This window comes from Lactuca saligna, chromosome 8, assembly GCF_052625555.1.
Source record: "Lactuca saligna cultivar CGN05327 chromosome 8, ASM5262555v1, whole genome shotgun sequence".
NCBI classification, from domain to species: domain Eukaryota; kingdom Viridiplantae; phylum Streptophyta; class Magnoliopsida; order Asterales; family Asteraceae; genus Lactuca; species Lactuca saligna.
Window position 1 is genome coordinate 131,844,638 of NC_136424.1, and position 72,089 is coordinate 131,916,726.

The 72,089-nt window shown below is 39.1% G+C and overlaps 3 protein-coding genes across 3 annotated transcripts; all 3 read left to right on the top strand.

Annotated features, from left to right (window-relative positions):
- Positions 1–18,995: 18,995 nt before the first annotated feature.
- Positions 18,996–22,616, top strand: LOC145009080 (auxin transporter-like protein 2). The gene is made up of 9 exons (XM_078967740.1): positions 18,996–19,325; positions 19,414–19,611; positions 19,703–19,888; positions 19,977–20,089; positions 20,167–20,350; positions 20,615–20,712; positions 21,176–21,383; positions 21,469–21,726; positions 22,178–22,616. The coding sequence occupies exons 2-9, from the start codon at positions 19,426–19,428 to the stop codon at positions 22,385–22,387; spliced, it is 1,443 nt and encodes a 480-aa protein (XP_078823866.1). The 5' UTR covers positions 18,996–19,325; positions 19,414–19,425; the 3' UTR covers positions 22,388–22,616.
- Positions 22,617–32,150: 9,534 nt separating this feature from the next.
- On the top strand, positions 32,151–34,922 carry LOC145010104 (uncharacterized). The gene is made up of 5 exons (XM_078968687.1): positions 32,151–32,432; positions 32,514–33,340; positions 33,494–34,199; positions 34,396–34,690; positions 34,798–34,922. The coding sequence occupies exons 1-5, from the start codon at positions 32,151–32,153 to the stop codon at positions 34,920–34,922; spliced, it is 2,235 nt and encodes a 744-aa protein (XP_078824813.1).
- A 34,665-nt stretch (positions 34,923–69,587) lies between these two features.
- Positions 69,588–71,236, top strand: LOC145012359 (anthocyanidin 3-O-galactosyltransferase F3GT1-like). Its single transcript, XM_078971159.1, has 2 exons — positions 69,588–70,143; positions 70,263–71,236. Exons 1-2 carry the CDS (start codon positions 69,603–69,605, stop codon positions 71,156–71,158), a joined length of 1,437 nt encoding a protein of 478 aa, XP_078827285.1. The 5' UTR covers positions 69,588–69,602; the 3' UTR covers positions 71,159–71,236.
- Positions 71,237–72,089: the final 853 nt, after the last annotated feature.

A 72,089-nucleotide genomic window follows, 5' to 3' on the forward strand; every position in this document is an offset into this window, starting at 1 on the left:
TTCGTGCATGGTGACCCGGCGATGAAGTGGGGTCAGCTCTGATGGTCTGCGTGTTACGTTTAGTTGCATTGATGGTTCGCGTGGCTGACCACCTGGTCCAGTTGAATATTGGTTATGAATACGCATTTCGTTTTAGTATTTTAATAGTTTTTTTTTTTTTCAATTATATTATTTGAATATAATTAATTATTGACAATATGATAATATATTTTAAACATTATTAAATATGTTACGGTTGTTTAACATTTATCAACCAGATGTCCGTTGTTTATTCCAACTCTAATAGGTAATGTTCATCGAAAATTACTCTACATCTCGAACCATTTCTAAAATATGGCACCGCATTATCATTTTTGTACAATTAGAATCCTTATGAACAAATTGTAACATACTACCGTCTACCGTCTTTTTTTATAGGATTGAAACTAAAAGATAAAGCTTAGAAATTTAATGTGTAAAAGAAGTGAATGGATAAAAAAATGTATTAAATTATTAAATTTTTAAAGGGTGATAATAACCCTTTAGAATTTGACTATTTTGTAAGTTGTCAAACAACCCTTTTTGTCCCCATTAGAGGGACCTATGCATGGTGGCATGACTATTGTACATGGTGATCTCTAATAAACATTTAATGTTTTAACAAACTAACCGGAATAGTAGCATTAATGTTAGATTTGATGACTAACTTTTTAAATTGTTCAAAAGATAATATGTGAACTGAAAATATGTTTGACTTATAACAAAAAAAAATTACAAATACGAGATGTCAATTGTTTATTCCAACTCTAATAGGTAATGTTCATCGAAAATTACTCAATCTCGAACCATTTCTAAAATATGGCACCGCATTGTCATTTCTGTACAATTAGAATCCATATGAACAAACTGTAACATACTACCATCTACCGTCATTTTTTCATAGGATTGAAACTAAAAAGATAAAGCTTCGAAATTTAATGTGTAAATAAGTGAATGGATAAAAAATGTATTAAATTATTAAATTGTTAAAGAGTGATAATAACCCTTAAAAAATTGACTATTTTTGTAAGGTATCAAACAAGCCTTTTTGTCCCCATTAGAAGGACGTATGCATGGTGGCATCACTACTGTGTATTGTCCATGGTGATCTCTAATAAACATTGACTGTTCTAAAATACGGCACTGCATTATCATTTCTGTACAATTGGAATCCATATGATCACAAATTGTAACATACTACCGTCATTTTTTTCATTGGATTGAAACTAAAAAATAAAGCTTGGAAATTTAATGTGTAAAAGAAGTGAATGGACAAAAAAATGTATTACAAATACGAGTTTTATATTTCAACTAGTCAATAAAAAGATTTCATAAACTTTCAAACATATGTTACCCGATGAAAAGAGCGCATAAACTTTCAAACATACTTTACTTTATATAAAAAAAAAAAAAGTTCATAAACTTTCAAATATACTCTGCTCGATAAAATAGTTTATAAACTTTCATACATACTTTAGTCTATATAAAAGAATTCATAAAATATTGTAATTTGGTTAACCTTAAGTTACCTTCAACCTTCAAATTGTTCTTTCTTGAGCTCCAAGTTCATCCATATGTCGAAAGGCACAGATTTACTATCACCATAATCCAAAAATGCTTAATCCGACATATGTTCGTTTCCAATCTATTCCCTGAACTTTGTCCCCTTATCTAACACTCTTAGATTATATAAAATTTTCATTCCATTATGGTTAACACATTATCACATATTCAATCACACACTTTGTATACTTGCCTAAGTATACTTTCCTATTCTCATTCATCATTATCTTATTATATATAATAGATAATAGATGTTCATATAGCAATTTACCATCCAATTATAATTACCTTTATAAAGACATATTTAACATTTTTTAATTAAGCAAGACATAATAAAACTTAGTTATCATCGTTGTACATTTTTTAATTAAGCAAGACATAATAAAACTTAGTTATCATCGTATAACGTGTATGATGACAAACAAGCAACAAGTTGCGCCGTTAATTCTTTTTATATGATAAAATCAATTATTTTGAAGACTGCTTTCATAAAACTAGAGGATATAACATTTACTAATTTTTTATTTCATTCTCATAACAAATTATGTATCAACCATTCAAAATTTCTATTATTTCAAGATATAAATTACCACAACCTAACCTACTATCTTATTTTGACTTCATAAAGTCAAACATGTAATCCACGATGATTATTCATACAATAATTCTTAGTTACCTTTAAATTCTCATAACAAACTATTGATAACATACCTTTAAAAAAGATGTTCTTGCATCAAATTATCATTACATAACTCATTAAGATCATTTACATGGTTCTTGACCTAACCATTTTGAAAAACCATCATTCAAGCTCTGAAAATGTTGCACGAAGTTATGTTAATATAACATGTTTTTTCATAATACATACTTAATTAAATCATGCAAGACTATTAAATATTTCAAATTCAAGTTTGAACCTTAATCAACTAGTTTCATTAAATAGAATATAGATCAAGTATTCTTACCTTCAATCCAACCTTGTAGATGATAATATTCATGTTATGATCACTTGATTTCACATTCCACTATTTAATTACAAACCTTTTTCAAACCCAAGAACCTACTTACATGTTTTTGGGACAATGTATGAAGTTATGAAACTAAAAATAGGTTACCAAGTACATAAAACATGTTAAAACATGTTAGTCAACTCTCGATCAACAAGTGAAAATTGACATGCTCCAAATTTGTGGTGAGTATAGAATACAAGGGTATGATCACTTAGTTCGCATAAATCCGTCTGGAATATAAGTAGTTTGCAATTTCATTTCATTTAGTCTAAATGGAACATGGTGTAGAGGTTACTCGTTCCACATACAAGTGTCAGGAACTCCATTTTGTTTTTTCCATTTTTCATCCCGGAACACCTTGTGCATCATAATTAACTTCCTTTATGTTTCAAAGTCATAAGTGATCGGTTTTAAGCAAAGGAACATCCTATGTGCTCATGCAAAACCCTAAAGCTTGGATCTAGGCATCTCTATTGTACATGTAATCAATCCAAGACTTGTAACCCTAGATCTAGCATGTATAATTCGAGATTAACATCATAAGAACATATCTAAGTGTTTACATCTTTCAATTGGCTTGAAATCCTTTGAATCTTCTTGATCTTGAGCTTAAAGTCACAATTGTAACTCCTCTAATGGTTCACAAACACCACAAGCAAGAAGGCTATTATGAGAGAGGAGGAAGAACACTAAAAAAATCAGCCCTATGGTTTCACTTGGAGTCAAGCATCCGAAAATTGCATCCAAGGGCCTCTATTTATAGTGTAGGCTGATAGGGTTTCAGTCTAAACCCTAATGGACAGCTTAGTCACCAAGCAGCCCATGAAACCTTCTAGATTAGGGCCTTTGGACGAAAATATGATGGATCCCCATCATAATTTCGTTCCCCCTTAGTCCATTAGGTTTCCCGACCCAAAACTTAACTATCACACATTTGACAGTTTATACCCCTTTATTCATTTAATCTCTTTTAGTCCCCAAATTAATTCTTAATTAACTTATGACTAATATTAATCAAATAATATGATTTCTCCTTTAATATATTATTCTTATAATATATTAATAAACTATAATATCTTCTCTCTCTCCTAAATAACCTAGTAAAGTTGCTTTAGCGAAGGCAACCCAAAAGGACCATGCACAACCGGGTCAAGTACATACCACATATAGTTATGGGCTTAGACATTAATCCTACAGTATCCCACTTGGATAAGTCTAGTAACTATATCTCACATATGACTTTAGGATCCGATTAGCAATCGTAGCTCTTACACACCGCTGTCAACTCTAATCAACAACTCGACCTTCAGATAAGGGATCGTATAATCCTCTGTTTTAGATATCATGCTTACAATACTTTATCGTTCAACACTTTGTTTCTCGATCTCTAATTCGTTCGATATAGAACTTAGTTGAACACATCAACCTTGTTCTGACCGGGCCCGACACATAAATCAAACCAAATCATCGAGTGACCAAGATATCACCTTTATTCTCATAGAATAAAAGGAACAAATTAACTTCGACTCATATGCATCTACTATTTACTAATTAAATCATGCACAACAATGTGTTTTATAACATCAAGTTACTAATGCATTTACACATCATCAATGCACAACCAACCAGCAAACTATAACCATATCTCTAAGTTTTAAGACTATAAGATATTATCGCTTTGCGATCACCCGAGGTAAAATACCATGAAGTGATACCAGCAAATGCGGGTTTATTCCAATGCTCAAATCACAATTCATAAGCACTCATGAACTTTGCAACAAACTATTTCCATGTCTAAAACCTTTTAGACAATCTACAAACAGATTCATGACAGTCTTCTTTCATATCTACTTCCAACATATGAATAACTGTGGATCGTTTGAATAATCTTATTATTCAGGAAGTCAAAACATGCAAAACTGAAACAATAGATAAATAACCAACACAAGATAGTAACTTTACTCTTAAATAGAACACTTTTATTTATATCAAATGTGAAGTACAAATTATCTATTACACGTTTAGTATCTATCTGATCTAAACTCATATCGTCCTTCAGCCCAATGCTCCTAACGTGCTGCAAGTGCTTAACCCTACTCAGTCCATTTGTAAGGGGATCTACTTGGTTATCTTCTGACGATACCCTCTTCACTACGAGGAGTCCCTCTTCTACATGATGTTTGATAAAATGGTATTTTTTGTCGATATGCCTGGATCTACCGTGATCCCTTGGTTCCTTGGTTAAGGCAACCGCTCCTTCATTATCACAGAAAATTTCCATGGGCTCATTTATGGATGCCACAACTCCAAGGTCTCCAATGAAGTTCTTCAACCATATTGCCTCTTTTTACGCTTCACTTGCTGCAATGTACTCTGATTCATACGTTGAATCAGCCACAGTCTCCTGCTTGGAACTTTTCCAAGTCACCGCTCCTCCGTTAATGGTAAAGACCCAGCCTGACTGTGAACGGTAATTATCCCGATCCATCTGGAAACTAGTGTCATTGTACGCTCGTACCCTTAAGTCATCACTCCCACTAAGGATTGGAAACCATTCCTTGGTCCTCCAAAGGTACTTAAGAATATTCTTAACTGTAGTCTAATGCGCTCTACCAGGGTTTCCCTGATATCTGCTGACCATGCTCAAAGCGAAGGCCACATCAGGTCGAGTACAAGTCATAGCGTACATGATCGAGCCAATTGCGGAAGCGTAAGGTACTCAGCTCATATCAACTATCTCTGCCTTTGTACTCGGGCTTTGAGCCTTACTTAACTTGGTATTGCTTTGGATTGGCAACTCCCATTTCGTGGAATTTTCCATACTAGAGTGCTTTAGTACCTTATCCAAGTATGTATCTTGACTGAGTCCTATCAGTCTCTTACTTCTGTTTCTTACTATCCTTATTCCCAAAATATACGCAGCCTCTCCGAGGTCCTTCATAGCGAAACACTTTTTTCTTTGTTGGGCCGAGAGAAGGGGAAAAGAGAATAAAGGAGAAGTAATTTGGGTCTTACTTGCTTGATCTTGACATTATGAGGACCAAATGGATGGTTCTCGACCCATTAGGCCCTTATGAGGGTTTACGACCCAATAGAATAAAAGGAATGGAGTTTATGGCCCCTTTGTAACACCCAAAGTTTTGAAGGCCAAGAAAGGAAAGAAAAGCCCTAATTTTAAGGGTAGACTCGGCGAGTCCAAGGAGGGACTCAGTGAGTCCGAGCGGGATCCAGGTCAAGGTGTAAGTGGCCAACTCGGCGAGTCGGCCAAGTGGACTCGGCGAGTCTGGTCTGTGCGAGGAAAACCCTAAATCCGGGACTTTAGGTGCAATTTAAGCTTCTTATTCTCTCCATTAGGGTTCCTTAGAGCATCCCCCATTCAGAAAACGAAGCCTAAGCCTCCATTGTTGTACATTCAAGCTTCCAAGCCATTTTTGGGTAATTTGAAGGAAGAAGAAGGAGGGGAATCAGTAAAGCTTCAAGGATTAGCTTCAAATCTGAAGTTTGTGAAGTCTTTTTGAAGTATTGAAGGTATTAAGTCATTTCCTTCCCTTAGATCTATTTTGGTTGTGAGTTTTGGGCTTTTTAAGCCATAATTAGCCACCCTTATGGGTTAGAAGCCGGATCTGGAGTTGCTACTTCAAATCCAAGTGTGTTATGGCCTGGAGAAGCAAAAAGTATCAGCCCTTGAGTCGATTTTGAAGCCCTTTGGCCTTAAACCCTAGTTTATGGCATATTTTGCCTAGATCTCCTTCTCTACACGTAAAGTTTGCAACTTTACGTGAGGAATAGGCTTGGGAAGGGTAGATCTACAGTTTGGAGTCCATGCATGACTCAAAAGTCCTCTGCATGTAAGGAGAACTGAAGGGACTCGGCGAGTCCTTTGAGTGGACTCGGCGATTAGCATGAAGTTGTGGAGAAACTCGACGAGTGGGATGAACAACTCGTCGAGTCGTATGAAGATTGCCTTGTACTCGACGAGTCTGTTCTTGGACTCGGCGAGTCAGGTCGCGAAACCCCAAACCCTTCGAGTTGAGACTCGAATCAGTGAGTCGGGTGGAGACTCAGTGAGTTGGATAGGTCAGGACTCAGAAATCAGTAGACTCAGTGAGTCATGGACTGACTCGGCGAGTCGAGTCGTGAATGGAAGGAATTTGATCATTTTGAACTCGTCGAGTCAGTAGGGTGACTCGGCGAGTAAGGTTGACCTGGAAGGTTGACTTTGACCAGGACTTTGACCTTGGACCAGGGTTGACTTGGTTGTCTTTCGGGGGTCAGTTAGACTCAGTGTTGCATTGATATTGGTAGTTTGGGAAGCAAGGGGAGCAGGAGTTCCATGAGTTGTCGGGCAGCAACTAGTGAGATCATCAGCAAGTTCAGCCAGTGTAGGTGAGTTTCCCTTTGTGTGAATGGGTCTAAGGCCACAATATCGGCCCATGTAGTTATGAGTAGAAGACCCGGGGGTTAGCCCTAGGCACAGTATGCTAGTATTACTTTCAGGACGAGGTCCAGTAATAGCGGGCGGGTGCCCAAGGAATTGTTTATATGATAGTTATACTTGTTGTCTGTGTGATACATGTATGTGCCTGGTAGGGAGGTGAGTGTGGGCGAGGTCCTGTATCTCACCAATAGCAGAGTGTGGATGGGGTTCCATATCTCATTAGTAGCAGAATAGGGCGAGGCCCAAACTAGAACAGGAGTGAGAGTGGGCTAGGCCTGTACCTCACTACCATTAGGAGCGTGGACGGGGTCCCATGACTCATCAGTAGCAGGACATGGGCGAGGCCCAGGGTAGGCGAGGCCTTAGGACAGAACCAATTGCATGTGTTAGTTATGTGTTGTGAAATGTTTATGTGTTATTATTTGTTGGCAGGCGAGGCCCTGTGACAGGCAAGGCCTAAGTAAAACAGATCTGTATCCGAGCGGGGCTCGAAGTCAGGCGGGGCATGGAGCGGCGAGGCCGTTGTAGCGGGCGAGGCCCGAGGTAGGGGGCGAGGCCCAAGATAGTGGGCGTGGCCCAGTATGTGCAGTATGTGGTTATGCATGGTATGTGGTAGGGTGGGAAACTCACTAAGCTTCGTGCTTACGATTTTCAGTTTTGGTTTCAGGTACTTCAGGTAGCGGAGGGAATAGCTCGGGGTGATCGCATGGCACACACCATAGATTAGACAGCCTGGGAATGTTTACTCTGATAATGAACATGTGTTTTGAAAACTTATACTCATATTATGTTTTGGAATGATGACTTTACTTTAAGTAATGATTTATTAAAAGAAATTTTTGGTCCTAAATTTTGGGTCGTTACAAGTTGGTATCAGAGCCTTGGTTTGAGGGATTCGGACATGCTCTCGGGTGTGTCTGAACTCAAACTGAGGAATTGTAAGGAAGTTTTCAAAATGGAAAGACAGTTTTGTAAAAAGAGTTTTGAGAAAGAAAGTGGTTTTAGAAAAGTAAAAAGAATTCAGAAAGAAAAGAACTTTGAAAAGAGAAAAGAGGTGTGGTGCATGCAATCAACCGAGCTCAAGTAAGTACCCCAAAATACCCATACAAGTTTATGATTTGATTATCAGTTAATAGAACAGCATGCTAGAGTAGGACTAAGGATCTAGGGAGGATGCCTTATGTGTCTGTTATATGTGCTTTTGATTTGCTTGATAGTGCTGAATAGTCAGTAGTAGGATAGCCTGATTAGGTTATGCCGGAGTTTATGAATTGTGTTGCATGCTAGTTCAGATTCTTGCTATGTGGATATGATTGCTTGAGTATGTTATGGTTAGATTTTCCCTTGTCTGAGTGCTGCTTGCTTTGTGCATTGTGGGATTCTAAGTGATGGGAGTTAGCCATTAGGTGGATACGTCACGTCACATGTGATCAAGGTTGAATAATCTCAGAGTGTTGGATTTGGTCCTATTGCGCAGCTCTTGTTTGAGTCCAACCGTTGTAGGAACGAGTCTTTTACTTGAAGGATTATCTGAGCCTCGTCACATGTGATGGTATCCAGGTGATGGCTAATTGGCATTGCGAGAAGGCCTTCAGCAGTTGAGGACTGGTTTGAGTTAAGTCAAAGGTTTCCCTAGGGTAAGCCTAGGATGAGGTAGTGCTGGGAGCAGTAGTAGTAGAAACGGGACCTGGTGGAGTCAAAGCAGTTCTTGAAGAAAGTACGAATAGATGTGGAAGGTAGTATGGGCCGTACTATTGAAAGCAGAGTATCCGTACTCGATTCGGGAAGGGCCGAGACAAGACCAGGAACCTAGTAGTAAGTGTGTTTGGTCTCGTGGAGGTGAGGAGTATTCTGATAATGGTTACGTTATATGTTTCAGTATCGTGACATTGCAAGAGGGACCAGCGGGAGAATCAGGCGCCGGAGAGGGATTGGGCTCGGGTTTAGGGGCCGAGCAGCTCGAGGAGCAGATGAGAGAGTTGATATCAGCCGAGGTGACGCGCAGTATTCTAGCTCAGACTCCTGTGATCTTTGGCACGGTCAAGGAGGGTATATTGGAGATTTTGGATGAGAGGCTGGGAGCCTTCCGTACTGAGATGATGGCCTTGCTGGGACCGCATACCTTGACATTTCGGGAGTTCAGGGCTTGCGGGGCACCAAATTATCATGGGACTAGGGACCCTATCGCTAGCAGCAGATGGTTGGCTGATGCTTCCAACACATTCTGTACGAGTCGGTGTCCTGAGGAGGACAAGGTCAGACTCGCTTCCTGTCTTCTGAAGGACGGAGCGAGGGATTGGTGGGAGGAGATTGGTCATGCTTTGGGTGATGATGCTGCGTTGGACGCGATGACTTGGAGTGATTTCTCAGCTAGGTTCAGAGCGGAGTTTTCGCCGATTATTGAGGTGCAGCAGTTGGCCCGGGAGTTTCAGGATTTGACGCAGGCTACTGAAACTGTGGCGGAGATCACTGCCAAGTTCAGAGAGAGAGCCCTTCTTGTTCCGCAGTATATTGTGGATGAGGAGATGAAGAAGGCACGATATCACGAGATGCTGAGGGACGACATCAGGGAGTTCGTGAGCAGGTCCGGTTGTAAGACTCTGGAGGATATGATTTCTCGGGCCAGGGAGAGGGAAACTGATTTGGAGCAGATCCGGAAGAGGAAGCTGGATGAGGTTCAGGTAGCCGCGAGTTCGGGCAAAAGGCCCAAGGGATCGGATTCTAGATCGAGGGATCATCAGGACCGCAGTCGATGCGGAAAGTGTGGCAGGACGCACGGAGGCGCGTGCAGGAGTGGTAGTGGTGGTGAGTCTGGCTGTTTCAGGTGCGGTCGAACTGGTCATTTTAGTAGAGATTGTACTGTTACCATCACCCAGGGATCAGACTTGATATGTTTTCACTGCAATCAGCGGGGCCACAAGAAGGCCCAGTGCCCCAGTTTGTTTCCAGCAGGACGGGTGATGGCACATGCCCCTGCAACTTTGAGGATCACAGATGGCCATCGGGGCCGTGCGGAGGCGCCTGCAGTTGGAGGTAGGGCTTTTCAGATGGCTACTTTGGAGACGCGAGCAGCGCCGGACATTGCAGGTATACGACTTCCGTTTTCAGTTCTTTTATTTTGTGCATGATTATATTGTTATGGTTCTGCATCATTATCTGTATAAGTATTTTATTTTGAGCGGGTGTCTATGATCGAGTTATATGTCATCTGCATACCTTGGATATTGGTTAGTAAATAAGGGATGGGTTGTATCGAAGCAGGTTACTTAGGGTGCAATACCTGTAGCATGCCTTGGAGAGACTCGGTATGTCTCGCTGGTTCGGAGCCGTATAAGTTTTAGAATGGACAGGTTAGATCCTTAGTTATGGTAAGCTTGGGATTCCTCAGTGGATTGATTATGGTAGCAAGGATTGGGATTTCTCTTCATTGAGCATCGAGGCGTAAGCAAGATCGAAGTGGGGGAGAATCCTCCGAGTGTATAAGGGTAAGAGCACGCAAATCCAAATCGAGTATGTGATTTCTGAGAAGGAAAAGAGGTAGTTCGGCGTTTGACGGATTGAGTAGTTCAGGGTTGGGAGTTTGAGAAACTCCCCATCAGTCCGTGCGTGTAAAGGGTAATGGTGAGTATGTGGTTCGGATTTAGGTTGAAGGGTCGCATGTAGGACTCGTGTGAGTCGGAATGGAGATCTTAAGGTCAAATAGCAGGAGATGTTTTCGTGTTAGCAGTCAGTGGCAGAAGCAGCATGTAGAGCATGGAAGAGTGGCGGGAGAGCCTCGGCTTTCTTCAGCAGCAGTCAGTGGTGGAAGGTGATGTAAGACTACGGGGTGGCCGTAGCATTCACTAGCAGTCAGTGGTGGGAAGTGTTGCCAGACTATGGGGCAGCCGTAGCATTCCGTAATAGCTTCGTTGGCGGAGTCGGGGTGGGGCCCTTATCTCCTAGCATTCAGATAGGGATCGGGAATGGGAAATGGATGAGAATGGTAAGGAGTTGCCTGTATAGCCTTTGAGAGATGAGACCTTGGAAGAGGCCGCTCTAGGATATAGTCGGGTGAGACCCGTGGGCGAGGCCCGTATGAGGATAGCAGTATAGGTGGGACCTGAGAGTAGGGTTGCTCAGTAGTATGGTTGGGTGAGACCCGTGGGCAAGGCCCGTGAGTTTTAGCAGCACAGGTGGGACCTGGTAAGGATCTTAGTGTCTAGATAAGGGGATCGGGGATCCCAGGAAATTGTATTGCCAGCATCGTAGAATAGATTAAGCTGTATAGGTGGCGGAAGTATCTTCGAATGTCGCTGGGAGCGACTAGTGGTTGTGCTGGGTCAGTAATCGGTGAGAGTCAGTAATCTAGATATTGATAGGTTGGTAGGGACCAGGATGGTCTCAGTTCATCCGGAAGCTAGATAAGGAATAGCATAATTTTTAGTCAGTAGTGGTGCGGGGATGCAGAGTATGGTGGAATTCAGTTAGTCGGTCGAGAGTTGCTCGACACCGAACGGTAGTAGAAAGAACGCCAGGTGGATACTGGCAATAATGACCCGTACTGAGTAGCGGGAGTAATAGATTGGGTGAAGACAGGGTCTTCACGGTGGCAGAGGAGATAGATGGTTATGGAACGTTGCCTTGGGAAGGCAAGGAAATCGCGCAAGGAAAGAAGTGGTGAACCCCTATGTTGCAGTACCCAGAGAATACCAGAAAGATTGTCGGTTGAGTAAGTCGTGTTTCCAGGATGTTCAGGGTCAGGGCGCACCCGAGATTATTATCGGTAAGGATTGGCATTAGTCCGAATGACTGAACGGAAGGCCAGCAAAGCTAGGCAGCTGGTGTTAGAATGGATGGTGGGGTATTGGAGGCAGATCGCAGGCAGTAGAGTATAGTAAACTTCAAGGACGAAGTTTAGTTAAAGTGGGGGAGAGTTGTAACACCCAAAGTTTTGAAGGCCAAGAAAGGAAAGAAAAGCCCTAATTTTAAGGGTAGACTCGGCGAGTCCAAGGAGGGACTCGGTGAGTCCGAGCAGGATCCGGGTCAAGGTGTAAGTGGCCAACTCGGCGAGTCGGCCAAGTGGACTCGGCGAGTCTGGTCTGTGCGAGGAAAACCCTAAATCCGGGACTTTAGGTGCTATTTAAGCTTCTTATTCTCTCCATTAAGGTTCCTTAGAGCATCCCCCATTCAGAAAACGAAGCCTAAGCCTCCATTGTTGTACATTCAAGCTTCCAAGCCATTTTTGGGTAATTTGAAGGAAGAAGAAGGAGGGGAATCAGTAAAGCTTCAAGGATTAGCTTCAAATCTGAAGTTTGTGAAGTCTTTTTGAAGTATTGAAGGTATTAAGTCATTTCCTTCCCTTAGATCTATTTTGGTTGTGAGTTTTGGGCTTTTTAAGCCATGATTAGCCACCCTTATGGGTTAGAAGCCGGATCTGGAGTTGCTACTTCAAATCCAAGTGTGTTATGGCCTGGAGAAGCAAAAAGTATCAGCCCTTGAGTCGATTTTGAAGCCCTTTGGCCTTAAACCCTAGTTTATGGCATATTTTGCCTAGATCTCCTTCTCTACACGTAAAGTTTGCAACTTTACGTGAGGAATAGGCTTGGGAAGGGTAGATCTACAGTTTGGAGTCCATGCATGACTCAAAAGTCCTCTGCATGTAAGGAGAACTGAAGGGACTCGACGAGTCCTTTGAGTGGACTCGGCGATTAGCATGAAGTTGTGGAGAAACTCGACGAGTGGGATGAACAACTCGTCGAGTCGTATGAAGATTGCCTTGTACTCGACGAGTCTGTTCTTGGACTCGGCGAGTCAGGTCGCGAAACCCCAAACCCTTCGAGTTGAGACTCGAATCAGTGAGTCGGGTGGAGACTCAGTGAGTTGGACAGGTCAGGACTCAGAAATCAGTAGACTCAGTGAGTCATGGACTGACTCGGCGAGTCGAGTCGTGAATGGAAGGAATTTGATCATTTTGAACTCATCGAGTCAGTAGGGTGACTCGGCGAGTAAGGTTGACCTGGAAGGTTGACTTTGACCAGGACTTTGACCTTGGACCAGGGTTGACTTGGTTGTCTTTCGGGGGTCAGTTAGACTCAGTGTTGCATTGATATTGGTAGTTTGGGAAGCAAGGGGAGCAGGAGTTCCATGAGTTGTCGGGCAGCAACTAGTGAGATCATCAGCAAGTTCAGCCAGTGTAGGTGAGTTTCCCTTTGTGTGAATGGGTCTAAGGCCACAATATCGGCCCATGTAGTTATGAGTAGAAGACCCTGGGGTTAGCCCTAGGCACAGTATGCTAGTATTACTTTCAGGACGAGGTCCAGTAATAGCGGGCGGGTGCCCAAGGAATTGTTTATATGATAGTTATACTTGTTGTCTGTGTGATACATGTATGTGCCTGGTAGGGAGGTGAGTGTGGGCGAGGTCCTGTATCTCACCAATAGCAGAGTGTGGATGGGGTTCCATATCTCATTAGTAGCAGAATAGGGCGAGGCCTAAACTAGAACAGGAGTGAGAGTGGGCTAGGCTTGTACCTCACTACCATTAGGAGCGTGGACGGGGTCCCATGACTCATCAGTAGCAGGACATGGGCGAGGCCCAGGGTAGGCGAGGCCTTAGGACAGAACCAATTGCATGTGTTAGTTATGTGTTGTGAAATGTTTATTTGTTATTATTTGTTGGCGGGCGAGGCCCTGTGACAGGCAAGGCCTAAGTAAAACAGATCTGTATCCGAGCGGGGCTCGAAGTCAGGCGGGGCATGGAGCGGCGAGGCCGTTGTAGCGGGCGAGGCCCAAGGTAGGGGGCGAGGCCCAAGATAGTGGGCGTGGCCCAGTATGTGCAGTATGTGGTTATGCATGGTATGTGGTAGGGTGGGGAACTCACTAAGCTTCGTGCTTACGGTTTTCAGTTTTGGTTTCAGGTACTTCAGGTAGCGGAGGGAATAGCTCGGGGTGATCGCATGGCACACACCATAGATTAGACAGTCTGGGAATGTTTACTCTGATAATGAACATGTGTTTTGAAAACTTATACTCATATTATGTTTTGGAATTATGACTTTACTTTAAGTAATGATTTATTAAAAGAAATTTTTGGTCTTAAATTTTGGGTTGTTACACCCTCAGGGCTAATGAAATTAGTTATGGCCCATCATGACCCATTATAATAAGATAGATCATTCTAGGTGCATATGACCCAAAATACCCTAATTTCATGGATGTGGGTCCACTTAGAGCCCAAATGGGGTTCTTAGGCTCAAAGTAGTCAAACTGAAAGTTTATTGCTCCATTAGGCCCAATAAAAGAATCATAGTCCATAATAACCCTTAACCGGGATTCTTAGGGTTTTCAATCCATAGTTGAATGTATTTGATGTATTGTATTAGGTTTTAAACTTCAATCAAGAGTTTGGATTCAAATGGATGATTTTATGTTAGCGTATAGCATGATATTTACTTAGAGTACAAGTTTTTACACGAACTGATGTTTACATGAGAATATAATTCTAGCTGACAATGCTTATGACAACATGTGATGAGTTATTAGAATGAATAATATAAATACCTGCGAATGAGGGCTTTATCTTCCCATCCTTGATGTCTTGTAGGTACTTCAGGCAGTTTCATTTCCAATGCCCTTTGTCGTGGTAGTAGAAGCAATCAACATCCTTTGGGTTTGAAGAGGGAGCAACAGGACCAACCTTGTTTCCACTAGAAAAGGTACCATCTTGGGACATTCCCTTGTGATGGCTCTTCGAAGGAGCCTTCCTCTTCTTTCCCTTTCCTTTCCTAATAGCTAAAATAGGGGCAACATCAGTAGGAGTGGATGCAACATATTTGCCTTTTAGACTACTCTCAGCAAGCATTGAAGCTTGCTTAGAGTGACCTCCTCCTTGTTCATGTGGTAGGTCATACAAAACTGGTCGTAGCAAAGAGGTAAGGAGTGTAGAATAATATCTATGGCTAGATCCTCATCGAAGTTAACATTTAACTTCAGCAAGCGGTCCACGTATCTCTGCATTTTCTACAAGTGGGCCATGATGGACTCTCCATCCTTCATTTTGGTAGTGATCATTGCAGCGATGATCTCATACCGTTCCTACCTAGCACTTTGATGGTACCTATCCATCAAATCTTGGTGCATTTCGTATAGATAGTAGTCCTCGTAGGACTTCTGGAGTTTAATAGTCATTGTTGTGAGCATGATGCAATAAACCTTCATAGCATCTCGCTCATGAGTCTCGTAGGTAACAATCTCTTCGGGAGTAGCAGTGTTCACATTAACCTCCTTCAGCTCCTTGTTGAGAACATACTCCTTGTCCTCGTAATGGGTAATGTTTCGGATACAATCATTAAAGTTGGACCCATCGAATATCACCCTCGCACACAAGTTCATGAGTGAGAATGAGTCGGAAGGGATCTAGCCAGAAGCATCATTGTTGTTCGAAGTAGACATTTGAAAAAGAAAAAGGAACAAGGTTTAGATTAGATAAGAATCCCCAATTTCACACCCAAATGAAAAATTCGGGCTAGGACCCAACATAATTATTTACAATTCAGAAGAGGGATGCTGTAATCTAATTGCAAATAATTTGAAGGTAAGTGAATGACGATTCACTAATTTCCACAATGAAAGACAAAAAAGACAATTCAGTTTTAAATGAATTGAAATTCCTAGATTCTTTTGAGATTCATTGAACTTTTCAATGACATTTTAAATCTTGATATGCCCTTCAAGTTTGTGACTGGGATACCGAGGATCCAAACAAGGTGTGAATAACCATGCAAATATACTTGGTACTCTCAATGTCATTTACCACCTAATCAATGTGTCGGTTAGCCACACACGCTCCACTGATCTATGATAAACATCGAGCTACCCTTTCCCACCTTTGTTATTCCCAAATTAGTGTGTCGGTTAACCACACACGCTCCACTAACGACACGGCAAGATGCAAAGTGTAATTTCATGGAATATCATCATTTTCATATTTTTCCTAAAGTAACTAAGATTGGAAATTTTATAAAACAATTAGTAACTTTATTAAATCCTTATAAATATTAATGAGGAATTAGTTGTCCTATCCTACCCATTTGGCTAACAACCCTTTACCTATCAAGGAAGAAGTTGGTGAGAGTGAACACCCATTAAACTGCAATTTTATAGGCAGAAACCTTATACCCCCCTTCTAGATCGGCTTCGTGAATGAGGCCTACTAACGGTAAGACTAGCTTAATCTTATGCATATATATATATATATATATATATATATATATATATATATATATATATATTAATCTTATAATATTATAATAGTATAATGGTTGAATTCTAAACTTGTAAAATACTAGGGTTGAGGATTTAAGTGTTTCAAAATTAAAACTTTTAGTCAAAAATTTAAATCCCAAAACCTGAGGGCAAGTTTTGAAACTTTTCAAAACATCTTTTTGATTAAATTTGAAAATTAATTAATTAATCATATTATTAATATTTATCACATAATTTGACTTGATCTATTTTCTTGACAAGATAATTCAAATCAAAGTAAAAATAATTAATCTTTATCATATAAAACAAGTAATTATCTTATTTATGATAATTATCTATGAATTACATTAGGATAATCCATACCTTATTGAAAAAAAAAATCAGATTTTATCATCCAAAAACGTTTTTGGTAATTATGCTAATTCAATTTTAGTCAAAATCCCAAAAAATCAGCCGCTAGATTACCCGACTCGCCGAGCCACTAAATGGACTCATCAAGTTCATCAGGTGACTCGACAATTTCATCTGTCAGAGGCTGGATTTTTCGAGTTTTGAGCTATGAACAATTTAGCTATGCATCAAATACAAAAGAAAAATCGACCTAGGCTCTGATACTACTGTTGGGTTATGAGCAAAACATCAATCATATGGTGCACATACAAACCCTAAAGCTTTGGATCTAGGTTTTACTATTTGTACAAACAATAATCATCCAAAGCTCTCAATCCCAAATCTATCATACAAAAAAAATTGAAATCAATATAAACAAGATTAGGAATGTTACCTTTCAGTTGAATTGAGGATCTTAAACTTTTGAGAACCTAGCACCTCAAATGCGATGGCTCTAATGAATCACAAACACCAAAGCAATTGGATGATCTTGGAGAGAGGGGAAGGAAGATCAAAAGCGGCTCTATGATCTTAGGGTTCAAGTGGCCGGTTTTGGGATGCCAAATGGATCCTTATATAGCTGAAGAATTAGGGTTTCAGTCAAAGATCTCATATGGTTGCTTAGGCTCTAAGCAGCCCATAAGAATCTTCAAGAACCTAGTCCTTCGGACAAAATCCTTATGGGCTCCCATAAGATTTCATCCAACCCCTTTCCAAGGGTTCCTTGGCCCATTATACAATTATCTTATAATTACAAATTTAGTCCATTTAATTCAATTAACCTTTTTTTTGCCACAAAATTAACTGTAAATTAATTCTTGACCAATGTTAATTAAATAATAAGATTTCGCATTTAATATATTATTCATATAATATATTAATAAGCCATAATAACCTCTTTCTCTATTATTCATCCAGTAAAGTTGCTTTGGTAAAGGCAACCCAAAAAGACCATGCTACAACCGAGTAAAGTACATAACAAATATAGTTATGAGCTTAGACAACAATCCAACAAATTTCACATTTGAATTTTAAAAGATACACTCACATGTGAATATCACATTATATAAACATATGTGGATCTTATATGATATATATATATTTGTGAGCGTTTTTGCATTAATCATTTTTTTTTTTTATTTTCTTGTGGATTTGGAAGAATTTGTGGAAAATATTGAAGAGGTGAAAAGTGATAAAGTAAAGAAAATATGTAAATATTCATAAGAAGACGTGAAAACGCTTTGACATTTTGTAGCATTTTTTGTCTTTTATATTTAATTTTGTATCGAATAAAATATTTGTATAACTATGTTTATAGATTAATAATAAAAATGAGTTTGTTTTTTTTTTTTTTTTTTTTTTTTTTAAATATGAATATTATAGTATAAAAAATATGTATATATGCACTTGAAAAGATATGTATATATACACCTAAAATGTTGTTTTTTTTTTGTTAAAAATGATATATTTTTTTTAAATATTCTAATTTTTTTTACTGTTTTAAAAAACATTACAATGGTCATTTTTTTTTTAAATTTCAAGTTTTTTTAACTCATTTTTTCTAAAAAATTAAAAAAAATCTGCATTTAAAAAAACAAAATTAACTATTTAAAAAAAACAAAAATTAAATTAATTATGTTAATTTTTAAATATTTTTATTAATATATCTAATAACACAAAAATCAAATATTAAATGAGATAGGTAAGATGATAATTATGTCCTTAATGAGGTAATTTTGATCTAACGCTCCACGTTAATTATCTTGTTCTTCGGAAACTATAATATATATATATATATATATATATATATATATATATATATATATATATATATATATATATATATATATATATATATATATATATATATATATATATGAAAAGTTCAATAGAGAACTATAATCATTGGTTTTTCAAAGAACTAAATTTTTATTTTTAATATTTTGAGTTTATTCTTTATTGAAAAAAAAATTTTAAAAATATCAAAATTCACATATTAACATTGTGAATGTGAAAAATAATTTTCGGATTTACCGTGTAATCCGGATTCACGTTGTGAATTTTCAAAAATTCATATTGTGAATTTGACGTAAAAAAAATCGAATTTGATATCATTGGAAAAAAAAAGATAAAAAATTATGAATTTCTTTACTTTTAGTTTTTTTTTTGATAAAAAATAAGTTTTAAAAATTAAAAAAAAAAAAATTATTCATTGGTTAATTATAATTCTCTATTAAACCTTATCCTCTATATATATATATATATATATATATATATATATATATATATATATATATATATATATATATATATATATATATCACCGGCAAACACTATAAAAATAAGTCCTTAGCTTTTGTTCCTCTCTCCAGAATTAAAAACCTCTGAGAGGGTGTCTGCTCTGCTCCATCCGGCGCTGCCACTCCTTTTCCACCTCTCTCCCTTGCCGCCTTTGCAGAAATTTTGGTAAAGGAGCAAACGCATTCAAGTTTTTAGCGGCCGCTTTTGCAATTATTGCTCGACTCCACAATCACGTCGTATATGCATAATTCATTGCATATACACACAGCACTTCCCTTTCTCTCTATATAAAACTTCCATTTCTTGGAAGAACAACCCAACATTTATTTGCATCTTCCAGGATCTAGGGACTACGATAACGCGGTAAGAGCTTGTTAGTTAGCATTTTTTTGTTTGTTTGGATCTGGAGTTTTTTGTTTCTGATTTAGATCTGCCTCGATGATTTGACTAGATAATCGAAGAAATGTTGGGTGAAAAGCAAGCCGAGGAGTCAATAGTTCCGTCGAATTACAGCGAGACTGAAAATGGAGAAAGAGGCGGGAAAGGAGGAGATGGTGAATTCGAAGATCACTCTGTTTTCAGTATGAAAAATATACTATGGCATGGAGGCTCTGTTTGGGATGCTTGGTTTAGTTGTTCGTCAAATCAAGTAAAGCATACAACAATCCAACTCCATGATTAGATTCCTTCTTCACTTTAAACCTAATAATTGAAACCTGAACTTACATGTGTTTATGCAGGTGGCACAAGTGCTATTAACCCTTCCATATTCGTTTTCTCAATTAGGAATGGTATCAGGGATTGTTCTTCAAATCTTCTATGGTCTTCTAGGAAGCTGGACTGCGTACCTTATCAGTGTCCTTTACGTTGAATACAGAGCTAGAAAAGAGAAGGAAAATGTTAACTTCAAAAACCATGTTATTCAGGTAATCTTCTTCGATTCATCAACTTTTCCCAAACTTAACCACAATATTATCAATCTTCTTACACAATCGTTTTTGCTTAAATTTGTAGTGGTTTGAAGTTCTTGATGGATTGCTTGGGCCTTATTGGAAAGCAATAGGTCTAGCTTTCAACTGCACTTTTCTTCTCTTTGGCTCTGTAATACAACTTATAGCTTGTGCAAGGTATGTGTTCATTGTGATCTTATTTTTTCGCAATGAAAATTCGGAGTGATATCGATTTTTTTTCTACAAAATAACAGCAACATATACTACATAAATGATCATCTGGACAAGAGGACATGGACATATATTTTTGGAGCTTGCTGTGCAACCACTGTCTTCATTCCTTCATTCCATAACTACAGAATCTGGTCATTTCTGGGCCTTGGAATGACCACTTACACTGCGTGGTATATGGCGATTGCAGCTTTAATCCATGGCCAGGTTCTCTTTCTCTCTCTAAAACTCCTTAATACACAATCTCCAATGCGTAATGTACAACTTGAAAGTTCTTTCCTTTTAGTGGATTCTATATTTGGAAAGATGAAATAAAGTCATTGTAGGGATTTGAGAAACTCGGTTGTTGTGTACAACATTGGAAATAATAAAAATGCCAAATCGAGATCAATGTACAAATTAAACTCCACAACGTACAAGTTTTTGAAGAATTATTGTTCTCATTTGTCGTCTCTTTCATGGGAGTTGCAGGTTGATGGCGTTCAACATTCTGCTCCACAGAAGCTTGTGTTGTATTTCACCGGAGCCACCAATATTCTGTACACCTTCGGCGGACATGCTGTCACTGTGTAAGTCTTTTATTTTATTTTTTACACCCACCAACGTACAACCTTCAATGCATGATGTACATCTGGACTTTATTGAAAAATGTTTTTATTTTGTAAAAGTATAATTGTAGAAAGTTATGATTTTTATATTTCTAGCTTTTAAATTAAATTTGAAGAACTTTATGTTATGCTATTAATTTTTGCCTAGTAAGGAATAATTTTTAAAATATTTAGTTATTAATAGAATATTAAATTTAATAGTAATCGAACTTTTTCTTTTTTGGAAAAATGGGTGTAAAAGCACCTTTTATTCTTCTTCTATACGCAGCTTTCGCCAGGTTGTCCGGGTGTTTGAACCTTAAAACACTTTACAATGAAGATTTTGTTTTTGTAGTTTAAAAAATCCAAAAATCCTAATATCAAATTCCAATTCTAACCTTATTATATATTTATTAATATTAATTCTTTATTTATTTATTTATAGTGAAATTATGCACGCCATGTGGAAACCCCAAAAGTTCAAGTATATTTACCTTCTTGCCACTCTCTATGTTTTCACACTAACCCTTCCATCATCCGCCGCCGTCTACTGGGCCTTCGGCGACGAGCTTCTCAACCACTCCAACGCCTTCTCCCTTCTTCCCAAAACCCGATGGCGTGACGCTGCCGTCGTTCTCATGCTCATTCATCAGGTAAAATTACCATTCTACCCCTTACCCAGTTGTACTGTACAACCATTACATCATGTTTACATTTTTATTGGGTTTTATTCGACAGTTTATTACATTTGGATTCGCATGTACGCCGTTGTATTTTGTGTGGGAGAAGGTAATTGGGATGCATGATACAAAGAGCATATGTTTACGGGCAGTAGCGAGGCTGCCCGTAGTTATACCCATATGGTTTTTGGCTATCATTTTTCCTTTCTTTGGACCCATCAATTCAGCAGTTGGGGCACTTTTGGTCAGCTTCACGGTCTACATCATCCCTGCCCTTGCCCATATGCTTACCTACAGAAAAGCATCTGCCCGACAGGTAAATTAAAAAAAAAATTATTTTCAATTTTATCTATAAAAAAAAATTTAGATGGATTTTCTAAATGTCTTATCGAAAACTTTTTTTTTTTGATACTGATATAAAGTACAATGTTATAATAGACAGTTTTAAATTGAGTAAATTACTGAAATCATCCTTATCGTTTAGTTAAAATTGCATGTTTGGTCCTTAAATTTTTTTTGCAATCCCTTTGGTTTGATTTTATTGCGTCTTTCGTCCCTTTGGTTTGATTTTGTTGCATTTTTTGTCCATTACATAGATAAAGTTAGGAACCAAACATGCAATTTTTACCAAATCATAGGGACGAAAAACACAACAAATCAAACCACAGGGACGATCCGAATGCAAAAAAAAAGTTAGGTACCAAAAGTGCAATTTTAACCGAAAGACATGGACGATTTTAGTAATTTACTCTTTTAAATTTTTTCAGAATGCGGCTGAGAAGCCTCCGGGTTTCCTACCAAGCTGGACTGCAATGTATGTGATTAATGCCTTTGTGGTCGTATGGGTTTTAGTGGTTGGGTTTGGATTCGGTGGATGGGCGAGCATGACAAACTTTGTGCGCCAGGTTGACACGTTTGGTCTGTTTGCCAAGTGTTATCAGTGTAAACCTGCAGTGCCACCACCACCAAAACATTGACTCGATAATTACCAGTCAACTCGGAAGTAAACAAGTTTTTTTTTTAATTAATATTTTTGTATTATAGATGGGGAGCACAAATTATTTTCCCCTACATGTGATGTGTTGTGGATTGTTTACTATTATTTTTGTTTGTTTTTGTTTTTAGTTTAAGAAGTGGATTAAAAATATTTGTGATGATTGAGGATTCCAAGTGTTGGCTTAATTAAATACATGTTTAGTTTTGTTATTCCCTTTTTGCTGGATGGGCATCTCATTATTGCTTTTCTTTTTGGTCCTAAAGTGAGTTTTTCCTTTTATTTATATGGATAATATTTGTAATGGATTGCATTTTTGGCTAACAGAAAATAGGAAGAATAAGGTAAGATAGCGATTTGTATTGTGGTTGTTTGTTTAATTCGGATCGAGACCGATTTTAATGAGGTAATATTATAACTTTCTATGACTTAAAAAGATTAAACATGGTGAGACAATGACACTCATTATTTCTCATGTGAGTGACTACATTAATGTTCAGATATATGTGTATTGTCATTTCATAGATTATCATAAGAATATTCATAGTTCATAGATGAAGATGTTTTTCTATCACTTAACCCATTAAGCCTGTCTGTTTATATTAAGTTAGAAAAGCCAATGTCAGAAATTAAGGTCTTTAATGCCATTAAGATAAAAAAAACTAGTTGTCGTTTTATAAAGATATAAGCCAATAGGGGAGACCAAGGCAATAAATGCAAGATGGGCTTTGATGAAATAAAAGAAAGATGTTGACAATACTAAACACAGGATCTTTAGATGGAATGGGCCTTGGTCCCTATTATTTCACTTCACTTCACATGGATGCCACGTGACCCTTCTTTAGTCTCGATCTTCTTTAATTCACTTCAAATCGAAGTATCAAACTAGGCACATGATTCGCAATCGGTGAACATGCATGAACCTTCTCATCCATATGCTCATTTCCAATCATCCCTCAACTATTGGATTCTTTATTCTTTTATTTTTCTTTCTTTCTAAAAGGTAAATAAAAAAAAAGTTATTGTAAAAGACTGCTAATAATGTTGACATTGGGTTTGATTATGAATATCATGTTTGAGCTTTTATTGAATTATTACGGATGACTAGATGAGTGAGTATGACTCTTGGCAAAAATAAATCACATTAAATGTAGTTTCATGTGTTCTATCAAAGAATAAACGAACATGGAGGTCTTGAGTTTAAATTACATTTTTGTTCATTGTCAATGAATTACTACTAATGTGCTAACACGTGAGTACGTGATTCAAAGTTTTAATTAGTTTAAAAAACATTATTGAGGATATGATTAAGACTTAAAATTGGACACTATTTTGAGAAAATGTTATAAGTATGTAGAATGACCGATCAAATGTGATCATCCTAGGGAACAATCAACAATGGTGTACTACAAACAAAATATTGCTCTTGCTTTTATTGTTGACTAAGTAGAAAACATATTAAAATCCAAGAATTAAAAATTTATGAGATTTTTTTTTGAAAAATATAAGAATATGTTAATGATTTTAGTTTTATCCATATTTTAGTACACCTAAAGTTCTATTTGAGACACGGGATTTTGTGGATGATGTGTTGCATAAGATGAGGTTTGGTTCTAAGTGGAGAGCTTGGATTCAGGGGTGCTTACATTATTCTAGAGATTCTATTCTTGGTAATGGTTCTGCTACCGAAGAATTTTGTAATACTTGTCTTTCATGATCATGTATTACTTTAGAATATATAAAATAATGAGGCGAGTAGGTGAAATAAAGCTTGGAGTTATTTTAAATTGAACATTTTTTGTTTAGCAAAAAGGAGTTGAGAAAGTGATAGATCTTTTAAAGAGGAACGGTGGATATAAATATTATCGAAAACATAGCTCGTACAATAAAGTATGGACATTTGAAGTTGAGATGAAAGTACATTTTTATTTTGAAAAAGTCAACAGAAGTCAAAGTCAACAGTTAAACACTTGAACTCCACGATGTAAAACCCGAAATCCAGATGGTTAATTAAAGGAAGAAAAACCATATGTCAAAGAAGGTCTACTCGGTGCGTCCAAGGAGGGTAACTCAACAAGTAGAAGCAAGATAAGGGCGCAGGTGGAAGGACATACTCGACGAGTTGGTCAGGGTTTGGAAAACCCTAAATCTGGGTTTTTATACCCTATTTAAAGAGCACTAAGCCTCTCTCCTAGCCTCCTTACTGCCCTCTCACATCCAGAAGCGAAGCCCTAGCCATCTAACTCCATTTTTTAGCATTGTAAGGCTAAGAGTCCCATTGTTGGTGCATGTATTGAAGGATTGAAAGCTAGGAATGAAGGGGAGCTTGTAGATCCAACACCTACTTCAGTTTGGCACCATTTGGAAGGTAACAAGTCATTACCTTGATCATTCTATTGATAGATCTCTTCATCTTAAGCGTTGAAGCCATTTCTAGCACTTTTGTGGACTAATCCTTGGAAGGAGCATGATCTGAAGTTGCAACTTCAGATCTGGACTCTCATATGCCTTTAATGTCGTAAAGCTTCAAGCTTTTTGAAGCTTGAGCCCTTCTCTATAGTCTCACCTTTCTTTTAGCCTAGTTGTTGGTGTTTGGAACTTGCATGCACGTAAAGTTTGCAACTTTACGTTGTAATCATGTCCTAGGATGTCAGATTTGCAATTGGGAGCCTTAGTTTAGCTTAAAAGCGAACGAATGAGAAGTGGACCAAAGGAACTCGACAAGTTGGATAGCCAACTCGACGAGTTTAAGAGGGTTTCCCGGTTTCTGGTTTCTACATGAGCTCGACGAGTCCAGAAAGGAACTTGATGAGTTAAGTCGACTTGTCCCGACTTCGTACTAGGTGGAACTCGACGAGTCTGTGAAGGGACTCGATGAGTTGACTCGGTTTTTCACGAGTCTGAATAGCCTTGGAACTCGACGAGTTAGGAGGTAACTTTATGAGTTGGGTCAACTGGAAGTTGACCTCGACTTTGACTTTGACCAAGGGTAAAATGGTCATTTTACCCTAAGAAGGATTCATCAGTTCTTGACTAAGTATTATGTTGTTAATGATAGCTCGGGGAGTCAAGTGATCAGCAATTAGGGGATCTACCAACTTGCAGCTAGAGGTTTATTTGCGAGATTCTACAGTCAGCTTGTGAGGTGAGTTTTTTCCAGTAGGAACGGGTCGAAGGCACCAATACCGGCATGTTTATATATGTTAGTGTATACCAGATTTAGATCCGATGTTGGGTTAGCCTGATGTAGTTTATATGTTCCAGATTTCTATCAGATGATGGGCGAGGCCCGAGGGAGGTTTATATGTATGTTATCGAACTACGATTCGATATCGGGTGGTACTTGAGGAAGGAATGCATGCTTAGTTATACTTGTTGTCTTTGTGATACTTGTAGTTCCTGGTAGGGAGATTAGTATGGGCGGGGGCCCGTATGTCATCACTAGCCGAGTGTGGATAGGGTTCCATATCTCATTAGTAGAAAGGTAGGGGTAGGATCCAAGATAGGTGGGGCTTTGAGACTAGCAGTTATAGCGTCGTGTTTGATTGTTATGTGCTAGCATGATTATGATTATATTTTGTATGCGTATAGCGGGCGGGGCCCAGAGACAGGAGAGTCCTATTAGAAACAAATCTGTATACCGAGCAGGACTCGATGCCAGGCGAGGCTTGATGCCAGATTCATCTGATGTCGGGGGGGGGGGGGGGGATGAAGCAGGCTAAGCCCAGTAATTGCAGTATGTGTTTATGTGTATGATATATGGTAGTTTAGGGAGACTCACTAAGCTTCGTGCTTACAGTTTTCATTTTTGGTTTCAGGTACCTCCACTAGCCAGGGGAAGGGCTCGAGATGACTGCATGGCACACAACAAAACTTTTAGCCTGGGATGATTTACTTTGATATTTTGACACATGATTTTGATACAGTATCTTGTTATGATGATTTGAGATACATTACTTATGAATTTTATGAGATGAAGAATGGTATTTATTGTTTTATTAGTGATTTAAAATGAAAATTTTGGACCATATTTTAGGGATGTTTCAAGTTGGTATCAGAGCTTTGGTTTGAGGGATTCGGACACACTCTCGGGTGTATCTGAACTCAAACTAAGGACTTCGTACGAAAATTTTCAAAAGAAAATCGTTTTTTAAAAAAAGGAACTTTGAGAAAAGGAAAAAGAATTTTTAAAAGAGAAAATAACTTTGAAAATAAAAGGGTGTGGTGTATGCAATCAGCCGAGATCAACTAAGTACTCCCAAATTACCCATACAAGTTTATGTTATTATATGTTTATGAGAACTGCATGCTAGAATAGGGCTAAGGATCTAGGAAGGATGCCTTATGTGCCTGTTATATGTGTATCAGCTTTATGAAATGCATGCTGGTATAGATTAGTCAGTATGATGGCCTGATTAGAATATGCTTGATTATGTGTACTCAATGCTCGAATGATGCTTTCTTTGTGCTTTTAGGAGTTTTAGTTGTCTTTTACTAACTAGTAAATGAATATGTTAAGTTACATTGTGAGGACTAAATAATTTCAGAAGGTTAGGTCTAGCTCTATTTCGTAGGTCTTGTTTGAGTCCAACCGTTGTAGGGTGGGGTCTCTCATTCGAAGAATTATCTAGTCTTAGCGATATGTAATGATATTTGCGAGCTAGTTAGGGGGAGACATCAGGGACTTCTTATGCAGCTGATGGAGGAGAGTGGGATGGTGATTACCCTAGGGAAAGCCTAGGATAAGAGTAGCGCTAGGAGCAGTAGTAGTAGTAGTGGAAAGGGACTTGGTGAAGCCGAGACAATCCTTAAGGAAAGTACGGATAGATGCGGAAGGTAGTATGGGCCCGTAATACTGAAAGCACAAGATCCGTACTTGATTCAAGGAGGGCTAAGATAAAATCGAGGAGCTTGTAGTGTCTGTGTGTGTGTGATCCCTCGATAGTGATGTGTATGTTGATGATTGTTATGTTATATGCAGTAGGGTGACGCTACGGGGTAGACCAATGGGCAGCTCAGGTGACGACGAAGGATCAGGCTCGGGCTCTAGAGCTTGGGTAGCTGGATGAGCAGATGAGAGAGTTTATTTCAGCTGAGATTATGTGCAGTATTTTGGACCAGATTCCTGTGATCTTTGGTACGGTTAAGGAGGGCATTATGGAGATTTTGGACGAAAGGTTGGGTGTGTTTAACACTGAGAAGGCAACCATGGTGGGGGAGCGCACTTTGACATTTAGGGAGTTCATAACCTGTGGAGCTACAGACTATCATGGGGATAGGGACCCCATTGATAGTAGCTGGTGGTTGGCAGATGTCACCAACACCTTCTGTTCTAGCCGGTGTCCCGAGTGGGACAAGGTCTTACTCACCTCCTGTCTTCTGAATGACAGATCGCATGATTCGTGGGAGGAGGTTAGACATGCTATTGGAGATGATGCCTCATTGGAGGCGATGACATGAGGTGACTTCTTTGCTAGGTTCAAGGCTGAGTTTGCACCAGTTATTGAGGTGCATCAGTTAGCACGGGAGTTCCAGCACCTCCAGCAGACTACAAAGACAGTGGAAGAGATTACCGCCAAGTTCAGATAAAGAGCCCTTCTTATTCCGCAATATGTGGCGGACGAGGAGATGAAGAAGGATTGGTACCACGAGATGTTGAGGAGCGACATTAGACAATCGTGAGCCAGCTGAGCTGCAAGACGTTGGAGGATATGATCGCTCGAGCCGAGGAGAGGGAAATTGACTTAGAGGCAAATAGGAAGAGGAAACCAGTCGAGGAGCAGACATCCACAGGATTGGGCAAGTGGCCCAAGACATCAGATTCTAGATCGAGAGGTCATCAGGACAGTAGCCGTTGTGGGAAGTGCAGTAGGACACACGAGGGTGCATGTAGGAGTGGTAGTGGTGGCGATTCTAGGTATTTCAGGTGCGGCCAGATCGGCCATTATACTAGAGATTGTACTGCTACCACCACCCAGGAATCAGACCTGATCTGCTTCCACTACAGTCAGCAGGGACACAAGAACGCCCAATGTTCGAGTTTGGCTATAGCAGGACAAGTGATAGCACCTGCCCCTGTGACATTGAGGATCACCGACGGCCGTTAGGGCTGTGCAGAGGTTCCTGCGGCGAGGAGTAAGGCATTCCAGTTGGTTACAGAGGAGACATGAGCAACTTCTAATGTTGCAAGTGCGTATCTTTACTTTCCTATCAGTATTTATTTATGATATTATTATTATTTTCTCGCATCCATATAAGTAGTTGTATCTTGGAATTATACTTCTGGCTTATGTTTGGATTATATATTGGGGAATACTTACTTGAGCTTGACCGCTTGCACACATCACACACATTATTCTTTCTTAAAACCCTTTACTTAACCCTTTTAGAAAACATTTTCTCTTTCCAAAATCTTTTAATCCCTCAATTTGAGTCCAAACACCCCCGAAGGTGTGTCCGAATCCCTCAAACCAGGGCTCTGATACCAACTTGTAACGACCCAATTTTCACGTCCAAAAATTTCGTTTTTAAAACATTACTTTAGAAAATGTTAATAGATAAAAACATTGTTTGACCAAACTACATCACAACATAAACCATGTTCAAAAGTCAAGTCATACAACCAATCAGAACATCAGAGTATAAATCCCAAGGAAATCTAATAAATGCGGAACCCAATGTGTGTGCATGATGTGCCGCTACCGAGCCAGCTCCTTCCCCTTCGATGAAGAGGTACCTGAAACTAAAACTGTAAACTGTAAGCACAAAGCTTAGTGAATTCCCCCATTGTACCACAAACCATACAATCACATAACATACATGAATTGTCAGGCATATCTGGGTGCCCGACCTACCCCTTCGGTCCTCTCGACCGGATACTACCTAGCATATCTGGGTGCTGGCCTCCCCTTCGGTCCTCTCGACCGGATACCGCCTAGCATATTTGGGTGCTGCCCCCCCCCCCCTTGGGTCCTCTCGACCGGGTACCGGGGACTATTTCACCCCTACTACTACCACATAACACATATATCACATAGTCTATCTAGCATGGCTGGGCATGACTGCCCCTTCGGCCCTATCGACCGGTAACCTGGGGACTATCTCCCTTACTATCAATAGCACATAGCATCATATCATACAAACACACAAACATATTACAGGTAGTAGCAACCCTAGATGAATATCACAGAGACAATCATCTAATCATACAACTCCTACTGGTGGGCCGGCATTGTGGCCTTAGACCCACCGCTGCTGGAAGGTAACTCACCTCGGAGTAGCTGCTGATCTTCGTGGGAATAGTCTGACTGCTGCTGCTGCTGTTCCGGAAATCCTCCGGCTGTATTCCCACCAAACACTTAGTCAAAAACTGCTAACTGACATTTGGGTAAAATGACCATTTTACCCCTAATCATGCCCTAAGTCAAAGTCAGAGTCAACTTCGACTCGCCGAGTTGGCTCGCCAACTCACCGAGTCCTTGTCCAAACGACTAACCTGAATTCTGTTTCTACTCGTCGAGTTAGGCGTCCACTCGATGAGTTCTCCTTCTAAATTGATGTTCAAGTCCTTCATCCCACTCGCCGAGTTGTATGAACAACTCGCCGAGTTCGTCTTCATCTGATGAACAAGTTATACTGTGACTTGCCGAGTTGTATGAACAACTCGCCGAGTCTGATCTTGATCTAAGGAGATTGCCTTGAACTAGCCGAGTCTGGGCATCGACTCGCCGAGTTCCACTATGGGTGAGTTTTGGCTTCCAACTCACCGAGTCCCTCCTGGACTCACCACGCGACTCGACATAACAAAAAGGGGACAAACCCGGAGACTCGCGACTGGACTCGCCGAGTCAAATGAGCGACTCGCCGAGTCCGCTCCATGCAAGAGCTAAAAATGCGATTTTGCTCGAATCCAATCCATTTCATTCGTAGATATGGGCTCCTAGAGCATGAATAACACGTAAAGTTTCCAACTTTACGTGTAGATATCCATCTATGGGGTTTTTTAGGGTCTAAAATGCACCAAAAGAGTAGATCTAGGGTTTATATGCAATATGGGCTCATAAAGGTAGTGGATTTGAGCTCCTGGAGCTTAACTACGCTTGGATCTAGGGACCAATCAACTGATTTCGAAATATTATGCACATACAAGCTTGGAAATGAGCCATGATAGACTTTAATGGGGCCATAAGCATGGAGACAAGGGGGAAAACGAGCCATACCTTAGATATCACTCAGAAATTGCTCCCAAGTGCTTGACCTCCTCTTCTTCTTCTTGATCTCCTTCCCTACACACTCCAATCTCCAAGAGGACACACCAAATGGCTTCAAATCCACAAAACAAAGCTTAGAACGAGGTATATGGCTCTTAGGGTGAATGGGGGCTGGCTTGGGGGTTGAAAGGGGGATTAAATAGGATGCAAACCCCTGAAACTTAGGGTTTCATCCAACAGCGGTGACTCACCGAGTCCAGGATATGGACTCGCCGAGTCGCCAACTTAAACGTGTCCCGGGTCCCGTCCCTATTCGGTGAGTCGGACCTATGACTCGCCGAGTCCAAGGCTTAAAAAGGAAAAATACTCAATCAAGATTTACATACCAGGAAACAGGTGCTACAAATCTCCCCCAGTTATTTTAGACTTCGTCGTCGAAGTCTGCTGCTCGATCCTGGAACAGCTCGGGGTAATGCTCCATCATTTCATCCACCGGCTCCCAAGTCCACTCCGAACCCTTGCGGTGCTGCCATTGCACCTTCACTAACTCCACCCTTTTGTTTCTCAAATCCTTCGACTTCCTGTCGAGGATTGCAACTGGGCGCTCAATGTAATTCAGGCTGTCGTCAACCTAAATATCCTCCAATGGTACTACTGTTGAATCATCCACTAAGCACTTCTGTAGCTGAGAGACATGGAAAGTACTGTGGATCTGGCTGAGCTCGTCCAGTAGATCCAGTCTATACGCCACCTTTCCCACTCGGGCTACCACCCTAAACAGTCCGATAAACCTCGGGCCCAATTTTCCCCGCTTCTTGAATCGAATGATGCCTTTCCAAGGCGACACCTTCAGGAGAACCATATCCCCGACTTGGAACTCCAAGTCAGATCGATGCTTGTCGGTGTAACTTTTCTGCCGACTCTGAGTAGTCTGAAGCCTGCTCCGAACCTGCTGGATCCTCTCGGTCGTCTCGAGCACCACCTCGGTGCTCCCCATGACCCTCTGGCCAACTTCACTGTAAGGTCGAACCTTGAAATATGATTATGTTTAAAATAAACTCAGCGTCAGCACGTGTATCGGCGTCAGCTCTAACATATTTCCGCTGTGTCTATATTAGCTTAGTTTACTCAATGTATATGTATTTGATGTAACAGATTCAGTATTTATCTTGTTTCCATAGTTATCATGTATAAGTTAGCTGTAATATCCCTGATTTGTAGGGATTGTCTATAATTGTTCTATATAGTCTTTTGTACGAGTTTGTAAAGATGTGGTCTTTCACAAACCCTAATCGTCGCTTTGTGCACACAATAATCTCTTTGTGAGATTATCTTTCTTAGTGAAAGTTTTCTTCGTGAATTTCTCTTGTTCTTACTCATTGTCTTTGTTTGATATATCGATTGATCTTAAGGTCTCTTCAATTGGTATCAGAGTAGGTTTCTTTTATCAAACAAATGGCTTCATCTTCTTCTTCATCAAACTCATCAAATCATCCCTCTGCTAAAATCCCTCCTTTCGATGAAACGAACTTTGCTATGTGGAAAATAAAGGCTCTATATGCATTAGAGTCTGTTGATGAAGATATGCTGGACATCGTTGAAAAAGGTCCTTATGTTTCGATGTATCAGCCTCTCAAAAACAATGTTCGTGATGGTACTATGAAGAAAACTCCCAAAGAGAACTGGACGGCAGATGACAAGAGAAAACATGGTCTAGATGTTCGTGCTCGTGCTGAAATCAGCTATTCTCTGCCATACAATATCTTTGGGTTGGTTCAAAACTGCATCTCAGCAAAGGAGATGATGGACACTCTGACTGTATCCTTTGAAGGAACTGAAGAAGTCAAGGCTACTCAAATAAATGATCTTAATCGAAGGTATGAACATTTTTTTGCTAAGAAAGGTGAAACCTTGACTCAAACTTTCAACAGATTCAATACTCTTGTTAATGATCTTCGGAGACTAGATCAGTTGAAGCATAGAACTGTCCTAGTGCAAAAGTTTTTGGATTCACTGGGTGCAGGTTGGGAAAATCATGTTGACGTGTTGAAAAACAGTGAGAAGATAAATTCTATGGATCTACATAGTCTCTATGGAAATCTTCGATACTATGAAGAATCAAAACTTCAAAGAAAGGAACTGATGAAAGATTCTCAGCGTGAATCCTCTGTAGCTTTGTTCTCCAACAAAAAGTTGGTGTCAGATTCAGACACTGAAAGTGATTCAGATATTGACTCATATAAAACTGACACTGATGATCTTGAAAAGGTTGTGGCAAGTGCAGCCTTGATTGTGAAAACCTTTGAAAAATCAGGTCGAAACTTCTCTAAGTTTCAAAAGAAGATGGGTGGAAAGTTCACAAAAGGTTCAGGAGCTGATAAAAGGACTGGTGCTGATAAGAAAGAGAAGGCTCAGTGCTTTAACTGTGGAAGCACTGATCACTTTGCAAAGGATTGTAAACAAAAGAAACAAGGATCAGACGAATACTGCAAGCAGAAGTACAACAAGCTGATTGAGAAGCTGAAAGCTGAAAACTTGGAACACAAAGTGCTTGTAGCTGAAGAAGAAAAATGGAAAACTGATGAAGAATCATCAGATGATGAAGTCAAGTGTCTAATGGTCAAAATGGAGGAACCAACTATTTCTGATAAAGACGAAAGCACTTTTGACACTGATATGTCTGATGCTGAAAATTCCAGGAAGTACAACATTGATTCTTCTTCAATGTACCAGGTTAAAAACTTTGTCTCCTATTCAATGAATGAAAAAATTAAAATGTTTGAGTATTTGGGTGTCATTAATTCTAAGAAGAATCAAACCATAAGAAACTTGCAAAATCAAATTGATCTTCTTAAAACTGATATTTCCATGAAAAACAGTATTATTGAGTCCACTCAGGAAAATCTCAGAATTACTAGTTTGTCAAACTCATCTTTGTCTGCTGAAATTGATGATGTTAAAAATCTTTTGATCAAAGAACAAACTGTGCTTCACACTTGGGCAAAATCCCATAAGAATGCTAATTACATCATTTCAGCTCAAATTCCTCATTCTTGTGAGAAAATTCTTGGGGGTAATTTTGCAGAAGCTAAAAAAGTTTTTAAAACACAAGAAAAGGGATCTGAGGTTTATTCCATGAATGAGATGAGAAATAATTTCAAAAATAAGTTTGTCAGTAACTCTTTTATTAATCAAAGCTTAATTGATAAATATTGCATTACCAATTCTGATGGTATAACTGAGTGCAATGTTGAAATTACCGGAATTGATCCTACCTCTTATCCTGAACATCTTGTTAGACCAATCCCTCTAACTGAGAATATTATTGCTTTTCCTATCTCAAATGGAGTGTTTCATGCTGTTCATGAACAACTCAAGCACTGCCCTGATTGCAATCCATCTGTGAATGAGTCAAAATCAGATACTGATAGTGTTACACCTAACACTGATCAAACTTCTCCTGATACTGTATTCAGTCGTGACTCAATAATAAACAAAAGAACTCAAAGCTCTCTTGATGAATCTTACATGTCAAAATGTGTTAAATCAAAAAATTTACTCATCAAGAAGAACTTTGGTACTAGAGTTTGTTACAGATGTGGTAATTCCTCTCACAAGATCAGTGAATGTTCTTTTGATAAATCATCCTCAAGAGCTGAGAATATTAAAATTAGGAATGAAAAATGGTCTCTTAAGTCTAACTCTTTAAACTGTCTTCCTAAGGAGTGCTATAACTTATTATCGAATAACTTTGTGAATGACCCATTTTTGAATGGGTCAGTGTGTTCTAACTAGTTTCTCAGTACTGCAGAGTCAAGAGCATCTTTGGTATTTAGATAGTGGCTGCTCAAGGCATATGACGGGATCAAAGTCTCTCCTGGAAGATTATGTTAAGAAAACTAGTCCTGCAGTTACTTATGGAGACAATGGAAAGGGATTCACTAAAGGATATGGAAACATCAAATGCAATAACGTGATTTTTCAAAACGTTTCATACGTAAAGGGTCTCTTCAATTGTGCTGATGTACATTGTGCTGATGATGACGTTCTGATGATATTTGATACTGAGCACCTTGGTTTGATTTCTTATCTTGATCTCTTCTTCAAATCTTCTAAACAAAAGTTGAATGATTCACTGTATTAAACCATACACTGATAACGACTTGAAACTCTTTGCCGATAGTTAAATCAAAATACCAAGATTTATCACACGCAACTACCTCTTCTCACCAATCTTACACTGATTCTGTGATTCAGTGTGCCAAAACACACACTGATGAGAGTTTACAGATCTTTGCCGATGGTTAGACCAAAGCACCACGGTCTATCACACGCAACAATCCATTCTCTACCCCTTTCTTATTCAGTGTCTAATGATTCAGTAAGATAAACCACTTACTGATGAACTCACAACAATCTGTGCCGATGGCACTATTCTTTGATCAGCTTGTTCAACTTCTACGTGCAAATGTGCGTGCTGATCATGTTCCCTTTCCTCGCTGGATTGCCCTGGTGTTCGACAAATTCTTCGCTGCTGATTATTTTTCTCACTCTGGGAATCCAATCCAATGCCCTCGCATGTCCGTTCGCATGTATCAGGATGATCCTTTGGATTCAGACATTGGGATCTCAGATAGGATGAGAGAATGGATTGCTCATCCATACACTATGCCTTCTCTCTCAGCTGATACTGATGAAGGAGGTGTTGATGGTGATCATGTGGATCATGCTGATCAAGAAGTGGATCGTTATGATGGCGGCCATTCCTCCCCTCCACCTTCTCCTCACCTTACCCCTGTCACTGGTCCTGCCTCCTCAGCTCCACAGGATCTCATGTCTCAAGGGGAGCAACCATCTCAGGGGGATCATCAGTCTCAGGGGGAGCATTCTTCTCAAGGGGAGCAACCATCTCAGGGGGATCATCAGTCTCAGGGGGAGCATTCTTCTCAAGGGATGCCTCTCTCTCCGGGGGAGCATTCATCCCCAGCAGCTCGCCACTTCTCTCCAAGGATGCAATCTAGCTTTCCAGTTGCTCCAGGAACATCCATGATTCAAATTCCTGCTTCCGCATTCTCTGAACTGATGTCACTGACTCGGGACATGAGTCAGCGTCTGCTTAATATTGAGGCTGATGTTCAGCAAATCAAGGAGGTTCTTTTACTTACTCCTGCTTCTCGTCCCATATCCAATGATGTTCAAAAAGGGGGAGATACTGATGATCACGCTGATGATCATGCTGATAGCGATCAAAATGCTCATGATGATGAAGATCAAAATGAAAAAGACACAACAACTGGTGACAACAGTATTCTTCAGCATGACTCACTCAACCCCGTTGAAGAAGCTGATCCTGCGGGACATGATAGTCCAGCAGCTACTGAAAGGTTATCTGATGATAGTGAGCATAATGATGAACACGAATCTGATTCTGCGGGGCATAGTAGTCCAGCAGCCACTGAGAAATTATTTGAAGATAGTGATGATGACGAAGAGCGTGATGAACCTGATGATGAATGTCAAATTTTTGACATTAACTTTATTGATCATCTCATTCCAGTTCAACAAGAAAGCTTAGATGATCTTGAAGAATCTATTCCGATACTTGCCGATCCTATTGCTGAATCAATCATTCCGGTCCAAGGAGAAGATTCGGACATTGCCAGTGAAGAATCTCATCCATTGTCTTGAAAGCGGAAAGTAGAAGATACTGACTTGGATCATTCTCAAACTGATACTTCTTCAACTGTGAAGAGACCAAAGTCCATCGTCAGTATTTCAAATATTGCCACTGAATGGAACATGTCCCCTGATCAAGTTAAGCAAATTCTTGATGAAGCAAATCAAGCTCAGCTTCTAAAGAACATTGCTCAAGCTGATGAATCTCACATTCAGCACGAACTTCAGGCCAAGGGATCTTTTGAAGCTCAAATGCAAAAGTTTCTTGAATTTCAGTCCAGGGCTCAGTCTTCTCAACCTCCTCCTAGTTCTAGCAAGCCCAAGACTGACAGTGTTCTTGACCGGATTGATCGAAAGAGATTTGAAGATGTTCTCAACCGGCGGATGTGTGGAGATAAGATCATCAAAGTCAAAGCTTCTAAGCCTCGAAACGAGAAAATTCTTACATTGCTGATCACTCGTCAAGGTCCTCAGCACTCTTATACTGAAGTTGTTAAGAGAGATGAGCTGATCAGGTATGGGTATTCGGAATGGATGGAACTGCTTAATCTTGCATCCAAGCAAACCTCAGCTCATTCTTCTGAACTGACTTGTGCTCTTCACTTGCTGATTAAGAAAGTTCAGCGTTTGGATCTTGTTCCTAAGGAACGATCTCAGCATCAAGGTCAAAGGTTGTCAGCTCATAAATCTCGAAGAACCAAGTTTCATGTCGATGGCGAAGATGTGTTGGTTCTAGACTTTGGTGCTAGTGCAATTAACAATTCACTTCCTCTGGGTGTTGATCCGGTTCAGCATCAATTCATCTCAGCTCCTGAGCACGGAATGTTCTATCTAGATAAAAACAGGAGGATGTGCTTTTAACGAACCACTGAGATCCCAAAGGCTCCAATCACTCACCTTGTTGGCTTAAGGCAAATGTGCATGAGTCATCAAGATCTATCTGGAGAATTTCACATCCTTATTGCCATGGAGCTACTGAACAGAAGACAAGAGTTGCTGGACAGTCCTTACTGGCCAGTTAAAATTGAAGCTGAAGCTGAGTATGAAGAATTTCTCTCAAGAGGTGTATTTATTTAGTTTGTTTTGAACATCATCATATTGGGGGAGATTGTAAGGTCGAACCTTGAAATATGATTATGTTTAAAATAAACTCAGCGTCAGCACGTGTATCAGCGTCAGCTCTAACATATTTCCGCTGTGTCTATATTAGCTTAGTTTACTCAATGTATATGTATTTGATGTAACAGATTCAGTATTTATCTTGTTTCCATAGTTATCATGTATAAGTTAGCTGTAATGTCCCTGATTTGTAGGGATTGTCTATAATTGTTCTATATAGTCTTTTGTACGAGTTTGTAAAGATGTGGTCTTTCACAAACCCTAATCGTCGCTTTGTGCACACGATAATCTCTTTGTGAGATTATCTTTCTTAGTGAAAGTTTTCTTCGTGAATTTCTCTTGTTCTTACTCATTGTCTTTGTTTGATATATCGATTGATCTTAAGGTCTCTTCATTCACCCCAGCATATCGGGATCCTGCACCTCCGTCCGTACAACATCTCGAATGGGGGACGGTCAATACTCGCGTGGTAGCTGTTGTTGTATGAGAACTCAACCAAGGGAAGGTAGGTATCCCAGCTACCACCGAAATCTAACACACATGCCCGTAACATATCCTCCAAAGTCTGGATGGTCCGCTCACTCTGACCATCCGTCTGCGGGTGAAAGGCGGTGCTAAAATGCAAACGAGTGCCCAACTCGTCATGAAACTTCTTCCAAAATCTGGAAGTGAATCGCACATCTCGGTCTGATATGACTGACACTGGTACCCCGTGCCGCTCTACTATCTCCCTGATGTAGATATCGGCCAACTTCTCGGTCGAGATGCTCTCCTGGATCGGAATAAAATGGGCGCTCTTGGTCAATCGATCCACGATGACCCAAATCGAATCTACTCCGCGCGCAGTCCTGGGAAGCTTTGTGATAAAATCCATCGTGATGTCTTCCCATTTCCACAACGGGATGTCCAACGGCTGCATCTTCCCATGCGGTCTCTGATGTTCGGCCTTGACCTTTCTGCAGGTCAAGCACCACTCAACGTACCATGCCACATCCCGCTTCATGCAGGGCCACCAATAATCTAGACAAAGATCCCTATACATCTTCGTCGCCCCGGGGTGAATAGAGAATCGGGACTTGTGCGCTTCCTCCATCAAGATCTGGCGCACGCCTCCGTGATATGGCACCCACACCCTGCTGTGTAGTGTCAATAGTCCTCGACTATCATAATAGAAGGAGGAAACCTGACCCACCACACGTTCGCTCTTCCGATGTTCCTCCTTGATAGCCTCCTGTTGAGCCTCCCGAATCTGCTCCAATAGGGGAGTCATCACAGTCATCCTCATGCAAATATTCGTGATCGGCGCTGCCTTGAGGCTAAGCGCATCGGCTACCACGTTGGCCTTTCCCGGGTGGTAAAGGATCTCACAATCATAATCCTTCACCACGTCCAACCACCGACGCTGCCTCATGTTCAGATTCGGCTGATCCATGAGGTACCTCAGACTCTTGTGGTCCGTGTAAATGGTACACCGAACCCCGTAGAGGTAATTCCGCCAAATCTTGAGGGAGAAAACCACTGCCCCCAACTCCAAATCATGCGTCGGGTAGTTCGCCTCGTGAGGCTTGAGCTGCCTCGAAGCGTAGGCAATGACATGTCCCCTCTGCATCAATACCGCGCCCAACCCTGAAATAGACGTGTAACAATAAACCACAAAATCCTCTACGCCCTCTGGCAGGGCTAAGATGGCCGCCTCGCACAATCTCTGTCTCTGTGTCTCAAATGCTACCTGCTGCTCGGGTCCCCACCGAAAGACCACGGCTTTCTTTGTCAGCCGTGTCAGGGGTACAACTATCTTGGAGAAATCCTGAATGAACCTCCGATAATAGCCCGCTAATCCTAGGAAACTCCGAATCTCAGATGGAGACTTCGGAACCTCCCATCTCATCACGACCTCGACCTTGGTCGGATCGACCAGAATCCAGTTCTGGTTGACAAGGTGTCCGAGAAATTGCACCTCGCGCAACCAAAACTCACACTTGGAGAACTTGGCATACAAGCTCTCCCTCCTCAGGGTCTCCAAAACCTCTCTCAGATGCTCCTCATGCTCCTCCTGCGTCTTGGAATAAACCAAGATGTCATCGATAAAGACTATCACAGATCGATCCAACATCGGTCTGCATACGTGGTTCATGAGGTCCATGAACGCGGCAGGAGCATTGGTGAGCCCAAACGGCATCACCACGAACTCATTGTGGCCATAGTGCGTCCGAAACGCGGTCTTCTGCGTACCCTCCTCCCTGACCCTCATCTGATGATAACCCGAACGCAAATCAATCTTGGAGAACCAAGATGCTCCCTGAAGCTGATCAAAGAGATCATCTATCCTCGGGAGTGGGTAACGATTCTTCACCGTTACCTCATTCAACTCCTGATAGTCTATACACATCCGGTGCGACCCGTCCTTCTTCTTCACAAACAGAATCGGGGCTCCCCAGGGTGAACTGCTCGGTCTAATGAATCCCTTGTCTAGCAGCTCCTACAGCTGCGTAGACAACTCCTGCATCTCGGGAGGAGCCAGCCGATATGGTGCCTTGGCTATCGGGGCCGCACCAGGAACGAGGTCAATCCTGAATTCCACCTGTCGCTTAGGAGGTATCCCAGGAAGCTCCTTTGGGAAAACATCTGCGAAATCTCGCACCACCGGAACCTCGCTCACGGTCGCATTACCCGCCTCCCGGGTATCCATCACGTACGCAACATATCCTGCGCATCCCTGCGGAAGGTAACGTCTAGCCCTCACTACTGAACATACAACGGGTCCGCGTTGTGGCCTCTCTCCATGAATCACTAACTCTCCCCCACCTGGAGTCCTGACTCGCACTAGCTGCTGCGCGCAATTTATCACCGCCCCATTAGGGCTCAACCAGTCCATGCCTATGATCACCTTGTTCCCACGCAACGGAATGGGAACCCAATCCACCAAGTAGCGCTCCTCGAACAAACGCAATACACAGTCCCGAAATACCATCGATGCTTGCACCGATCGATCATCAACAATCTCTACTTCCAAAGGACAATCCAGCATGCCCTAAGACTCAGGAAACTTCTTGCTAAGCGCAAAGGGACACAAACGATCGGGATGCACCCGAGTCGAACAACACCTGGACTGGGATACCGTTCACATGGAACGATCCTAACACATATACATATACCGGGCACATATCAATATCATAACATCATATAAATAAACGAGAGAGAAAAGAATCATACCCGTCACCACATCGGGTGCTGTGAGTGCCTCCTCGGTGGTCAACTGGAATGCTCGGCTCCTCACCACTAGAGCCTCTGCCTTGCCCTATTGGCCATCAGTGATCCGCAGGGTCGCTGGAGCTGGCGCCTTAACCGGCGTTGAACCTATCAACTGGGGGCAATTGGCCTTCTTGTGGCCCCTCTGGTTGCAGTGGAAACACAGCAACTCCGATTTCTGAATAACTGCTGCCGGAGCAGTGCAATCCCTGCTGAACTGCCCAAACTTGTTGCACTTGTAGCAGCCTGATGATCCTAACCTACACGCCCCCTCGTGCGTCTTGCCGCATTTCCTGCAGCGGCCCCGTCCCTGTTGGCCTTTTGGCCCCACATCTAATCCATTGGGCTTCTTCCCTGAAGCCCCTCCTGGCTGCCCCTCCTCCGCTTTCCGTTTCCGGATGTGCTCCAAATCTATCTCCCTCTCCCTTGCCCTAGCAATCATGGAGTCCAAGGTGTGGCAAGCTAAAAAACTAACATGCTCTCGGATGTCAGCCCGAAGCATATCATGATAACGGATCCTCCTCATATACTCGTCACCTGCATACTGGGGCACCAACAAAGCCGGCGCAAACTCTGCCCTAAACCTGGTCACAAAGTCCGACCAGGTCATAGCCTCAATAGCTGAGGCTCCCAAAGAATCACCCACTGACTCCCACCAATCTCGAGCTCGGTCTCGTAAACACCCTGCTGCATACCTCACCTTCGACCCCTCAGGGCAGAAGCTACTCAACTGCGCAGACTCAATGTCTGCAATCCACTGCCTGGCAACAATGTGGTCCTTCACCCCATGGAAATCCGGCGCACCGCTGCCCCTGAAGTCCTTAAAGGACAGTGTGCGAGATCCCGACTGGCCAGATGCCATGTCGCTCCTGAACGCCGCGAGGCGATCCTCCATCAACTCGATGATCCCTTCCTTAATCGACCCGAAGATAATGGGGGTCGACTCAAGGATACCTCTGGTAATCTCTGACGCGATGAACTCGCGTAGCCTCTCATCTATTGGCTCGGAACCTGATCTCGAACCTGATCCCTCTCCTGAACTGCCAACTGCTGGTCTCGGGCGTAGTACCACCATTCTGAAATACAAAGAAACAACCACGGTTAGCGATACTGATACCCTTGGAGGGAGCCCACCCACTACTAGTTCCCTAGTCTTATCTTAGCCTTCCTTGGTTCGGGTACGGATCCTCTGCTTTCAGTAGTACGGGCCCATACTACCTTCCACATCTATCCGTACCTTCCCTAAAGACCGCCTCGACTCGACCAGGTCCCTTCCCCTACTGCTGATCACTGCTACTCATTATCCTAGGCTTACCCTAGGAAACCTCTAACTCCACCCAACCCAGCCCTCAGCTGCTGAAGGACTCTTGGTGATGCCAATTAACTATTACCTGAATACAATCACATGTGCTGAGGCTCGGATAATCCTTCGAGTAAGGGACTCATCTCTACAACGATTACGACTCAAACAAGAGCTACACAATAGAGTCAAATCCAACACTCTGAGATTATTCAACCCTGATCACATGTGACTTAAACGTATTCACCTAACAGTTAACTCCCATCACTTCAAGGCCCACATAGCACAAAGCAAACAACATTTGGACGCAAGAAAAACAATCCCAAGCAACTCTATCCTCGAAGAAAGAATTGAACTAGCATACAATGCTAAACTCATACTATCAGAAATAACCTTAACAGGCTACCCTACTGTTGTCTACTCAGCTCTAGCATGCAGCTCTTTCATACACTGAAGCACATAAAGCAGGCACATAAGGCATCACTCCTAGATCCTTAGTCCTATTCTAGCATGCTGTTCTACAGAAACTGATAAACATAAATAAACTTGTATGGGTACATTGGGGAATACTTACTTGAGCTTGACCGCTTGCACACATCACACACATTATTCTTTCTTAAAACCCTTTACTTAACCCTTTTAGAAAACATTTTCTCTTTCCAAAATCTTTTAATCCCTCGATTTGAGTCCAAACACCCCCGAAGGTGTGTCCGAATCCCTCAAACCAGGGCTCTGATACCAACTTGTAACGACCCAATTTTCACGTCCAAAAATTTCGTTTTTAAAACATTACTTTAGAAAATGTTAATAGATAAAAACATTGTTTGACCAAACTACATCACAACATAAACCATGTTCAAAAGTCAAGTCATACAACCAATCAGAACATCAGAGTATAAATCCCAAGGAAATCTAATAAATGCGGAACCCAATGTGTGTGCATGATGTGTCGCTACCGAGCCAGCTCCTTCCCCTTCGATGAAGAGGTACCTGAAACCAAAACTGTAAACTGTAAGCACAAAGCTTAGTGAGTTACCCTTTATACCACAAACCATACAATCACATAACATACATAAATTGTCAGGCATATCTGGGTGCCCGACCTACCCCTTCGGTCCTCTCGACCGGATACTACCTAGCATATCTGGGTGCTGGCCTCCCCTTCGGTCCTCTCGACCAGATACCGCCTAGCATATCTGGGTCCTGGCCCCCCCTTCGGTCCTCTCGACCGGGTACCGGGGACTATTTCACCCCTACTACTACCACATAGCACATATATCACATAGTCTATCTAGCATGGCTGGGCATGATTGCCCCTTCGGCCCTATTGACCGGTAACCTGGGGACTATCTCCCTTACTATCAATAGCACATAGCATCATATCATACAAACACATAAACATATCACAGGTAGTAGCAACCTTAGATGAATATAACAGAGACAATCATCTAATCATACAACTCCTACTGGTGGGCCGGCATTGTGGCCTTAGACCCACCGCTGCTGGAAGGTAACTCACCTCGGAGTAGCTGCTGATCTTCGTGGGAATAGTCTGACTGCTGCTGCTGTTGTTCCGGAAATCCTCCGACTGTACTCCCACCAAACACTTAGTCAAAAACTGCTAACTAACCTTTGGGTAAAATGACCATTTTACCCCTAATCATGCCCTAAGTCAAAGTCAGAGTCAACTTCCAGTTGACCCGACTTGCCGAGTTGGCTCGCCAACTCGCCGAGTCCATGTCCAAACGACTGACCTGAATTCTGTTTCTACTCGTCGAGTTAGGCGTCTACTCGACGATTTTTCCTTCTAAACTGATGTTCAAGTCCTTCATCCCACTCGCCGAGTTGTATGAACAACTCGCCGAGTTCGTCTTCATTCGATGAACAAGTTATGCTGTGACTCGCCGAGTTGTATGAACAACTCGCCGAGTCTAATCTTGATCTAAGGAGATTGCCTTGAACTCACCGAGTCTGGGCATCGACTCGCCGAGTTCCACTATGGGTGAGTTTTGGCTTCCAACTCACCGAGTCCCTCCTGGAGTCACCACGCGACTTGACATAACAAAAAGGGGACAAACCCGGAGACTCGCGACTGGACTCGCCGAGTCAGATGAGCGACTCGCCGAGTCCGCTCCATGCAAGAGCTAAAAATGCGTTTTTGCGCGAATCCAATCCATGTCATTCATAGATCTGGGCTCCTAGAGCATGAATAACACGTAAAGTTTCCAATTTACGTGTAGATATCCATCTATGGGGTTTTTAGGGTCTAAAATGCACCAAAAGAGTAGATCTAAGGTTTATATGCAATATGGGCTCATAAAGGTAGTGGATTTGAGCTCCTGGAGCTCAACTACGCTTGGATCTAGGGACCAATCAACTGATTTCGAAATATTATGCACATACAAGCTTGGAAATGAGCCATGATGGACTTTAATGGGGCCATAAGCATGGAGACAAGGGGGAAAAACGAGCCATACCTTAGATATCACTTACAAATTGCTCCCAAGTGCTTGACCTCCTCTTCTTCTTCTTGATCTCCTTCCCTACACACTCCAATCTCCAAGAGGACACACCAAATGGTTTCAAATCCACAAAACAAAGCTTAGAACGAGGTATATGGCTCTTAGGGTGAATGGGGGCTGGCTTGGGGGCGGAAAGGGGGATTAAATAGGGTGCAAACCCATGAAACTTAGGGTTTCATCCAACAACGGTGACTCGTGGAGTCCAGGATATGGACTCGCCGAGTCGCCAACTTAAACGTGTCCCGGGTCCCGTCCCTACTCGGCGAGTCAGACCTATGACTTGCCGAGTCCAAGGCTTAAAGAGGAAAAATACTCAATCAAGATTTACATACCAAGAACCAGGTGCTACATGATTGCATCCAGGAAGTTAGGTAGTATGCGTGAATGAAGTGGGAAGTGTTGTAAGACTACGAGATAGCCGTAGCATTTACTAGTATCCAGACAGCCAGGGGGATGTTGTAAGACTGTGGGTTAGCCACAACATTCATTAGCAGCCAAATAGCGGAGGGTGGGCGAGGCCCATATATCCTAGTCAATAGAGTGTGGTCAAGGCATATATCTCTTAATTAGTGGAGTAAGGGCGAGGCTTGTATCTCCTAGTCAGTGGGGTGTGGGCAAGGCCTGTATCACCTAGTTTGCATGATCAGAGTCAGAAAAGGATAGATAGATAAAACTCGAGGGAGTTGTACCTGCATAACTCTAGATATGTGAGACCCGTGGGAGAGTCCCGTGCGTTAATAGCAAGGCAGGTGGGACCTGACAGAGACTATACGGTCAAAGTAAGGGAATCGGCGATCCCAAGATCAGGTAGTCAAGCGGCAAGGTAGATATAATCATTTTAGATAGCCAAAGTTCTCTTCGGAAGTCACTTGGAGTTGATGAGAGGTTGTGCTTGGGTTTGGTAACCAGTGAGAGTCCGATTTTCTAGGTAATGGTAGATTAGTTGGGACTAGGGTGTTCTCGGTTCATCCAGAAAGTGGATAAAAGATAGTAGGATCTTCGGACATGTTATGATAAAAGAGTTCTTGTGTGGAGTAGTTAGTTGATCGAGAGATGCTAAGTCACTCACAACGAGATTAAATAAACTCAGAGTAAATGATCTGACTCTGTTGCGCAACTCTTCTTTGAGTCTAACCATTGCAGTGGTGAATCCTTTACTCGAAGGATTATCTGATTCACACGCTAAGTTGGGTGTTCAACATCTGGACATAGTGAGGGGAAGTATTCAGTGGGTAACGACAAAATGATTGGCACTGTGAGTGGTTGGGATTCATTTGCGACAGAGAATTTATACTCCATAGATATAGGAGAGGGTTTCGTCGCTTATGTACAGTTGCCTTGGGAAGGCCATCGACTGAGCAGGGTAATGGTTGGACCCTCAGAATGCCAAGTGTAGTGGCCCTTTCGGAGATCGGACTGAGCAGACCAGATTATGCGTTGTATAAGAATTGTTGCAAACATTTAGACCAGTTCAGAGTAACTATTGTGTCCCATGAGAAGCATCATTTAGTTCGGGATAGATAGCGGAAGCCGAGGGTATGTCGCGTGAGAAGTATCTGAGGTAGATATTCGCAGAAGACTTCGAGGATGAAGTATAGTTTAAGTGGGGGAGAGTTGTAACACCCGAAATCCAGAAGATTAATTAAAGGAAGAAAAACCATAAGTCAAAGAAGGTCTACTTGGCGAGTCCAAGGATGGTAACTCGACCAGTAGAAGCAAGATTAGGTCGTTGGTGGAAGGACCCACTCGACGAGTCGGACTACTCGATGAGTTGGTTAGGGTTTGGGAAACCCTAAATCCTAGTTTTTGTACCCTATTTAAAGAGCAATAAGCCTCTCCCCCAACCTCCTTACTACCCTCTCACGTCCAGAAGCGAAACCCTAGCCATCTAACTCCATTTTTGATCATTGTGAGGCTAAGAGTCCCATTGTTGGTGCATGTATTGAAGGATAGAAAGATAGGAGGGAAGGGGAGCTTGTAGATCCAACACCTACTTCAGTTTGGCAGCATTTGGAAGGTAACAAGTCGTTACCTTGATCATTCTATTGATAGATCTCTTCATATTAAGCTTTGAAGCCATTTCTAGCACTTCTGTGGACTAATTCTTGGAAGGAGCATGATCTGAAGTTGCAACTTCAGATCTGGACTCTCTTATGACATTAATGTCGTAAAGCTTGAAGCTTTTTGAAGCTTGATGTCACACCCCCGAACCAGACGGTGGAAACGTCCGGGGGCTTGTGCGTGACTTCATCTTGTAATATCATTACATTGAATATAAATGAAACATAACATCATCATCACCATTCATAAGATGACAGCATTCATTGTTTACACCGAGTATTGTATTCGAATATTACGTGCCCAATTAGTCAGGGTATGATAACACAAAATATAACTAAGTATCCATTAGTTTGTTTCGCTCAACTTGCTTCAACGGTTTCCTGAGAATACAAGTTAATTTGAAAAGGTCAACATAAAAATGTTGGTGAGTTCATAAGTATATTTGAGAAAATGATTTGTATAACTTTGTAATCATAAGAAAATCCTGTATTTTCTTAAAATAGTTTGGTATGTTTATGTCCGATCTTGTATTAATGCATGTGTGTTATTGTTTGATAGAATTTCAAAAGAGATTGAAGAGAATGTAAAAAGAATGCCCCCAAGACAACCTATTGTTGCCCGTAAAATAAGAGTAGATAATGCTGTCGTACCGACACCGAGGTCGAATACCAGTGTGAGTAAGTTTCCGAGTAATCTAACATAAAAGAAAATAGTCTTTCGCAAACTTCATAACGTTAATTCCTCTAAGTGAACTGTCATAACCATACTAAATAAAGACAATTTTGCTTGTCTTGGCGTTTATGAACGCCGACTGAAAAATTGAATAAGGTTATAGTCACCCTAAACCGATGTAGTATAACTGCAGTGAACAACTCAGGTGTGGGGTGTCATCCCCGTATAGATCTATACACAAAACCATGCTCTCCCTCAAGGAGACTCTGATTATAAGTACAAGCTACGATCGTACACTCAATAGGTGTCAACCGAAAAAAACTCACTAGATCCTTAATCGAATTTACGCGAAGAGAAACGTATAAAACTCATTCCAGGCCCAACGAACCATGTAAGTGAGCCACTAGGGCATCGCTAAACATGTGAGTCAATTCAAGACCTAATAGGAATGAGGTTTATATAACATGGACCCGAAATATATGTAAAAGGACAACTAAGGCCCATTTCTCATGTAATCTATTTACAGGTCCAAATAGCATGCAAATAGTATCCAAGGTCCGTCGCACATGTTAATGGGTCAAAAAGGTCCAATGAACATATAAATAGTATTCGGGACCTATCAAACATATAAATGGGCCACTAAGGCCCGATAACCTAAAAATGATCAAAATTAATCCGTTTGTTAGTTTATTGTTGGTTTTGGTTCAATCATTCACTAAAATAGCATAAAAGGTCCACTTTTTGTAAAAATGACGTTCTTAGCCCAATAAGCCAAAACTTTACAATTAAGGCCCAATTTTAGTAAAAATAGCACTTTAGTCCCCATTTTGTTCAAAACTTGTATTTATGACTAGTTTTTGGTAAAAATAATATTTTAAACCCATTTTTGTCAAAAATATCATTTTTGGCTTGATTTTTGTGAAAATACACATTTTTCTGGTTTTTGGCTTTTCTTACCTGGTTGTTGAGAAAACTCATCGTAAGTCTAAATTTGGATCCGTAAATTCTAAAAGTTTGGAAATTTTGTCTACTTTTTTCACAATTTTTCTCATAATTTTTAATGGCTTCTAACAAGTGTGAAATTGCTCACCTTCACAGGCTGGTCCGAAATTATTTCAAATATGATAGATAGTTTTGTAAAATTCGCCAAAAATTGTAGAAAAATCATATGAAAACGTGAGAATATTCATGTTAAAGGTATAAACCTGAACTGTTTGCATGTAAATTATTTTTGAAAAATATTATCATTAAGTTGGTCAAAACAGTCCGATATTGGACCAAAACGTTTCTGTTAATGGTTGGTTTATGACTTTAGTTTATAGATCTTTGAACACAACACTCATTTTTGCTATTTTAAGTGTATAAATCCCAGATCTACAAGTTTACAGGTATTATATGTGATAACACATACTTTTACCAAGGTTTTCTTATAGATACAAGTGAAAAACTTAATATTCTTAACATATTTTTAGATTTAGGAGGTAAATAACACATAATCAACAAATAAGTCATGAGAAACACACATATTCATGTATATACACATATATCTACACAAAGCAACTTGTATTCTCTGCCAAAACCAAGTAAAAATAAAAAATAGGGGGTATGAACTCACCTTGGGGTGATGGATTGGTTTGATGAAGAGATATGAGAAGATGATGTTGTTTTCAGCCTTAGCAAGCTTTCCTTGTGTGGTTTTCGAGTTTAGAAGGTTTCTAAGAGTATGATCACAAACAAGTGTTTAGAAGGAGTGTTCTAACACAAAAATGAATTTGTTTAGCTTGAATGTGTGATGACTTACCCAAGATTGATGGTCTTTAGCGAAGATCTTCTTGAATCACCTAGAGATCTCGAAAATTTGGATGGAACGAAGGAGGATGTTCTTGAGTGTTTGAGAGGGTTTTCTTCAAATATTTTTGAGAGAATGAGGGTGGTGTAAGGTGTTTTAGCCGAGTAGAAGAAGAAGAGAGGAGAGAGGGGGTGAGGTGATGTGCATGGAGATCCTCCATGCAATAAAGAGGTGGCAAGCTCTCATAATTCATCCAATTTCTCTTTATTTTCTTTTCTTTTCCTTATTGGGCCGAGAATTGGGCTTAAGATGGATGAAATTAAATTAGTTTGGCCCACTCTTGGTTTTGCTCGATTTTGTGAAGCCCAATAAATATGTTTCGGCCCATTGGGCCCTTAAGTGTATTCACGACCCAATTTGACATAAAGGAATAGATTTATTAGTTATGGCCCAATAAGGTCCATTAGGGTTAAAATGAATCATTCTAGGCCCAAATGGTCCAAATTGTTATAGATTTATGAATTAGGTCCATATAGAATCCAAATAGGGTTTCTAAGTCCAATCTAGTTGAATTGAATGCTTATTGATCCATTAGGCCTAATAAGGAGATCTTAGTCCATAATGAACTTGAACCTGGATCTCTAGGGTTTTCAGCCCTTAGTTGAACACATGAGATGTATTTGAATGAGCATAGAGTATGATATTCTCTTAGAGTACAAGTTATTACTCTAGGTGAATGATTATGTGAGAGTAGAATTTCCTAGCAAAAGTGCTAGTTGTGACACTTGAGCCCTTCTCCATATTCTAACCTTTTTTAGCCTAGTTGTTGGCATTTGGAACTTGCATGCACGTAAAGTTTGCAACTTTACGTTGTAATCATTTCCTAGGAGGTCAGATATGCAATCGGGAGCCTTAGTTTAGCTTAAAAGCGACTGAATGAGAAGTGGACCAAAGGAACTTGACAAGTTGGATAGCCAACTCAACGAGTTGAAGAGGGTTTCTCGGTTTCTGGTTTCTACATGAACTTGATGAGTCCAGAAAGGAACTCGACGAGTTGAGTTAACTTGTCCCGACTCCGTACCAGGTAGAACTCGACGAGTCTATGAAGGGACTCAACAAGTTGACTCGGTGTATCACGAGTCTAAATTGCCTAGGAACTCGACGAGTTAGGAGGTAAGTCGACTAGTTGGGTCAACTAGAAGTTGACCTCGACTTTGACTTTGATCATGGGTAAAATGGTCATTTTACCCTAAGAAGGATTCATCAGTTATTGACTAAGTATTATGTTGGTAATGATACCTCAGGGAGTTGAGTGATCAGCAGTTCGGAGATCTACCAACTAGCAGCTAGAGGTTTATTCGTGGGTTTCTGCAATCAACTTGTGAGGTGAGTTTTCTCAAGTAGGAACGGATCGAAGACACCAATGTCGACCCATTTATATATGTTAGTGTATACTGGATTTAGATCCGATGTCGGGGTTAGCGCGATGTAGTTTATATGTTCCAGATTTTTGTCCGATGTCGGGCGAGACCCGATGGAGGTTTATATGTATGTTACCCGATAGGTGATAGTAGTAAAGTTAGGTGGGTTGGGATGGTGTTTCTTGAGTTTATGTTGTTAGAGAGACAAAAAAAGGAGAATGGTTACCCATAAAGAAGGATTTATTTATATAACCATTTAAATACTAAAGTAAATAAATAAAATAAAAAATTATACATAGTCCTTATGGTTTATTAAAAATCATAATTACAGTCTCTCTATTTTTTTGATACAAATGGTCTTGTACAAAACTAGCATAGTTGGTCCCCTAGCCATATAAAATGACTTTTTAACGCTTACTAATTTATTATAGAATTTTTATATAAATTATAATTAATTATAATAAATATAAATAAAATTAAAATGGGTCCACCAATCCTAGTTCTCTCTCAACTTTACCAGTTCCCGTTTCTCTCTATTATTTTTTCTATCCATCTATACGTTCATCTTTTTCTAGATCGATGAACACACATAAAGGGATAGGTGATGCTAGATGTGTCCATCATCCATTTACGAACGTTCCTCACAACATCTCCAAAGAACCAAATGCACCCCAAGGACAGATTTGCATGAAATATAGATCGTTATTACTCAACAACCCCTATTATGGATCTCAATTCACCGCCCACCTCCGCTGTTGAAGCAAACCCTTTGCTTCCGCTTCCCTTCTTCAATATCCGGTGTTTGAATCAACACCCATGTCACATGTGCGCTCTAGTTGATAGATAAAGGAAGAGGACTAGGGTCATCGCTTAATGTCACCCGTCCTCGTCTATGCTTTGCAATTTCTAAGGTGTGTTACTTGTGATTTATGGGATGTCATTTCTAACTTGATAAATCCAATGTAAAGATGCAAATATTTACGAATTTTTCAATCAGATGCAATTAGAAAAGTGATGTTGTTTATCGAAGATAAAGAATTTGACAATAAAAACCAACATATGCAAATTTGGGGTGTGTTCCTTGTGATCATGTGATTTTTGCTTTGGCTGAGAAGAATGTTGCAAAACTATGTAGAAGAACTTGAGGGATCTTCAGAGGTTTGAGAATTTTATTGTTTATGAATAGTGATTTAAGGTTTTACTAACGCAGTCGACTGCATTGCTTGTTTATGAATAGTTATTTTTGTTTATGAATAGTGATTTAAGGTTGTATTAAGGCAGTCAACGAGGGTAGGTATCAAATATGGGTGTGAGCTAAAAGGAAACAGAAAGAAAGAAGTGGGTGCAGATGTGTGGGTAGGGTTTTTTTAACTATATTTTGTTTAAGAAAAGGATAAAATAAATTTAAAAAGGATAAAAAAAAGTTGTTTTATGTATCTTAGAGACTATTGATGCAAGTTTTAAAATTCGCAATTATCATTCTTTTTGAAAACAATAAAAATAAATAAATTAAGTAGAAACATAATATTTCAGCAAACACCATGCATTCAAGCTTCTTTACATGATAAACCCAACCATCATAATATTTCAGCAAACACCATGCATTCAAGCTTCTTTACATGATAAACCCAACCATCATGGATATTTCTAGAAAAAATATCCCATGTTACACCACAAGATATTTTTAAAGAAATCGAACTCCCAAACTCATGCTCACATGGATATAAAACCTGATGTATAATCCAGTTAAGCTGAATATCACTTGCACAATCACCATTCATATCAAATATCAAAATATTTTAAAGAAATCGAACTCGCAACCTCACGCTCACATGGATATAAAACCCGATGCATAATCCAGTTAAGCTAATATCACTTGCACAATCACCATTCATATCAAATATCAACAAAATTAATAGAGACTTTTAGTAAGCCATAGGTACTATTTATACGATTGTATAAATAAAAATATAAAATGTAATAAAATAAAAAAATAAAACAGTTCTAAGTTTTTATAGACGAAAACACAACAAAAAAAATTCCACATTTTAAGAAATTCCATGCAACTTGGAACATTTTCCAAGCAATTTGGAACATTTTAAATCGGTACTTTATGCAAATCACAAAACTAATTTATGACAATTTTTTTTTGAATTCTCTATTTTGTTGATCATTTTAATATATTAGGTTCATATATAAAACATCTACTTCACATATACATTCACAAATTTATATTTCTTTCCTTTAATTTGGTCTTATTAAACAATTTAATTAATTCGCTAAATACTATTTCATTTCATTTGTAAAGATTAAATTAGTCTTGACTGTACCTATTTGTACCTTACGTAGACAGTAGACGGCAATAGCAATAAAACCTTGTCATTGTTAACCCCAAAATGGTTCAAAAATGAGCATAGTTTGCACGATGCTATCAAAGACCAAGTTAGGCCATAAAACAACAATATAAACACCAATCGATCACACAGTAATCAACTATGGGAATCGGAAGCTGGCTCTACACAAACAGTACCAAGAATCTAAGGGTCAAAATAGTCCACCCAGGTGGCCATGCTGAGCTTCACGATCGTCCAGTTCTTGCTGCTGACATCATTCGCCGGAACCCTAAATGCTGCGTCGCCCATCCAAACGTCTTCAAGCAGCCATGGGCAATCGTGCAACCAGACACCATGCTAATGCCTGGTGAGAAGGTGTATGTCGTCCCAATTTCAACTGTTAGAAAGCTTCAGAAACTGTCGATAAAGAGATCAGTCTCTGTAGGTCAAGATGGACAAAGTTTCAAAAAGCTGAGTAGTGAAGAAGATGACGATGGAGAAAGTGATACTAGTTGTTGCTCGGTGGATGATGGTGATGCAAGTATTTGTATGAAGTCGTTTAAAGGTGGGGATGAGTCAGATGAGCGTAAAAGCTGTTTTACTTGTATGTTTGCGAGTGGGAAACAGACATCAGGGTCTATTAAAGAAACTGTTACGAAGGGTGGACAAAGGAATAGAAATCAGGGAGAATCGCCTAAGAAACTAATCACGGATCTTGATTATTGGCAACCAAATCTTCATAGTATTGTTGAAGAAAGAAGCATTAATCCAGAGTGATTTTTGTTTACTATATTTTTCTGTATAATTTAAATAATCTTTGAAATTTTAAATTAGTGAAGAGAAAGATTTCATAACAATAGAGTTTAGGATGTGCAAATAAGATTTCGTTCAGCAGAGGACAAAACTGCGCATATGGTAATAAAATTCGATATCCTTTGGCATCATTTCCCAAACATCATAAAAACCTAATCTTTACTCTTTCAGATTTTTATAAAACCGATGATGGATTTAACCAAAATCGAAAAACGAAAACACAAGTTTAACCTACTAATCGGTAGCTCATAACAACTCTGATTTTGATAGGGAGAAATGCCAACAGACTAGTGGAACAAAAAAGAGACAGTTAGGTTTGGCAATTGAATCCTAAGTCACCTTATACGAAAAAACAGCGGCGTTCAAAGAGAACCTATAAAAGAATAAAGAATGTGAGTGAGTAAAACCTAACTCTGTTGAATTTATAGACAGGTCGATGGCTACAAGGTTATGTATGGCAATTTACAAAACTACCCCTTGCCCATAGTTAAATTGTTCTAAGTTCTAACGGTACTTCTAAGTTTTATATGCTTTAATTTTTTACATTTTGTTATCAAGATAATAACAATATTTTTAGAGTTTTCTTTACTAGATGGTATTATGAAAAAGTATTTACAAACCATTAGTATTTTTCAAAATATTTACCTAACAATTTTATATATATATATATATATATATATATATATATATATATATATATATATATATATATATATATATATATATATATATATATATATATATATATATATATATATATATATATATTAAAAAAAAAGATAAATTAATAGTCCATAAAACTAAAGATGTTTCTTCACGTGTTATTCTTCACATGTTTACCATTATTTATCATGGTTGCTTTATGTATGCAAGTAAGATAAAAAAAATTGTGATTATTTTACTTAATAGTAGCAAATTCTGATTATAGACATTTTATTCTCTTAGTCATTAGCGTCAGTACAGGTTTTGCGTCTCGAAACCCGAACTTCTTTAGTATATCTTCAAAATACTTAGCTTGATGTAGCAGGATCCTGGTTGATTCTTGTTTGACCCGAAGCCCCAAAAACATGGTCATCTCGCCTAAAGAACTCATCTCGAACCTCTTCTTCATAACGTTTTCGAACTCTTTGCTCAGTTTTGAACTCGTCGACCCGAAAATGATGTCATCGACATAGATCTGAACAAGAATTTGATCAGAACCAACATGCTTAATAAATAAGGTTTGATCAACTGTCCCCCGCAAATAGCCATGCTCGAGCAAATTCTTCGTAAGCGTAGCATACCACGCCCTTGGAGTTTGGTGTAACCCATATAAAGCTTTTCCAACTTGTAGACGTGATTTAGAAATTTTGAATTGACAAACGCAGGAGGTTGATCAACATAAATCTCTTCCTTCACAACGCCGTACAGGAAGACAGTCTTAACATCCATCTGGTAAACTGTGAAGTTCATGTAAGAAGTATAAGCGAGGAAGATGCGAATAGCCTCCAACCGAGCTACCGGAGCAAAAACTTCGGTGTAGTCAAGACTCTCAATCTGACGAAATCCATGAACAACCAATAGGGCCTTATTCCGCACAATAACCCCTGAATCATCTTGCTTGTTTTGATATACCCATTGTGTGTCGAGTGACTTCTTACCCTTAGGTAATTCAACCACCTTCCAAACCCCAAGCTTTTCAAATTGATTTAATTCTTCATGCATAGCATCCACCCAGCTGGGCTCATTCAAAGCCATTTGAATATTATTTGGCTCTATTTGAGATATGAAGAAAGAATAGCAACATGTATTTACATCTCCACTCCGACTTCGCGTTGGAACACCATCACCCAGCTGGCATTGTCAATTGGGTGATCTCGTTGAATTCTGGAAGGTAGATCCTAGCTGATGTGATTGAGTGAAACGGGAAGAGTGTGAATATTTACAAATCCATCATCTGCTGATTGATCCACCTCTGAAGGTCTAGGATCATGAGAGGAACTCACCACGAACCTGTTAGCAATCGGATCGGGAAAGAGAAGTTTCATAAACGTTTGAGTATCAGCGAAAGCATCTCTAGTCATAACCTCTCTTTCATCAGGAGTAAATGGAGTAGCATCAGGATCTGGATTGTTTTTCTGTATTCTAAGAACTAGACAGATTACTTGGAACAGATGATTCCACTGAAGGAGTTTTATAAGACACCACCGGTGGTCTGTAAATAACTTCTTCGTCCTCATCTTTAGTCACAACCTTTGAGCCAGAACAGGAACCATATAGATCATCTGAAGACACATTGAGCGATTTGAACAGAGACGTATAGTCAAACAGCCAATCTGGACCTACTCTAGTATCCGTCTCATTCTCCTCCAACCAGCGCATGTCGAAGGATTCTACAATTTGCTTTGTCTTCTTGTTGTAAACCCTATACGCCGTGCAAGAAACATACCCCACAAACTAACAATCATCATCTTTGGCATTGAACTTTGGGTTGGAATCCAGATGAAGGAGGGTGCAGGGACAACCAAATATCTAGAAATGACTAACAGATGGTTTGTGACCAAATAGAATTTTGTACGGGGTCTTTATCCAAGCTTTGTTGATCAGGACACGATTTTGGACATAACATGTCGTGTTAATCGCCTTGGCCCAAAAGAAAACTAGAAGTTTGGAGTCACATAACATTGTCCGTGCAACGTCTTTTAACGTTCAATTTCGCCGCTCAACAACAACATTTTGTTGCGGTGTGTGAGCAATACTAAATTGATGCACGATCCCGTTTTCCGCACAAAAATGATCAAGGACAACATTCTTGAACTCCGTCTCGTTATCAGTTCTGAGCGCCTTCACATGTTGGTTGGTTTGGTTCTCTATTATCACAATAAACTGTTGGATTAGTATCTAAGTCCATAACTATTTTGGTATGTACTTGACCCGATGGTGCATGGTCCTTTTGGGTTGCCTCACCAAAGCAACTTGATTGGAGAAATAAATAAAGAGAGAGAGAGGTTATTATGATTTATTAATATGTTATAAGAATAATATATTAAAGGAGAAATCATATTTGTTTAATTAATATTGGTCAATAATTAATTAAGAATTAATTTTGTGATCAAGTGTAATTAATTAAACTAGAGGGGCTGAATTGTAATTATGTGATAGTTACAAAATAAGGCAAGGATTATCTTATTAATGGGTTGGACGAATCTAAGGTGATAAGGCCTTAGAATTCGACTAGGATAAGGGTTTCTAAGACTTATCTTATGGTTACTTGGTGGGCAAGCAACTAGATAAGGATAAGGACTAAAACCCTAATCTTTACACCTATATAAACCCCCTAAGGTTCATGAATTCGTGTATCCCTTCCCAAGAGGTCCTAGAGATAAATTCTTATACCTCTCCTCTCTCTTTATAACTTCTCCATTTGCTCTTGGTGTTTGTAAGCCATTAAAGGAGTGACACTTGTGACTCTAAGCCTTGCAAAGTCAATTCAAGGAGGAATTAGGATTGTTATTGCTACATAACAATCAAGGTAATATCTTAAACCTAATTATATGTTAATATCGATTTCCATATGCTAGAATTAGGGTTTATAGTCTTGGATAACTTGCATGTACAATAGAGAAACCTAGATCCAAGCATTAGGGTTTGTATGAGCACATAGGATGTCTTATGACCAAAACCCATCAGTGGTATCAGAGCCTAGCTTGGTTTCAATTGTATTGATGCATTACATGTTCAAAATATTCATTTTTTTGGTGTTTTGGAGGCTGGACTCGCCGAGTCCATAGCTGAACTCGCCGAGTCCATGCTGATTCGATGAGTCCAGGCTTGACTCGATGAGTCAACTCGTCAGATGGAGGGTATCTCGGGTTTTCTTGTTGTTTTTTCTTATGGATAGTTACCTTATCATGTTAGATCAATATTAATACGATTATATGATATATTTGACTATAATTTTGATCTAATTGAAGATATTTATCAATTAAGAAGATAATTGTTTCCTTATGTGATAATTGATTAATTATTTTGAGTAAATTGATAAATTGTTTTGCAAGAAATCATTAAATAAATCAAATATGGATAATTATGTGATTAAATGTTAATTTGGATTATTTGTTATTTGATCCTTGTTGTTATGAAAAGTTTCATATTTTGCACTTTAGGTTTTATAGTTTAAATTTGAAAAGTTTTGTTGTTTTGAAATTTAAATAGTTGAAACCCTAATGTTTTGAAAAAGGTTTCAAAACTTGCCCTCAAGTTTTGGAATTTAAAAGTTGATTAAAAGTTTAATTAGGAATGTTAAATTATAAAACTCTAGTAATGTTTTGAAAAGTTCAATTCACACCCGTATGGTTTTATTAATTAATTAAGGTGTATAATTAAAAGAGGTTTAATAAATCCATAAAAGTTTAGATTTACAATTTAATTGAATTAAAAGTATAATTGTTAAATTTGATCATCTAATATTTTAAAAGTGTAAAATGCACCTTATACTATATATAACATTAAAAGTCTAACATTATATATATGTATGAGTAAAATTCAGTCTTACCGTTAGTAGGCCTCATTCACGAAGCTGGTCTATAAGGGGTGTTTAAGGAAATTGTCTATAAAATGGCGATTGAATGGGTATCCACTCTTACCCACCGCACTCTTGACTAGTGGAGGGTCGTTAGCCGAACGGGTAGGATAGGATGAAACCTTCCATTATAAGTATAATGAAATACAAAGTAACTAAATGTTTTTCAAATTCCCAATCTTAGTTACTTAGGCAAAAGTGAATTGATGCAATTCCATGAAATTACACTTTGCGCCCTTGCGAAGATGTTAGTGGAGCGTGTGTGGTTTACCGGCACACTAAATGGTTCTAAGCAAAGGTAGCAAAGGGTGACTCAATGTTTGTCATAGTTCGGTGGAGCGTGTGTGGTTTACCGACACATCGAATAGGTGACTGTAACATGTGAGGGCACCATGTAAGTTTGCATGGTTATTCACACCCGCTTTGTGATCCTCGGCATCCCAGTCACAAACAAGAGGGGCATATCGAGATTTAAACATGCCATTGAAATGTTCAATGAATCTCAAAGGATCTAGGAGTTTTCATAGATTTAAAACTTCAATTTCTTTTTCGTTTTTCATGGTGGAAATTAGTGAATCGTCATTCACTTACCTTCAAATATTCTGCAACTAGATTACGGCATCCCTTTTCTAGGTTGTAGCGTATTGTGTTGGGTCCTAGCCTTAGTATCTCATTTGGGTGATTTACTAAGGACTCAATCGATCAACTAACTTGAATTTGTTTTCTCCCGTTTTGTAGATGTCAAAGTTCGACAACTATGGTCTTCTCAAATCCCGTGGAACAAGCATACCACATGAAGATGATATTCCACGATTCGATCGAGGAACAAGAAATCATGCTTCACTTCGTCCTCCTCCTCCAATTGTTCTCCCTAACCCACAAGATCGAAGAATTGAAAGGTTCAATATCACTAAAGCCCTATTGGAAATGAAACATGAAGATGGTAAGCCCGTGTGTGCCCACGTTCTAGGAATGAAATCACACATTGATAGGTTGATAATGTTGGGTGTGTCATTCCCGAATGAGTTGGCTGTAAATTGGGTTTTGCAGTCACTTCCTGAATCATATAATGAGTTCAAAAGAAAGTATTATATGATGGATCATGACGACAACCTCATTGACCTAACTTACATGCTCATTGCTGCTGAATCAGAAATGATTTGGCGAAGCAATGGAGCGTATTTGTTGGGAGAATCAACCGACCATGCTTCCAAGGACGTTCTAAGAGAAGCGACATGCGTTTGCTGCCAAGAGAAAGGGCGTTGGATAGAAGTCTGCCCCAAGAGCCTGAAAATTCCAAAGATAGGAGAGTCAAAGAGTATGACTGCGCTTCAGGTAAAATCCACTATCTAACTTCGTTAAGTTCCTATTCATTGATTCAAATACATGATGTGATAAGATTGCATTTGAATGTTTTGCAGGATCGGTGAAAAGAAAGGAAGCTTGGTGAAAGAGCAAGATGAATCTAATCACAAGAAATGGATCTTGATCGCATGGATATGAAGATTAGATTTTGAGCTTAGATAGTTATAATAGAGTTGTTAGAAATTTTCATTTTGAAATACATAGTTTTCAATGGATTTTGCATTGTAAGGAAAAATGTTTTCTGTTGCTTTTATAAATAAAATAAATTTTGGTTTGACTTATTTATTTGTTTACTTCCTTGCAATGAAATCGTTATGAAAATTGATGTTTGAATATTTTTTTCAACAAATGGAAAAAGTCGAGAATTTACCAAATAGGGAGAGTTTCTCATCACCCAAATTTCAATTGGACTGAAATTTGGAATCACGCAACTTGGTTGCATGATGAATGAGAAATTTTATATTTGGAAATTAGACTAATTCGTTGACAAAGTGTCAAGTGAAAGGACTAGGACATCAAGCACACAAAGTTGTGTGTTGATCAAGTTCACCATAAGAGTAATAAAGATATTCGTCATAATTTACTAAAGGTTTAGTAAATATGATTATACTCATAAGATTAAGTGTAATTCTGAATTGATTGAAAAAGTTTAAAGCAAAACGAATAAAAATCAAGTAGGCAGAAAGATAAAAGTTTCTCCATTCTAAGAAGAAGGGAGAGTACCTTTTATGCTTTATGATAGGTCTTTATGATTAAGAACCATATCTCAATTGATCCTCTAAGTGAGTCTTAGTACAATTGTATGTTTAAGAAGAGCAATCAAGAATTGAAGAAATGGTTAAATCAAAAGGTAAACCATACTTCGTTCCAATAACAAGTCTTAAAGTTAATATTGTGACAATGAGTGAAAAGTATTAAGAAGGTTTATGACATTCATCAAATATGGAAAGTTGTGATGTCTTGGATAAGACAAATGCCAACTAGGACCAATTTATGAAGTGTTTTGATAAAAACTACACTAACTCTTGAATATTTGTTTGTCAATAATTGTTTATTGACAAGAGAATCTTATATGTCAATGAGTTAGTGGGAGTCTTAATGGTCTTGAAAGGTTTCAAGAACAAATCAAATAAACCTTATCGATCATCACTAGCACATGAGTTGAGGTTTACAACCTATCGTGTTGATATTATTTTGTTTCTGTGCCATTCCAGTTGAGTTAATTATGCATGTGAGTCCTATGAGTTCTCATTTTGAATGCATAAAAGGCAAGGCACCTTAATCATTGAAAGGTACATTGATAGGAAAGGGTGAGCTGCTTAACTACTTGGAAGACATCGTGGGCAGCTGTGCTACCATAAGGTAAGAAATCAAGATGAGTTTGAATTTGTCGTAAACTTTGGTTTTTTGACAAATTCACATGGATAGGAACACATACACCGTTTAAATCTAATTGTCATAAGATTTCATCCTTCATGAAAATGATTGTGAGAAAATGCTTTCACTAAGAAAGATTTTAAGAAGATAGTGATTGTAAAATTGCATTCTCAAATTCGATTATGGTTACGGTATCCCTTTCCATAATTTGAATTGTGAGGTTTGGCAATTAGTCTTAAGTGTTTAGACACACATATGAACTATCTAAGGAAAAGGTGTATAAGTTCAAGAAGCTTTGATAAAAGATGATCAAAGTACTAAGTATTAGAAACATTGACTTAAGAAATTCAATAGGTATTGTTTTTCTGAAAGTTAAGATGTTTATGAATACATGTCGAAGCTAGTGGGAGCATAAGTGCTATGTTTTATAATAATCATCATGATAGTGGGAGCATAAATGTTATGATTGTATGATTATTAAGGAAAGTATTGCAAGTTGGCAATATTAATTATAGAAAACAAGAGTCATTCTTTGCAAAGTTGTAAGGATGGAATAGTTGTTTTGCTATAATTAAGGGAAAGAATATTATGCTTCATTTCAAATCTAAAGGATTAGGCTAATAAATGTTGATAAATTTAGTCAAAGGTACATAGTGTGTTCTTAAGATTTCGATTATGATTACGGCATTCCTTTTCACAATTTGAATTTTGAGAACATAGCAAATAAAACATTATGCATCGTGTCCCATACGCTTCGGGTATAGGATTGATTGCAAATGCTTTAATGTTTGACCATTCTAAAATTTTCCAAATGTCTAGCGCATTTAGAGGAAAAAGGGACTAGAATTGGTTTTGACTAAAATAATTAAACAACTATCAAAGGACAATCCAAAGTTCGACGATGATTGGTTGCTTGTGAGTAGTTGGAAGCATGGTATTGGATGGACCATATTGACATTATTATGAATAGATAAGATTCTATTATGAATGAGTTGTCATATGGAAAATATGGAAGCGTGTCCATATTAGGAATTGAATATTGAAAATCTATGTCTAGATTAGAAACTTTTATTCAAAAGGATGTTCAAAGGAATGTACTTTGAGTGAGAGACATCATATCTAAGGAATTTTCTTGTAACAATCTCCGATAGAAGATTTTGTAATATCATTGGCAATAGTCTTTGTGACTTTGGTGCAATGATATTACGAAAGGATTGTTGCATAGAATGTTAGAATCTAGCATATTCTATAAGTAGCAAGAATTGGATATTCTTTCACTTATGGAAAAGGATTTGGAGTTGTGAAATGAGTATGATTGGAAATATGTTCAATTTGATCTATTTCACAAAGTAAGAACCATAGTTAAACATTGTGTGCATGCTAAGAGCATGGGATAAGTGTTATAATTCAAGTAAGAAGTTGATTACCCGAAACAACAAATAATGAGTAATCGATATGGTCATAAATTAAAAGGAGTTTTATTTATACTCAAAGGGTTGAGGCCATATGGGATTAGTATTATTCTTGTGTTTCACTTTGCATGTTTTGACTTCCAGAATAATTAAATTTAATCGAATTATTCGAACGGGCCACAGTCGTTCATATGTTGGAAGTAGATATGAATGAAGACTGTCGTGAATTGGTGTGTGGATTGTCTAAAAGAGTATTAGACATAAGAAAATGTTTGCTGCAACGTTTGTGAGTGCTTATGAATATGAATTTGAGCATTGGATTAAACCCATGCTCACTTGGATCACTGCATGAATTGTATCACGAGTGATTGGTGAGACAATAACATCTTATATTCTTGAAACCGAGATGTATGAGTTGTATCTTGCTAATCGGTTGCACATTGATAATATGTAAACGCACTAGTAACTTGGTGTCATAAAACATATTATTGTGTGTGATTCGGTGAGTGAGTGCAAGCAAGCATTGTATCAAAGTTTATCGGTTTCTTTTATCCAAAGAAGGATAAAAGCGATATCTTTGGGCCCCTCGATGATTTAGTGATGACAAACGTAAATGATCGGTCGGGCTAGGGCTAATTTGATTTGTTCAATTAGTCAGTCGTCATAAATCAGAGATCGAGAAATAGTACAAAGAGAATGATTTGAAATCATGTCTTACGATATCTAGAATGGAGGAATATATGATCCCTTATCTAAGGACACGCGTATCTGATAGGATCAGAGTTGACAACGGATTTGGAAAGCTACGATTGCAGATCAGGATTTGAAGTCATACACATACTAGTTATTAGACTTATCCAAGTAGGAGACTGTTGGATTAGTGTCTAAGTCCATAACTATTTTGGTATGTACTTGACCCAATGGTGCATGGTCCTTTTGGGTTGCCTTTACCAAAGCAACTTGATTAGAGAAATAAATAAAGAGAGAGAGAGAGAGAGGTTATTATGATTTATTAATATGTTATAAGAATAATATATTAAAGGAGAAATCATATTTGTTTAATTAATATTGGTCAATAATTAATTAAGAATTAATTTTATGATCAAGTGTAATTAATTAAACTAGAGGGGCTGAATTGTAATTATGTGATAGTTACAAAATAAGGCAAGGATTATCTTATTAATGGGTTGGACGAATCTAAGGTGATAAGGCCTTAGAATTCGACTAGGATAAGGGTTTCTAAGACTTATCTTATGGTTACTTGGTGGGCAAGCAACTAGATAAGGATAAGGACTAAAACCCTAATCTTTACACCTATATAAACCCCCTAAGGCTCATGAATTCGTGTATCCCTTCCCAAGAGGTCCTAGAGATGAATTCTTATACCTCTCCTCTCTCTTTATAACTTCTCCATTTGCTCTTGGTGTTTGTAAGCCATTAGAGGAGTGACACTTGTGACTCTAAGTCTTCCAAAGTCAATTCAAGGAGGAATTAGGATTGTTATTGCTACATAACAATCAAGGTAATATCTTAAACCTAATTATATGTTAATATCGATTTCCATATGCTAGAATTAGGGTTTATATTCTTGGATAACTTGCATGTACAATAGAGAAACCTAGATCCAAGCATTAGGGTTTGTATGAGCACATAGGATGTCTTATGACCAAAACCCATCATAAACTTCTTAATCATGTCCGTGGCCCTAGCTTTGTTGGATAGAAAAAAAACCCACATGAATCGTGAGAAGTCATCAACCACAACTAGACAATATGAATTTCTATTAATATTGAGAATGTTGATCAGACCAAATAAGTCCATATGCAATAATTGGAGCACCTGGCTGATTAAATTGACCTGTTTGGGTAGATGTGGCTTTCTGTGATGTTTTCCTTGCGTGCATGCCACACACTTTTCGAATGTGATAAAATCTTTGACAGGAAGCCCACACACTATTTCATTATTAGCAAGTCGATTCAAGTTCTTTGTGTTAGCATGTCCGAGTCTTCGATGCCACAACATAGCATTATGCTATGTAACCTTTTGAGAAGAGGCAAGTGACTTGTTCAGTAATATTACTATTTATATCCATGATGTATGCATTGCCATCCCGTTTGGATTTAACAAGGATCCACTCATCTGGGATAAGAATGCTTGGCTTCAGAATTAGACATTCTTTATTTGTGAAATGTGTTGAATAGCCCTTGTCACAGATCTGAGACACACTTAACAAGATGTGCTTTAACTTCGGCACATAATTGACATTCTCGAAACTCGGCACTCTATTAAAAACAATTTCTTTCTGTGTGATTTTCCCACCATCTCCTCCCGCAAAGGAAACATATCCCCATTAAAATTCTAAATGTTGTACAGTTGGGAAATGTCTCCTGTCATGTGCTTGGAACAACCGTTGTCGACATACTAAGGTCTGGAGACATTCCTTCGTAGCCGTTCCTACACAATGAGCGAGATTTATTTAGTTTTTGGGAACCCAGTTCATTACAGTCCTAGGTCTATCCTTGATGTTCATAGATTTATCCTTTTGATTTTTCAGCTTTACAACATATACATTTTCAGAGGAAGACGATGATTGGGCTTTATAGATTTGGGCATCCATTTGTAGTTAGGTTTTGAAATATTCACAGGTGAATGAAAAACTGTTTTCTTCTTATTTGAGTGCCTAGATGTTCAGCTACAAGTAGGCGAAGATCCAGACACACTTTTTGACGAAATGGACCTTGGCTTACCCATGATCGATTTCGGCAAAGCACCTGTAGCAAATTTATATAAAACTTGTTTGTTTGGTTTAGTATTTGTCCTTTTTCTATGATTATGGACTTTCCAATCATCTTCACGAAGACGAGATCTTGGGAACTTTCTAATTAAAGACCTTCCTCAAGACTCATTTTCTTTCCTCGGAGTTGAAAAATGCACAAACATTTTGTTGGAACAATTTCGAGTGATATGACCGGTAGTACCACAGTTGAAACAAATTTGTTTATTTTCAGAAGATTTGGTACTGCCTTTAACAGTTTTCATGCTCTTATTGACCTTCCGATTATTTCCACAAGTGTAGGTGCATAATTCAGGTTGTGTGACAGACGAGGATGAAGTGGAAGTGCTTGTGTCAGATTCAGATTTAATAAAATTCTTAAAAATAACACCACAAGCATCAGAAGTTTTAAAGTTTGACACCACATTATTACCAAGCAAAACATCACTCTTAACATCTAAAACAATTTCATCATCTTTTGAAAAAGGAACTCCAAATTTAGACACACAATTATTATCAGATTCAGTTCTTCCATTTCCATGTTTTTCCTGGCTTACTGATGAATCTGCATCGGAAGTAGAAATGTTAGTATCTAAATTCCTAGCACTACAGTCTGTTGCCTGCTCAGCAATTGACTTACCATAAACCATAAATGGTTTACGATCAATCTCAGCTTGAGTAAATGGAGAAGTAGTATAATTGTAATTGAAACAACCAACAAATTGTAAGCTAATGCTTAGTGAGTTCCCCAGAGCATACCCCACACAATCCACATAATTACATAAACCATATAAGCTATAATAGCTACCTATACCACATAAGCAATGCATACAAACATATAAGGATGTCGTGGGCTCCCCCAAGGTCTTAGAACTACTTTCCATGGGCTCCACCTCATGGTCTTTACCTGGAATGCCATGGGCTCCCCTATATGGTCTGATATCCGACTGGCACGGGCTCCCCCCGAGGTCTTCCATACTTACCATATCACATATCACATAGCCACTTAATATATTACGAAACATATAATGGGTCGACCTTGGTGCCTTCGACCCATTGGTATGGTGAAGAGACTCATGTCTCAATAAATACTGAACCGATAAAGTTAATCCCAACTTGCAACTCCAACTCAACTGCCTACAATCATCATGTGACTAACTTGTCAAAATATCGAAATACCATAAATACCCTTAAGGTCAAACTTGGTCAACCATAGGCAAAGTCAAGGTCAACATTCCATGTTGACCTCAACTCGTCGAGTGCATCTGGCAACTTGTCGCGTTCATTAAGAGTCCATAAAACCGAGATGAACCCTCGCAAACTTGCCGAGTTGTCTCATCAACTTGTCGAGTTGACTCAGTATCTAGAAGGCAGGGTAATTCGATCCAACTCATCGAGTTGGCTAAACAACTCGTCGAGTTCCTTCAACCTTTTCATATTCAGACCTTTCTAGTTGAATCCAAAGCTCCAAACTATAGATCCAATCTCCTAGGGTGTAGTTACCATGTAAGGTTGCCAACTTTACGTGCATGCAAGGCCTTAAGAGGCTAAAACACTCAAAACTAAGCTTATAAAGAGGTTTATGGCATGGAGAAAGGCCAAAGCTTGATAAAGCTTGACTCTTTAGGACTAGGGAGTCCTAAGGTGTCCAGATTTGAAGTCACAACTTCAAATCGTGCTCAACTCTGAAAGTGGCTCCCAAAATGAGTTTAAAATTCACTAAACTCCCATGGGAGGAGTTCTAAGAAACAAGAGGTCAAGGTAGAGACTTTTAACCTCTAAATGGATGCTAATACAGGGTAGATGCCATATCTATAGCCTCCACATCACTTTAATCCCTTCAACTTCAAGTTTCCTTCCAAAGAGCACAAGATTCACTCTCCAACGCTCATACACACTCAAGAAAGCACTAAGGTACGACTAGGGTTTCTCTCTGGATAGTGAGGACGATGAAAGAGGCCACAAATGAGCCATAAGTTCGTTAAATAGGGTACAAACCCCTGAGAATTAGGGTTTCCCTTTACAGCGTCTACTCGTTGAGTTGGGCCTTCCAACTCATCGAGTAGATCCTAAATCCCGTGTCTAATAAGGTCCCCAACTCGTTGAGTTCCAGTCTAAAACCCTAAAATCCTGAAAATTAATTGATACTTGAAACGAGCGTTACATTAGGCCATAAGTGGGCAATAATTGGGCTTTAGATAATTATTGGTTAATGGGGGCATCGGAATGCAAAGTGTATTGGATTAGAAAGAATGGTTGGGCCTTAAATTAAGGCCCATGTAAGGGGTTTGGGCCCAATTTGGAAAATTGGGCCATTGGTTGATTTATTGGTCTCTAGGCCTTTCAGATTGTAAGTTTGGGTCTTAGATTTGGAGATGGATAGGTTAGGAGTAAAATGGTCTATTTACCCCAGCTATGGAGTTATGGTTATAGGTTGGAGCCCAATTCTTAATTGGGTGTTATTTTGCTATTGATGATTTGTTGATGTGCCAGCCAGCAGCCAAGAGTGTTTCTGTATGATTCAACAGTGCGAGGTGAGTTTTCTCACTATATTTATGGGTCGAAGGCACCAATTTTGGCCAATTACGTGTTATGTGGTATGCTAGTTGTCTATGTGCTATTTGCATGGAAGACTCCCGGGGGGGGGGGGGGGGGGGGGGGGAGCCCATGGCAATTAGATACAATTGGATGTCAGGGAGGAAAGCCCATGACATTCCAGGTAAAGACTATGGGGGGAGTCCATGACATAATTGATAAAAACCATAGGAGGAGCCCATATCATAATTGATAAAGACCATGGGGGAGCCCATGGCAACTATATGTATGTGTATGATAATTTGTGGTTGCATGTGGTATGATATTTTAGGAAATTTACTAAGCTTTGTGCTTTCAGTTTTCAGTTTATGTTTTAAGTACTCCTGTTTTCTAATGGAAGAGCTCGGGATGATTGCAGAGCACACCTCACATGTTTTCGCATTCTGTGAACTACTTTATTTTAATGATTTTTGCTAAATAATGGTTACTCTGGTTTTATGGAAACAATCAGTATTAACGACTTATTAATCTAAAAACGAAGTTTTTTTTTATGTCCTATATATCGGGATGTTACAATATGTATAACAACATTATTTATATGTAAAAAAACATTATTTATACATATAAAAATATTTTTATACATATATAAACGTGTAGAGATATTTTTGAATGTATTTATATGGTATTTTCGTATTTATATGTATACAATACATTTTATGTGACATAAATACATATACACATACTAAATACGTTTAAATACACTACTTACATGTCATTATACATAATGTATACATATAAATATGCAACAAAAATCTTTATACATAATGCATACATATAAATTTAGAAAAAACATCTTTACACACGATGTATACATATAATTATATATAAAAACATATTGATGCATTTTTTATTTATAAAAAATGTATTTATATGTTTATATATGTATTGAGATGTTATTTATATTTATAAAAATATTTTTATATGTATACAAAAAAAGTTTTATACATATAAAACATATATACATTTGTAAACTTATTTTATATGGTATTTTTATATTTTATACATGTAAATACCTAAATATAGGTATTTATATTTAAAATTATACATTCTAATATAAATAACTATATTGAAAATAAAAAATGCTTGTATTTAACTGTTTATATTGAAAATCCACAAAAAAAATACTTATGTTGATACGAAAAAATTATATATTTATATTGAAAATGCAAAAAAAATATATTTATATACTTAATCAAAAAAGCAATTATTTATAATAATAATAATAACAATAATGATAATAATCAAAATAAAAAATCTATTTAAATTGTTTCAATGATATATATTATATTTATATGTTTAGGTGAGAAAACACAAGAATCAATAATAACTCATTAGTAAGCGTTTGCATTTTTGAGTTGGAGGTGACAGATTTGATTCCTGCCGACCTCATTTCCCTTCTGGTGAGTTTTTTAACCTTTCATATGAACAGCACATATGTGGATGACACGTCAGCATCCACATGACTGCCACCTATACAAGTAAAAGACATAACATCTAAAAATGGCAAAACTGAAAAAGAAATTACAAGTTTGCAGTAAAATCGAAAATTAAATTCAACTCTCGCAAAACTAACAAAAAAACTGAAAACTTTAAGAATTTTTATTAAAAAAAAAATACAAAGAATATAACTATAATACATTATATAAATAAACGGGGTCAAATTGTAACATTGACATAACACAATTGGAAAGGTCCCGTTTTTAGAAAATAACACACCTACCACTCGCCAAATGACTGTTTCCTAATAAAGGAATTTCTTACTATATATGTAGCGTGTCCAAATTTTGAGAGCCGTTCATTCCACCTACTTCGGCTCAACGAACGCACACTGCAGACACCATCATACTCCGGGGCTCGTGGCCTTGTCCAACAACTTGCAGCACCCATGTGGCTGCATGATCACCAACGTAAACACTTATTATCTCAAATAATCTTCCTATAAATTCACATATGATAAACATCCAATTTCCAATCACAAGTAAAGACACCGAAATGGAAACCACCAGCACTAAAGTCAGCGTATGGCAGAGACATGTTGCAGTGCTTGCATTTCCTTTCGCTTCACACCCTCCGGTCCTTCTAAGCCTAGTCCAGAAACTAGCTTCTGCCGCCCCTACGGTGGTTTTCTCCTTCTTCAACACCGGAAAATCTAACCGGGCATTGTTCTCTGAGCTCAGTTGTGACAACATACGGCCGTATGATGTGTCCGAAGGCATACCAGAGGATTATGTTTTTGCGGGGAAGCCTCAAGAGCATATTAACTTGTTTCTGGCGGTGGCGGAGGAGGAGTTTAGGAGGGGCGTGAAAGTGGCGGAGGAGGATATTGGACTGAGAATCGGCTGCCTGGTGGTGAGTGCTTTTATTTGGTTTTCCAGTCAGATGGCGGAGGAGTTGAACATTCCTTGGGTGTCGTTTTGGAGTGCCGGAGCTTGTTCTCTCTCTGCGCATTTTTACACTGACCTCATTAGAGAAAAAGGTGCTGAACTCAAAGGTAAACTAAACATGATCTGAACGTAATCAACGTATACTTTTTCTTTTTATTTCAGTAAACGAATCTATACACCAACTATATATACAACAGTTAAGATATGCATCTTCATGCATGCACAGGTAATTCATTAGCGCCCGACAACGAAGTGGATGACTTGATCCCTGGACTCTCGAAGATTCGACTAGGCGACTTACCAGGTGGAGTCCTCTTTGGACACCTCGACTCACCATTTTCAACCATGCTACATAACATGGGAAGAACCCTAGACAAAGCCACCGTTGTTCTCGTAAATTCATTTCAAGGACTAGACATTGATCTCACCAAAAACCTCTCATCAAAATTCAAGAGCCTTCTCAACATTGGTCCCTTCCATCTCATCTGCAAACAAAAACCATCGTCTAAATATGATGAATTTTCATGCACTTCTTGGTTAGATAATCAAAAGCCAAGATCAGTGGCCTACATCTCGTTTGGCACAATCGGCCGGCTTCTGCCAGATGAGTTAGTCGCTTTGGCTGAAACACTTGAAGAGACCAAAACCCCGTTTCTTTGGTCACTAAACAAAGATTCCATGAAGCTTTTACCAGATGGGTTTTTGGAGAGAACAACTGCGAATGGATTCGGGAAAGTTGTATCATGGGCACCACAGGTACAAGTCTTGGAGCATATCGCGATAAGTGTGTTTTTAACACATGGTGGATGGAAGTCTGTATCGGAGAGCATTGGAGCTGGTGTTCCGATGATATGTAGGCCGGTTTTCGGAGATCAACAGATGAATACTTGGATGGTTGAGAGAGTTTGGGGGATAGGGGTGAGAATTGAAGGCGGGAAATTTACGAAAGATGGAACTCGTTGTGCTCTTGAACATATATTACCGCTCGATGAATCGTTGAAAAAGATGAAGGAGAGGATTGAAGCGTTGAAAGAGCTTGCTCAAGAGGCTGTTGGACCGAACGGGAGTTCTAATAAAAATTTCAGGACTTTAGTGGATGTGGTCAGTGGTGCCACCCTCTGATTTACTATCTTGCAGCATTATAATGAATTGAAGATGTGAAACTCATTACGTTAATCTATCTATAATTTCTAGTTTTAATCTTGCTTTTTTTTTTTTTTTTTTTTTTTTTTTTTTTTTTTTTGAGGATTTTAATCTAATAAAATGAATTATTAATATGTAGTAGATACAATAACTTGAGTTTAATATGAGAGCATCCGCTACAAGAAGTATAAGAGTTGAATAGGATGATGAGTAGAATTTAATAAGAATTTAATGGAGTGTGAGTAATTACATGAGGTATAGTCGAATAAATAAGTTGAATGATCATTAAATGGTTCAATAGAATCAATAAAATGACTATTAGGATTGAATATGTGTTTAGTGGGTTGTGGATGGTGTTGTATACATGTTTAATGGATGATGTGTTAATCCATTGAACTCTATAAGCTTAATAGATTGTGAATGCCCTAAGATGACGATGACAAGTATGACCGGATCGACACATGAACATTGTATTTTCCATATGGTAAAAAGTTGTGTAAGTATGAATGGTGACAAGGTACATTGGACCTTAAGCTTTCCATGAAAATGTGGCGCTATAACATCACAAAGACGACAACCATCGAATAATATTTCAATGGTTTTATGTTAGGAAGGACCACACTGGGATACGCTAATAAGGAAGATTTGACTTCAAGTTTGATCTTAAGCACTACAAGAAATGTTGGCATTAGCGGCGACGCAAAGCAATAGCGACGACATGTAATTGATGCGTTGCATGTCGTTGCTATTGTCCTGCGTCGCCGCTAATGCTAACTAACATCGATCCACATCAAATGAGCTTCATCCATCCGATTTGTTTCAATCGAAGGGTTGTAGATGAAAGTGAAAACGCGTTGACTTTTCCCTTCAAGGTGTTGCCATTATACATTGTGTATTTGGAAAGTAGAAT

Coding starts and splice junctions, on each gene's coding strand:
- LOC145012359 (XM_078971159.1), top strand. CDS start 69,603: ATGATAAACATCCAATTTCCAATCACAAGTAAAGACACCGAAATGGAA. Junction 70,144..70,262: donor AAAAGGTGCTGAACTCAAAG/GTAAACTAAACA, acceptor ATGCATGCACAG/GTAATTCATTAGCGCCCGAC.
- LOC145010104 (XM_078968687.1), top strand. CDS start 32,151: ATGTGGAAAATAAAGGCTCTATATGCATTAGAGTCTGTTGATGAAGAT. Junction 32,433..32,513: donor AGATGATGGACACTCTGACT/GTATCCTTTGAA, acceptor TTTTTTGCTAAG/AAAGGTGAAACCTTGACTCA. Junction 34,691..34,797: donor ATTTGATACTGAGCACCTTG/GTTTGATTTCTT, acceptor CTTTGCCGATAG/TTAAATCAAAATACCAAGAT.
- LOC145009080 (XM_078967740.1), top strand. CDS start 19,426: ATGTTGGGTGAAAAGCAAGCCGAGGAGTCAATAGTTCCGTCGAATTAC. Junction 20,351..20,614: donor CAGCTTTAATCCATGGCCAG/GTTCTCTTTCTC, acceptor TGGGAGTTGCAG/GTTGATGGCGTTCAACATTC. Junction 21,727..22,177: donor GAAAAGCATCTGCCCGACAG/GTAAATTAAAAA, acceptor AAATTTTTTCAG/AATGCGGCTGAGAAGCCTCC.